General features: G+C 36.4%; 3 protein-coding genes across 9 annotated transcripts; all 3 read left to right on the top strand.

Annotated features, from left to right (window-relative positions):
- On the top strand, positions 2,379-11,090 carry LOC109821115 (V-type proton ATPase subunit a1-like). The gene is made up of 3 exons (XM_020387309.1): positions 2,379-2,646; positions 10,749-10,877; positions 10,978-11,090. The coding sequence occupies exons 1-3, from the start codon at positions 2,557-2,559 to the stop codon at positions 11,071-11,073; spliced, it is 315 nt and encodes a 104-aa protein (XP_020242898.1). The 5' UTR covers positions 2,379-2,556; the 3' UTR covers positions 11,074-11,090.
- On the top strand, positions 12,178-19,959 carry LOC109821114 (V-type proton ATPase subunit a1-like). The gene is made up of 8 exons (XM_020387308.1): positions 12,178-12,314; positions 14,317-14,387; positions 15,370-15,522; positions 15,709-15,869; positions 16,214-17,085; positions 17,167-17,339; positions 17,421-17,507; positions 19,444-19,959. The coding sequence occupies exons 5-8, from the start codon at positions 16,802-16,804 to the stop codon at positions 19,506-19,508; spliced, it is 609 nt and encodes a 202-aa protein (XP_020242897.1). The 5' UTR covers positions 12,178-12,314; positions 14,317-14,387; positions 15,370-15,522; positions 15,709-15,869; positions 16,214-16,801; the 3' UTR covers positions 19,509-19,959.
- Positions 21,845-32,935, top strand: LOC109851190. Of its 7 annotated transcripts, none has more exons than XR_002249707.1 (12): positions 21,845-22,011; positions 22,309-26,962; positions 27,039-27,191; positions 27,275-27,565; positions 27,652-28,233; positions 28,317-28,538; positions 28,625-29,011; positions 29,099-29,311; positions 29,403-29,468; positions 29,559-29,648; positions 29,769-29,873; positions 32,363-32,935. XR_002249707.1 is itself a non-coding variant. In XM_020421224.1 (11 exons), the coding sequence occupies exons 2-10, from the start codon at positions 22,438-22,440 to the stop codon at positions 29,603-29,605; spliced, it is 6,465 nt and encodes a 2,154-aa protein (XP_020276813.1). In that variant the 5' UTR covers positions 21,845-22,011; positions 22,309-22,437; the 3' UTR covers positions 29,606-29,648; positions 32,363-32,935. The 7 variants fall into 7 exon arrangements, 5 of the variants coding, with proteins under 5 accessions (XP_020276813.1, XP_020276811.1, XP_020276812.1 ...); XR_002249708.1 differs by having other exon boundaries at positions 32,352-32,935; XM_020421224.1 differs by lacking the exon at positions 29,769-29,873 and having other exon boundaries at positions 28,317-28,517.

Raw genomic sequence — 62,945 nt, 5'->3', positions numbered from 1 at the left:
GACCGAGTCGCCCGGGTGTGGTGTCGTTGTGTCCGTTGTCCGGTTCTGCGGTTTATCTAAGCTTTGTCGCTGATCTAAACTCTGATTTGGCAGTCCGGATCCTGATTTGGCAGTAAATCCGCTTTGGTGTTTAACCTCGTCACCTCGTTAATCTGCTTCGTCGCATCTCACTTAGCTTCGATGTTGTGGTCTAACGATCATGCTTGGATACATCGCCCGATGGTTCGCCTCCAAAGTATTTCAGCCTCGTTCTTTTATAGGAGAGTCTGGAATACTTTGGATATGATTGTCCCAACCTTCAGTCGGTGTAACGGGACCTTGGAATGGCTTCTGTTCTTAATTCCTTTAATCCTTCAGGCTATTCGGTGCTTTGTCGAATGTTTGCAAGGGTTCTGGTGCTGCATTTATTATATGACCATTATCAGAATTTTGAACTTGAAGTCAATTTCTGATTTTCTGATCTTTAGCTCGTGTTTGTTGTTTCAACATAGAACTAACCATCGATTGTTGGTAACGCGTTGTCCGGCGTTTGACACAATTTATACTCGTACGTCTGTTGGAGTCTTAAGAAGCAGTTTATACTCTTATACTTTTTGGAGTATTGTTGAGTTATCCTTAAGAATATTTTTAGAAAAATACTCTCCAGAAACTTCTCAACAAAAATAGGGAATAGTTTACACTCGTATACCTTATTAGAGTACTAAGAATCAGTTTATACTCGTATACTTTTCGGAGTATTTTTCAGGTCCAAATGAGCTGAATCAACCTAATAATGACCCAAAAAGATAGTAATTAGACCATCTCCAGCAGGTAGGCAAATTTTTACCCTCTCTCTCCTGCCACATCACTTTATTCTCCCACCACATAATTCAATAATACCCATTTCCCTATCAACTCTGCAGCAGCTAGTTTTTCAGAAAGTTTTTTACTTTATTTGGGACCCACCATAACCATATCATTCCAACATATACACCACCATATATTATTAATTCATTTTTGCTTATTATTTCATATATGTTATTGTTATTATTGCCACTCATATATTTATAATTTTTTATTAAAGCAATAAATAATATATAATATATAAATATATTAATTTTTTTGGTGTCCAAATTATACAAACTTAGTCTCTATTTATAGATCTTGAAAAATAAAGAATAATGGTGCAAAAAAAAAAATTAAATTCAAATTTTTTAAATGCCTAAAACTCAATTTAAAAGAAAGGAAAAAAACTAAATTTGATGGACCAATAAAATCCTGCCACGTCGCGTGTGGCAGGGATTATGGGGGGCTTTTGATTTTTTAGTTTAATTTAATGCAGCTATGGGGCCCACTGTGACCGATTTCACCATAGGGAAAATTTTCCCCTTCTGCTCTTCTTTTCAATTTTCCCCTCCCCTTTCCCCTCCTGCTGCACCCAAAAGTCCCTCAATTCCCTTCCTGCTACAAGTAGTCTTATAGTGAAAGCCAGTGTTCCAAGAGAAGAATAACCTTTAAGCTAGTGATATGGAGAAAAACATTTTGATGACCGTTTAGTGAACATGATAAACTATACAGTTTCACCTTTTCTAGTATAATCTTAGACCAAACAAACCGAATCAAACCGCACCGAACTGTTGTGATTCGTTTTCAATCGGTCTTGCATCTAGCTCATTTTGATAATAAATGGTCAAAATCAACCAGGACCTCTCACCCCTAGGGTAGAGAGCTTTCGGATCGTTATTATAGTCAATATTATAATTTGATGGGGTTGAGAGATTTCGGATCGTTATTAGAGTCAATATTATAATTTGATGGGGTTATGTTTAATTCTAACAGGGCTCGAATTCAGTATGGTAATCAAATAAAATCAAGGCAAGCAATTAATGTGGACCTCTATTAAACAAAACAAAAAAAGATATTGTATTAAATTTTCTCTAAACTAATTATTAAATCCAAGAAATACAGTAGCTGCACCTATGAATTTTGTAGCGTTTGCAAATATATTCAAACTAGTGTGCACTCCATGCAAAGCACAACATTCATTTTTTTTATTTCCGATACAATAATTCTGTGTTTAAATGCAGTTTTTGTAAGTTCTGCAGTAATAATGTTACAGTAATAAGCTACAGTAATTTACTGTATCATGAACAGTGGATATTGGATCTACTCTGCTGGTTCTAAACTAATAGTGCTACAGTAATTTACGATAGTATTACTGTAGCATGAATAATGAATCTTGATCCACCCATTGTTAGCATGAATAATGAATCTTGATCCACCCATTGTTTTAGAGGAATAGATTTTTTAAAAAAAAAAAAATCAAATGGGCCCATTGTCCTATCCTCGTAAATTTCCCTAAAATGCAAGGGCATTTCATCTCATCATGTCTCCTCACACTCCTCTCTCGCTCCCTCTTTCCCGAAGCGCAACGTAGACAGTTGCCAACTGAATCGAGATCTAAATCCTACAAAAAAATGGAAAAAAAAAAACGATCTTGATCTCTTGAGTGAGAACGAATAGAAGATGAAGATATTGGATTGACTCCCGACAATTGATCACCTGCGATCGGAGAAGATGAGCTTGGTGCAGTTCATAATCCCCGTCGAGTCCGCTCACAAGGCCATCTCCTACATCGGCGAGTTCGCCCTCGTCCAGTTCAGAGACGTAAGAAACCCTAGCCCTCGGATCTAATCTCATTTCCATTCTTCGATCTTCTACTCCTTTTGTTGAGAGACGTTGGTTACTTTGATTAATGTAGTTATACCTTAATATTTTCATACATTTAACTAAGAGGTCAGTTATAATTCTTCGTTTTCAACTTAGGATGCAGCGCATATGATTGAAAACTTGGACTTGTCATGATACTTTGAAATCTAGGAAGAAATTGCCAAATAAAAAGGTGTGAGGTCTCTCATTGGTGAAGAAAAAGTCAGCATAATTTGGACAAAATTTTAAAATGATCCATTTTTCAATTTTAAATAGCAAAACCGACCTGATTAGAAATTAATCTGCAAAACCGAAAAGGGTCGGTTTTGCAGCAGCGATGTTTTTCGAACAACACGGGACTAGCAGTCCCGTGTAGTTCGGCCAGCAATTGAAATGCACGGGACTGCTAGTCCCGTGTATTACATTTTTTCTTGCGGATAGTCTCTGTTTTTTACTCGGGACTGATAGTTAGTCGGGACTGATAGTCCCGAGTAAAAAGAAGAGACTTTTTCCGACACAAACCAATTGCACGGGACTGGCAGTCCCGTGCTTTTCGAGACACAAACGAAATGCACGGGACTGCACATGTTTCTTTTCCTTTTTCTGTTAATTCTTTCTGTCAATTCCCTGTATAAACTCATATATCAAATCTAAAAATCATAAATTACACCATTGCATTTCCTGTCAATTCCCTATATAAACTCATATATCAAATCTAAAAATCATAAATTACACCACAAACACAAACTCATTTACAAATTCAACAAATCACACCACAAACCCACTTACAAATCCAACAAATCACGCCACAAACCCACTTACAAATCCAATAAATCACATCATAGTCTCGGCTACAAATCCAAAAACCATCTCACATCTCGAAATAGATTTGTAATGTACATACCAAAATAGGATTGCAATGTATATAAAAATATTGATTAGTTTACATACATCCAAGAACTCTTCTCCTCCTTTGTCTTCGGTCTCCTCCATCCCGACTTTCGACGAGTTCGTGATCCGGTTGCGTTTGTGGTTGTGACAGTCCAACTCCATTGTCAACGCGTTGGGAATGCCCAGCTTCATTATCGTTTCTTCATTATCCTCGTCTTTGTTTTGGTTGACGCGTGTATACGAATTGCGTTACCTCGCATCCATCATGAAGGTCTTCGTGAGTTCGGTGTAAGGCTTGGTGAAGCCTCCGCATTATTGACTGATATATTGATGCATATTCTTGTACTTCGGGAGATGTACCTACGAGGGATAATTCAAAAAACCCGAAATGCAAAAATTACTTTAAAATTCAAATTACATAATGTAAATTTCATATTCAATTCTATATTACCTGCTCAAGCCAATTCCATGCCTCGATTTGTAATGGTTTGAACATCATTTATTGTCGATACCTGTAATTTTTTTAAAAAACATAAGTTAGCAATATTGACAAATACCAATAAAAATGGACTAAATTGTTCAAAAATAAAATTTGAAAATACTTACTAATTCTCTCTCATCTATACATCGATGCACATATCCTTTTTACAACTCAACCGGTATTGTGGTCTCATGGAGTATCCATTTTCTGGTTATCCCCCAATACCAAGTGTAGTAATCTGATTCCTGAGGAGTTGGTTCAATTTGCTCAACAATACAAAAATGTCTATCATTTCATCTGTGTATATAATTTTGATGCTCAGCTGTCCAGTCCTTTTGTTGGCCTCCTTTCTTTGTCTTCCTCTTTATTTTTTCAACAAACTCCAGAACATGTTGTGCAAGATCAAATTATCGAAGCACGCGGTCCGGTACATACATTTCTACTATCTCGAAACATATTAGAGGAACTCTGGCTCTCCATATAACTGGGTATTATGTGCATACCGGGGGTAAATGATTGAGAAATTGGGTGTAGGGCTCCCATTCTATCTACAGAGTATTTCATATAATTGTTGCATATCATTAAAACCAAAGTTGATATATAGAAGAGTTGATATATAGAAGTAGTATTTCATATAATTGTTGCATATCATTAAAACCAAAGTTGATATATAGAAGAGTTGATATATAGAAGTAAAAGCTAATTTTTATATTAGTGATACTTAAAACCAAAGTTGATATATAGAAGAGTTGATATATAGAAGTAAAAGCTAATTTTTATATTAGTGATACTTGAAAAATCTTCATACGGTCAAGCTCATTTCGGTAGAAATCTAATTGTCTAGTCGGGGTCTCATCATAACATTTTTGGACATTCCGTGTTATTTTCAAAATTCAGTACGACAATGATAATTACAATTATATTTGTTACGTTAAAAATATAATACCTGCATCCTAGTGGAATTTGTCCATCTAATTGTAAATTCACGCATAGTCTCGACTTCAAGTGAAGTCTCTCTCATGCCCATACTTGCAGTAAGCTGAGACATCCTTTAAAGTCATTATTTTTTATGAATGCCACTTTGGACATCTCTCTATATAGGTACGCCAAAATGGCACTACCCAACGATAAATTACCACATGTGTCCAATCCCCCAATGAGTGGTAACCACCTAGCATATTCACAACATTTCAAGTTACTAAAATAAGCTAATTCATATTAATTATTATAAATACTAATTACACATACCTGACATGCACTTTATCTTTACTCGAATCTGGAAATAATATCGAACCGATCATGTGCATAATGTATGCACATGCATGTTGCTCCATCAATTTTTGTGGTGCATCAATAGGCAACGTCACCGAGAAAGTCTCTTTCAACCACTTTAATTTAATATTTCCTCTAAGCATTGACTCTAGAGCTACACCCAACAACTCCTCACACTTGTCCGGCCAAAAATGTTTATCACTGTCAGTAACGCAAGGATCATTTATGCGAAGATCGAGTATCATAGCTACATCCTGTAGAGTAATGGTAGACTCTCATTCTGAAGTGGAAAGCATTGGTCTCTGGCCTCCATCTATCTATCAAAGCGGTGAATAGGGGCCAATCGAGCCTCATCCAACGAAGCTTTGAACATGTCAAGAAGCCGGCCCGTCCAATCGAGGCTATAATACGCTCATCCTCTAGATGCCAACAGCTATGGCCGAGGCTATAATACACTCATCCTCTAGATGCCAACGACTATGGCCGAGGCTGTAACGCCCCGTCTCGGAATACCGGAGTCGGTACGCTATTAGATCTGATGGACTAACCTCACAAACCATCACATGTTTTTTCAGCACGTTTTTGTCCTCACTCACGCTCTCCCTGGAAAACTTTCCAGGGGGTCACTCATCCTAGAATTTCTCTAGACCAAACACGCTTAACTTTGAAGTTTCTAAGAGTTGGGTTCCCGAAAAAAAGATGCATTTTGGTGGTATGAGTATTCCAATCAAATCTATCAATACTAATCACATCACCATATTAAGGGTTGGGGTATTACAAACTCCCCCACTTAAACTCGCAACATCCTCGTTGCGCCAAATCATATCATCCAAGACCGTACCATCCGTGTGAGATTCTAGAGGTGACTCCTACGACCTCAAGAGGTGACTCCCGCCCTCTCGACGTAACACTTTGCGCCGCATAGCACTTAGCTCTCATAATTCCGGTTGGCTTTGTTTTGATACCATTTGTAACGTCCCGCCCCGAAATACCGGAGTCGATACGCTATTAGATCTGATGGACTAGCCTCACAAACCACCACATGTTTTTTCAGCACGTTTTTGTCCTCACTCACGCGCTCCCTAAAAAACTTCTCAAGGGGTCACCCATCCTAGAATTTCTCCAGGCCAAACATGCTTAACTTTGGAGTTTCTAAGCGTTTGGTTCTCGAAAAAAAGATACATCTTGGTGGTATGAGTATTCTAATCAAATCTATCAATACTAATCACATCACCCTCTTAAGGGTTGGGATATTACAGAGGCTATGATTAACCATAACGATATCCGGGCCTTTCTGTAGAGCAAATAAAAGTATAAGAATGCAATATTATAAGAATACAATATTAAAATTATAAGAAATTTAATTACCTCTGTAAAGGATATAATATGTGAACGGTGTCGAGGCTGGTCCTATATGACCTCATCACTAACCGACCCAGGCTGCATGGTGTAAATACCTACAAATGCTAGAGGAAATAAACCGCTATTTGCATCTACACCGGTCACCATAAGAAGCACGCCTTTGTATTTACCATATAAATGTGTACCGTCAATACTCAATAATGGATAATAAAAAGTGAAACCCTTAATAGCAGGACCAAATGCCCAAAATACTCGAGTGGACCTCTCCATCCCCAGTGCAATCTCTTCGGACAATATTTCATATTCAGTACCCAGATTATTTCGCTTTGATAGCTTCAAGATATCGTGGAAGTAATTCATACGATTTTTCCCAATCTCCAAATATTTTAGACAATGTTTTCCTCCTTGCGTCATATGCCTTATATTTAGATATCTTAATGTCCCGCATGTCATATACCCTTTGAAATATCTGACCTGCATTTAGATTAAGTTCAGCTCTAACTTCAGGCATAATTAGCTTACATATATAAGAGGAAGATGCAGAATAATCATCGATATCCACCGACGGATTGTAACATGTATGAAGTCCGCAATATCTAGATATTATAAATTGCCCATTTGATGATTTTTTCACAGCTGTATTTAGTAACCAAGGACATTCTCTGTTTCTCTCATCTTGCTCATTTGCATGCTCGACTTCAATATTCTCGTTAAAGTAACATTTTACATAGTAGTTTGTTGTATTAGTTTTTACCGGCTTGAATTTGATCCGATTTTTGATCGGTCATTCTCGGATTGCAAAGATCAATGCTTCCTTGCTCTCGAATAGGTCCCATTTTTTAAAAGTAAAGTCCCGTTGAAAATTTAGACCAACATCAACAAATTCAGCTTGAGAAGTATTTATCCAATTCTCATTATGAAACTCGTCGGGTAACGGATCTTCAGCTTTCACATAATCATTGTTAACATTAAATTATTCCATTCAATAGGAGTCATCATCGATTCCACCTGCCACCTGCATGCTATCAATTTGCACACCTTCTTCTTTAATATCTTCTGATTCATCATTTACTTCTTCTTCTACAATTGATCTGGCCGGTAGGTCACCCGTAACATGGTCCAAACCATCGTTAAAATAGTACTTGACGTCCCACCAAGAGAATGACCACTTAAATGTTATAGTTAAAACCACGGATCTTGACTTGGAGATGTCATAAAACCACTCGAGACTTATTGTCTAAGTCAAGCATACGAGAAAACTCTCCTTGAGGTTGTAAAACTTAGACAAATTCATGAATCAGATACTTCTCAATGAACAACTTAATTGACACTTGATTCTCGACTAGTTGTTTCATGTCATTCAATTATTCATCGTCGGTAATCTCCATAACAATAGTTCTACTCTTATTTATCGAACAGTTGAAGAACACCTTAATTGCATTCTCTGCTTTATTAATTCTAGTAACTCTGTATTTCATTCATCATTCTATCAAAATTACATGACTTAGATAGCATAAACATTTTCCTAGAACCTCCCTCATACATAAACATATTATTCAATCTGACTCCAAAGCTCCCATTGAAAAAGCAAATAATGGGTATAGAGTTTGTCATCAAAGCTGAAAATTAATAGTTCATCATATGTAAATCATCTATTATAACTAAAAATATTAATCTTAATTTAAAATCAAATTTAAAACCCTAATCTCAACTGAAAAGTAAATAATGGCTAAAAACCTTAATCCCAAATCACATTATTCATGACTAAACCCTAAACCCAAATCTTAACTGAAAAACAAAAAACCCTAATCCCAAATCACATTATTCATAGCTAAACCCTAATCATATTATTCATGGCTTAATCCTAATCCTAATACTCATGGTTAAACCCTAATCCCAAATCTCAACTAAAAAACAACTTTCATGGCTAAACTCGAACTCCCAATTCATTTTGCTCATCAAATTTAACAACAAAATTTAAAAAATTATCTTGATCAGAGTTTGGTCGGCGATAGTGATCAGGAGCTTGGTCAGTGAGGTCGGCGGTGGTCGGCGGAGTAGAGAGAGGGGAGGGACGAGAGAGGGAATCGAGAGAGGAGAGAGGGGTGAGAGAGGGGAACAGTCACAGGTCAATGAGGAAATGAGTGGGTCACGGGTTAAAAAAAGAAATGAACGGGACTGCTAGTCCTGTGCATTTCAATTGCTGGCCGAACTATACAGGACTAGCAGTCCCGTATAGCTCGAAAAACAACGCCACTGCAAAACCGACCCTTTTCTAAATAAAAGAGTCTGTTTTGCAGATTAATTTCCAATAAGGTCAGTTTTGCTATATAAAATTAAAAAAAGCCCCTTTTAAAAATTTGTCCGCATAATTTGCTTGTATAGTTGGTGATACTAGTATTTTACCCGTGCCGTGTCTTTTTGTATATTTTGTTATTTTACCCGTAGTATGTAACATTAAAGAAGTTTATAATTACAAAGAATTGAAAAGACTACCTAGAATCATTATGTTTTTATTGTAAGGAGAAATAAATCCTCAATCTCTAATCCCTTAGATTATTTGAAGTTATTAGGGTAGCTCGGTCGTATGAAATTACATGTTAATCAATTACGCTAAAATATATTATCAATAAAAAATTGTAGTTTAAACTAAGATTATTTAAATTCATGTCTCTTATAACCAATTTCATGAATATGAAGAGTTAGAAATTTTAGATCTGGGAGTCAAGTAACATTGTATTATAGTCATAAAGTTTTCTTTTTCATGTAATCTGGGAAAAGTTATTGGTCAAATCCCTTTTTGCCAAAAAAATGATATCTCTATTCTATCTATTATAACTCACATAATTTGCTTACACAAACTGTGCTCCTTTTGTTGATATGTCGGCAGTGAAGACAATTGCGATCACCAAGTGAGATGACAGTTATAATGGATATCATCTTATTTTTACATAGAATGTAAAGCATATGAGTGAAAATTTGGAGTGATTGTTGATACTTGATATGATGCTTTGAATTTTGAAAAGAAATTGCAAAATTTTATGTATAGGTTCTGTAACTGGAGAAGTGACGTTGGTGGTAAATGTATGGAAAATTTTGCAAGACGGTGTAGGACTGAAAATGTTATGGAGGAATTAAAATGAAGACCATAGAAGTGAGCACTGTGAAATTAGGATGGAAATTACGATAAAGGATTAAAAAATTGCTTGTGTTAACAAAGGGCGTAAACTGCAGCAAGAAATGAGGAAGACTTGAGAAACTTAAATGTTTAGATGGATCATGGTTTCTTGGTATTGATTATATTTGAGAGATGGTGAAGTAGTTAACAAGCTCTATACGAGGGACACCCTTGATTACAGTGAGTCGTATTCTGGATATCCAAGGTGGTGCAAAGGGGTCTAGACATATTACCCAAGAGATAGGCTCCCTGCATGGATTTTCATGAAGGAGTTTAAGATGCCACATATGAGATTGAAGAGGACTGAAATCTCGCCCTTTAATGAAATATTGTGAACAGTTCAATTTTTCTCGGACTACTATTAGTGCACAGAATAAAGGTTGATCTTTTTATTTCTACCCATGTTTGTTATGGTGTAAGTAAGTTATTGTTTAAGAATTTATTTGTCAGTGAAAAGTATCGTATGTGATTAGTTGATCCAATGCCTTAAGATTATAGTATAAGATTTAGCCATGTACCGATCACTTGCATAATAATTCCTACTACTGTATGACACTATTGTATTTGTATTTGTATTTGTATTTGTATTTGTATTTGTATTTGATTGCTTGTACATCTGTATGTTTATCATTTTGGCAGTTAAATCATGATAGGAGCCCCTTTCAGCGTACATTTGTCAACCAGATTAGAGTCTTAGACTCTTATATCTTACTTCCTTTTGATCTTAATTTAAAAGATGTGATCTATTGTTCCTCTATTAAGCAAATAACAACTATGGATGTTTTGTTTTAAGAAACTTAATATTTTACAATATAGTTTAACCAAATTTCAATTAAGCTGCTTTTGTTTTTCTCTTTCTTCCCGACATTTTAACAGGTGAAGAGATGTGGAGAGATGTCACGAAAATTGAGATATTTCACTGATCAGATTAGCAAGGCTGGATTGACATGTTCTGCTCTTCCTGCTCTGCAACCCAAACCAGAAGATGACCTTGAAGATCTTGAGGTAATTATTGTTTTCCTATTTGCTTCCATGAGAACTACATATCTGCTCTAATTGAGAATTTTGTATTGGAGATTGACACACACAATAATCTTTGCTTCAGGTACAGTTGGGTGAACATGAGGCCGAGCTTCTTGAAATGAATTCAAAAGTGAGAAACTATGGCAAACTTACAATGAGCTATTGGAATCTAAGTTAGTTTTGCTAAAGGTATTTTCTGCTTAGTTCAGTATCATGTAGTTTCTTTTTAGTTTAGATTTGTGAATCTCCTATGGATTTGTTTCATAATAATTTTTTAGGTTGAATATGTCCTAAACTTTTCATTTGAGAGTGAAATATGTTACACTGTCTGCTATAGTGAAAGCGAAACAGGAAAATACCTGAATTAACTATCATCTAGATAAATATCAAGATCTGCAGAAAAACATGATGAAGTACCACCTGGATAAGAAACAACCCAACCAGAGGGATTCCCATGGGGGCGTGAAGATAGTTTTTCCAATCATTGTTATAATAAGAGTTAAAAATTTGGCAATCCTTCATATAGTTTACAGACACCTAATATGTCAGTTTTATTTGTTCTTCCCCTTAATATTTTCAAAGAGATTTTAATACTATTCGTGCCTTTACACATTCTTTTGCAGGTGGTTTCCTTGTTTCAGCATATAACTGTATTGTCCCTCCTGACAGGGAGTTAGAAAAAAAGGTCTACCACAAAGAATGAGATATGGAACATTTTTCTTTACGCGAACAGGTTTATTTATTTATTTATTTGCTTCTTCACTTAGTCAATTGTTTCTGGCATTTAGTAATGATTTTTTGTGCTAAACCGTAGAATATACATTATAGGAAATGCAGTCAGGACCATCTAACAAAGCTGGATTGAGATTCATTAGAGGGATTATATGTAAATCGAAAGCATTGAGATTTGAGAGGAAGCTTTTTCTAGCAACAAGAGGCAATTTGTTCTTTAATCAGGCACCTGCTGAGAGACATGTCGTGGATCCATTATCTGGCGAGATGGTTTGATAACTTCCCTTGCCTTTTTTTTCCTTTTCTTGCATTAAGTTTTATTTGTTGTTTTAAATATTTATATTTGGAGGTTTTCAGTTTCCATCTTGGATGAAATTTTTGACTAACCAACCTCTTTGTTCTAAATTTCATATTTTATGCCTTTCAAATCCAAACATTTATTTTTGAGGTATACTTGATGCATAGAAAAGCTTCTTGCTTCGAGAATCATGAGTAGATATTATATATTCAGTTTTCTTTTTCATTTATAGTCACGCTTTTCTGTTGCATGTAGAAAAGACTATCTTTGTCGTTTTCATTTCAGGAGAACATGCCAATACAAAAGTTCTAAAAATCTGTGATGCATATGGGGCAAATTGCTACCCTGTTCCTGAGGATATTAATAAACAGAGGCAAATTACTCAAGAGGTATGTTTATGGGAAAAAAGGTGTTCAGAACTAGGGGTGGCAAACGGGTCGACCCGACCCAACCGAACCCATATAAATTTTGATCCAACCCGTATAATACTGACCCGACCTGACCCATTAAATAATTGGGTCAACCCGTTTATTAAACGGGTTACTCACTGACCCGAACGACCCATTTTTAACTGTTTTATAATTTTTCTGCACTTAACATAGAGTCTATGATCAAAGTTTTTATGATCGTACTTATCATTCATAAATTTTATACTGTTTAGAAGTATAGATATTTTTAGGGTGTTTTTGTAAAATTTGAATTTTGAGGGTGTTTTTTGTAAATTTTAAAATTTCTAGACTTTATACTCTTTGTAAGTTTTGACTTTCAGGTTTTTTAAAAATTTTGAGTTTTAGAGGTTTTTGTAATTTTTGAAACTTTTAGGGCGATTTTTGCAAATACCAAAATTTTCACATTGCTGTTTATAAGCTATAAATTTTGTAGTTTTCATATATCTAGCATGTATTTGTGTAAAATTATACTTTTTAGGGTGTATTTTGCAATTTTGAAAAATTTAGGGCGTTTTTTGGTGGCTATTTATAAGTTATAGATTTTGTACTATTTATAATTTTGATATTTATGTGGTGTGTTTCTATGAGATTTGGCTTTTTTGAGGGTGTATTTATAATTTGAAGCTTTCAGGGTGTTTTTTGCAAGTTTTGAAATTTTCACAATGCTGTTTATAACTTTTAGATTTTGTACTGTTTATAAATTTTATTGTTTCTAAGGCGTGTTTCTCTAAAAGTTTGACTTTTTGAGGGTATATTTCGCAATTTTTTAAACTTTTAGGGTGTTTTTTGTAAATTTCAAAAATTCCACGATGCTACTTATAGCTTATAGAGTTTGTACTTTATATAAGTTCTGATATTTCCTGGGAGTGTTTCTATAAAGATTTGACTTTTGAACGTGTATTTTGAAGTTTTTAAAACATTTAGGGTGTTTTTTTGCAAAACTCAAAATTTTTATCGGGTTTTTGTAATTTATAAATTATAAAATTTTCAATATTTGTAAGTTTTAATTTTTCTGTTTTTTAAAATTTTAACTTATTTTGTGTATTTTTGCAACTTTTAAAACTATCAGGTGTTTTTTGCAAATTTTAAAACTTTCATGGTGCTATTAATAAGTTATAGATTGTGTGGTGTTTGTAGATTTTAATTTTTCTGGGGTGTGTTTGTGTAAAATTTGACTTATTTGGGGTTTTTTGTAACTTTTGAAACTATTAGGGTGTTGTTTTTGCAAATTTTAGAATTTTCATGGTGCTGTTTATAAGTTTCAGATTTTGTACTATTTGTTGTTTTTTATATTTCTAGGTGTTTTTTCAAAAATTTGACTTTGGAGGTGTATATAGCAATTTTTAAAACTTTTAGGGTGTTTTTTGCAAATTTTAAAATGTTCATGGTATTGTTTATAATTTATAGATTTTTGTACTGTTTTGTAAGTTTCTATATTTTTATGGTATTTGGTAAATTTGGAACTTTTGAGGATGTTTTTTAATTTTGGAACCTCTAAGGGTGTTTTCTGCGAATTGTAAAATTTTTATAGCATTGTATGTAATTTATGGATTTTGTATTGTTTATTGATATTTTATGGGTGTCTTTAAATATTTTGAATGTTAAAGAGTGAATGGGTTAAACGGGTCAGGTTGACCCGTTTATGACCCGATTAATAATTGAGTTCTTTGGGTCGACCCGTTTATGACCCGACTCATATAAAGTGACCCATACCCATTTATAATGGGTCAGGTTAGGTTAGCGGGCCATGTCATAAATTGCCACCCTTATTCAGAACTATTCCTGTTAAGCTGTTGAGATGTTTTCAACCATTGGTTAGTCAAATGATATTCCACATAAAACCAAGGATTACCATATCTCATTTTGCCATGGCATATTTTATTTTTCAATAGTTTGCTCCTCAGAAAACTAGTTAACCCCGAAAGTTTCTCTCTTTTTGTAGGTGCTGGAATTCGTCATAAAAATAAGGCTCTAACTTCCATTGGATGTCAGCTTTGAAGGTGGACTATCATGGTAATTAGACCATTTTAAGTATCTGTAGTTCTTGTGATTGCTTGTGGCATTATAGACTTAAATAGAGTTGAAAACAGGAATATAAAACTTGTAAATGTTTTATGATGTGAACTTTTGTGAAACATTTGTCATTAGCATTAATTTTGAATTGTCTCCAGGTTAAGAAAGAGAAAGCTGTATTTGACATGTTGAACGTGCTCAATTTTGATGTTACAAAAAAAATGTCTTGTTGGGGAGGGATGGTGCCCAATATTTGCCAAACCTCAGGTCATAAATCACAATTAAATAATTCTGACTTCAGAGTTTATATGCCAAGATGCTAAAATGTTAATATTTTCAGAGTAGCAGTAAACTGTGACATCAACTTCCAATCAATCTGTGAATTTCCTGCACAAATACAGGATGCTTTGTGACGTGCAACATTTGATAGCAATTCAAAAGTGGGAATAATATTCCATGAAATGGATGCTCTTGAATCACCACCCACATATTTTAGGACAAACAAGTTTATGAATGCATTTCAGGAAATTGTCAATGCCTATGGGTTTGTACTTGAATCTTTGCAAACAGAAAAACATTTAGATATAACATGTCTCTAGTTGACTTTACAATTTCTATTTTAATCTGCTTAAAATAGATTTATTTATATTTAGGAAATATCAAATGAATTCATCGGACTTGCTATTAGAACTGCCTCTTCAAATTCATGTTCCTAATTGACATAAATTACTGTTCCATATAGCAAATTTGCCCCTGATATTTTCCTTCAGATTTCCATACAACATTTTGCCTTCTTATTTTTATTGCGTTGATTATGTCAAAGGACTAATCATAGTTCCTTTCTGAATATTGCATAATGCACAAGAACAATATAACAATGCCAGTCAGACAGCTGCTCTTATTGAACAGTTTCATAACTATATTCATTGCCTAAAGTTGTCTTTCAGGTCACTGATCCAAGCTTCTTAATCTTACCATGCAGTGTGGCTATGTATCAAGAATCAAATCCTGCAGTATGTTCAGTAATCACGTTTCATTTCCTTTTCGCTGTTATGTTCGGAGATTGGGGCCATGGAATATGCTTGTTATTGGGGTCATTAATCCTTGTACCTTGTGAAAAAAACTTGGATTTCGGGTATGTTTCATATAATAGCTATGTTTCTATGGATTTTGAGTGATGTGCATTCAACTAAGACATATTAGAAAGGTGGTTATGGTTGCCGCAATCTCTGGTGTAGATTTAAAATTACCCTTATGAGCTGTTGCAAAATGAATTCATCTGTTGTCCTTGACAAACGGTATATGAATAATTTTTTTTCAGAAACTCGATAGCATTATGGAGATAGCATTTGGAGGGCGCTATGTAATTCTTTTGATGGCATTATTTTCAATCTATTGTGGATTAATATATATTGAGTTCTTCTCTGTCCCATTTCACATTTTTGGTGCATCTGCATTTAAATGTCGGGATTCCACTTGCAGGTATGTTAAGATCCCTTGTAATTTATTTTGAAAGTTATTGGAAGATATGACAGAGTGCCTGCTATTTGTTCTTTCTGGCAATGTATAATAAACCACAAACCTTTTATGTTATTTGCATGAGGTGTTAAGACACATTATTGCATTCCCTTCTAGAATGACTCATTTAGTCAGTGAGCATCGCAGGCTCTTGCAAATACATGTAATATGAACCATATTGAAAGTTTGTCATGTGCCATTCTTTACTTCCTACTTGAATACCATGTTCCTTTCCCAGTTCAGATTTATGAGTTTTCAGTATTCATATTCATACCTTGCCGTCTTGCCTAAGGAGAAATTCTTACCAGGAAGCACATATAGGGGAATGCATGATTAAGTAAGGAGACTTCAATAGGTGGCGCAAATTTTTGGCAAAATGAATCCATCAGGAAGCATAAGCTCGACGTGAAGGGAAGTTAATATTATTACAGTTAATCATAGATGGGAGTGCTTTATATGGTCATTCAAGTGTAGAGAATATAAAATATTATCACCTTTATTGAAGATGGTTCAAAAAGGTGAGAGAATCAAATAGAAGATAAAGATTGCAATATTTGTATATGAAATTTCTTTCATTCCATGGAACAATTTTACAACATGGACATAAGCCAGAGGTTAAACATGAAGACAGGAGATAAATATAATAAACTTACCTGCCATTTTTATTTCTTACTGTGTCATTTGTTATTTACGTATCCATGAGTCATGACTTTTCCATTTTGATTTTCAGCTTTTCCTTCTTTGACCTTTGAGCTATCTTCTAAAAACAGCTGTATCTTGTTCTCCTTGTGCATTTATCATTAGTTTTTGTTCTGTGTGAAACTTAAATGTAAAATTTTTGGAATATTTGGTCTATCTAATTCTCTTTTTATCAAATGTTTACCTAAACAGAATAAATGAAATCTAATCTAGGTTCCTCTTCAGAAAATCACATTTTTGAGGATCTAGAATTGATTAATTGTGATTCAATTGGTGATGCATATACTGCTGGTCTTGTAAAGTACCGAGACCCGTACAAGTTTGGTTTGGATCCCAGCTGGCGAGGAAGCCGCTCTGAACTCCCATTTCTGAACTCCCTCAAAATGAAGATGTCTATACTGTTTGGTCTAGCTCAGATGAACTTAGGGATTATATTAAGTTACTTTGATGCGAAGTTTTATGGGAACTCTCTTGATATTCGGTATGACCTTTCCAAGTTCTTATCTCTCTTTGTAGCCAGAGAATCTTGAAAAAAAAAATGCATTAACATCCCCCCTTCCAGGTATCAATTCATACCTCAGATGATCTTCCTCAACAGCTTGTTCGGTTATCTTGCACTCATTAAGTGGTGCACGGGGTCTCAAGCTGATTTATATCATGTGATGGTTTACATGTTCCTCAGCCCTATTGATGATCTTGGTGACAATCAGTTGTTTTGGGGTCAAACTACTGCAGGTACACACATCGCTCTGGCACCCAAAACTTCATTTATGTTATTTTAGTTTCCTTTTGCATTAAGGTTTTTTACATTCTCAGCAGATTGTCCTGTTGCTTCTGGCTCTTGTAGCAGTTCCATGGATGCTATTTCCGAAACCATTCATCTTAAGGAGGCTTCACAAAGAGGTAGATGATTTGGTTAACAGGGATTTTTTCAATTCACTACTTTATTGAACATGTCAGTCTTTCTGTATGTTTTAGGATGAGAAATTGACAAGAGAAGGAGGGTAAGCAAAGCACTTTAATAAAAAAAATCACATTTTCTTTTCATTCATTTTTGTTGCATCAGAATTTGTCATTAAGAAAATAGTTTACAAAATGAGTATTTGAGTATAATAACCACTTTCCATTGTACACCATCTTGGTGAAACGACAAGTAGAAAGGACGTTTCTTATCTGTTATTGGTTTTGCGGTTCACGTGTCCTGGTCTGACCATTATCCTTTGTGTTTCCACCAATTTTTCGCCTTATTTTAAACCTTATAAATTAACCCATAAAGATATATCACATAGAGCAGGAAAACAACAGCTAATCAGTGAGAATGAGTGTACCAACTGTAAATAAATAATTACCTTCAAAACACTACTTTCCTCACAATTTTATCTATCGGAGCTTGTGCAATCAACTTTATCCTTTCTCCCTATATTCAAACAGGGTCCCAAACATACTAAAGTGAAGAAGCTGATTTACAATTAAAAAAATTCCAAGTAATTTGATCAGGGACTCCATCACAAGTTGGCATAGATTTAGCGGAGTTGATTAAAGAACATAAGTACTCTCAAGTTCAAGAACTTCGTAAATATCCTTTACATTTCAAAATCAACCAACAAAAACCACAGTACCATTTGCATATTATAAAGAAGTTGTACCCAAAAGAAACCAACTATAACAAGCTTCGTACCTTTAGAATGTAGCTTTGTACCTTTAGAATGTATTTTGGTAAACACATCAACAAAGGTAAAAGCAAGAAGGGATAAAGGATCCCCCTGTTGACATCCTTTCTTATTAATCAAAATTTCCCCCTTCACAATGATTAACCATGACTATGTAGGTGCACAACAGCCAGCTATAAACATCTGGTAAAGATAACGGATTTTTTAGAGAAATGTTTTTAGCATGTGGAACTTCTAATTAAAAAAAAGACCAATTAAGTTATCATAACTTTCTCAAAATTCAATTAGAGTAAAATACCCTCTAAATTGTTGGCATGGCATTCAGAATAAGTTCTTGAGGAAGCTATAGAATCAAGAATATATCTATTTTAAATAAAAGCAAAATGAGTTTTTTTATTAATTAATCAAAGCACCAATCTAAGTCCATTAGCTAAAATCTTCATAAATCTTAAAACAACAGTTTAATAAGCTTAAAGCTCCAAAGTACATTTGTTTCCCTCGACCAGAGATAGTTTGATCTTATTTTAGGTGGACTGTACTGAAGGTGAATGCCAATGCTGGCAAGCCTGGAACTAACATCTGTTGAATCTGTCTATTCTTAAATTGGTGGAAGTTTAAACAAAAGCAAACTGAGCTTTGTATAATAATTGATTGATCACCAATCTAAATCTTCTAGCTAAAACCATCATAATCTTTAAAAACAGTTTAATTAACTTAGAGCTCCCAAAGAAAACTTGTTTCCTGTTGTAGAGATAGCTTGTAGATGGATTGTGCTGAAGGTGATTGCCAGTACTGGGAAGCTTGAAACTAAAATCTGGCGAATACGTCTGCGGTTAACACGGTTAGAGTTACTGGAATGTGCCTGGACTGAAGTTACTTTGTTAGTTTGTTTCCTCTGAAGTGTTTCTACAGGATCTTTTGCTTTGGAGAAAACATGACTGTATATTTTGATTTTATAGCCTAGGGGTGAAATTAATATTCTACAAGTCACGAAACTGCCTACCATTTATCATCTTATTCTTTTTATCTTTTAATTATGAAAGCACTACACTTTTCAGGATGTTATATATCTTGAACTTGAGAATATCTTGGAAGTGATAATTACACATGAAATACTTACCTGCCACGCTGCAGTGTCCTTATATGCTGCTTTATCCAATGTCACCTAGAGATTTCAAGGTCGTACTTATGGCATGCTGGGCACATCAGAGATGGATCTGGATGTCGAACCTGATTCTGCTAGACTTAGGCACCACCACGAGGATTTCAACTTCAGTGAAATGTTTGTGCATCAGATGATCCATTCAATTGAATTTGTCTTGGGGGCTGTCTCAAACACTGCATCCTATCTTCGGCTTTGGGCTCTGAAGTAAATCATGGTTGGCCAATCACTTTTGCATCTTTATACCCAATCGTATGTTCGGTAATATTTTTCTGATATGTTTGTTTTCAGCTTGGCTCACTCAGAATTGTCAACTGTATTTTATGAGAAAATACTTCTCCTTGCTTGGGGGTGAGTCTAATTCTGAAAGCTTCATACTTTAATTTCTTGATGCTGTTAGTGTCTCAAACGTTTTGTTTGATCACTTGATGTGTCAGAGTTATCCCTCAAATGTAATAGTACCCATAGTAGGCTAGTTGGTGCCTTAGCATTCAGCAAATCTAGATGTCTCAGTAGTTCAATACCCTTCACCATTTTGCTAAGATCATGGAGATTGTACTTTAATTTAGTTCTCAGAATTTTACCTTGAAGATGAAGGTTCATCAATGTACTTTAATCTAGATGTCTCATTTACGTCTGCATTGCGTTGAATTCATGAACAAATTCTACCACGGTGATGACCACAAGTTCAGACCCTTCTCATTTGCATCCTTAGCAGATGAGGAAGATTGAATGGTGATTCCATCTTCAACTTTTTAGTTTTACTAAAGATCGTACAGACACAGATACGAAACTAACATATAGAATGGGGATCGTTTGATTTCAATTCCTCGAGCTAATGAAGCCTGATATTGATTTTCTTCAATACAGTATGGGGCAGGAGAATACCCCCCCCCGCCCCCCCCCCCTGTAAATTTACAGGCTCAAGGATATAGGTCTAACAAAGCTAACATATAGAATCAATGAAATGAGTATTTTCCTAAAATCCAGCTCCTTTGTTTCCGTTCTTTTTTTGTTCTCGTGATACTTTTATAGTGTTGGCTTCTAGCCTCCTGACTGTATCAAAATCAACATCTCTTATACTTCTGTATTTATAACAGTTAGCTTCACCCTGTGTGGTATTTTTTTGTAAGTTCTTGAAGTTGTATTACTGTGACCACGAGAACTTAAACAAATTGTGACTGAGTTGATGTTTCTCAATTTTCTCCTGAAGGAAATATATGTGAAGCATGCCAGCTGATTCATGCGGTAAATTTACGCACGACAGTTTAATATGCGCCGCTTAACTCTCTGAATGCATATATTCATGCCTACGCTGCTATTTGGCTCGCTCCCCTGTTGTGGGCCCCACCCCCTGTTCCTCACTGCGCGAGCTGGGCGCGAGTTGGCAGGGGAGCGAGCCAAATAGCATTTTTTAATTCTTGCTCGTCCCTTGATGGTTGAAACTATTGAAAACTGAGTATTTCTTATACTATTTTTTTACCGTTGTTATACGAGTCCATGGATTCTTAAGTTCAAACGGATTTGATGTTTGAGGAGTCTTTTTAGTTTGAATATCCCTTCCCCTTCTCACGTGTCACTAAATGATTGTAAACTTCCAAAAATAGGCAATTAGGCCACTTGTTTGCTATTGGGCAGATAAGCAAATGTCACAATAACATGATAATGATAAAGCAAGTGCCGCAATAATTTATTCTTTAAAAGAAAGAGATAATACAAAAAGAGAAGTTAAATTCCTTCTTATTTTAGAAAATTATAGATGAGTTCATTTAAAAACAAAATCAGCTATCAAAGATAGAATCAATAAATGCGCATGTCGCTATGCAGCGATGGAATTAACAACCCCGTTAATCTATCTCTGATTGCTTCTTCTGTTAATGAGGTAAATGAATATGATTCAATAAATTTCTTTTATGAGCTTTTGCCTTAAAATTAGTTAGTTGAATAATTATGTAACTAGTGTGATGCCCGTGCAAAGCACAACGATAATTTTTTACACGCTACTGTAATCATGTTTTTAAATGTCGTAACAAGATTTTTTTTGAATTGCTACAGTATCCCACGGTTTTTAAATTATTACAGTATATCCGTGTTACAGTATTAATGCTATACTATTTTCAACGAACGCTACAGTTCCCGTCTCTATCACAGTAATTTTCTTTCAAAATGCTACAGTATCCCGTATGCTGCAGTAATAATAGTGTATTAAAATCTACTGTGGTATTTACTGTAGCATGAACAGTGAAACTTGGATTCTCTCATTCGTGTAGAGGAGTAGATATGTGTACAGTTATCATGCTAGTAAATGTTATGGAATCTTGGATGTTTCGGGTCTACTTTCACCGAACCCGCTAACCCAAAACCATATCGCGGTAAATAAAACCCTACTCGTGCTGTCGTTCGCCAATTTTTTTTTCTTCCCCTTCTCTCTCTCCTATCGATCACTACAGATCGAAAGATTCTCCGGCGACAAAAAGTAGATCTCCGACGACTCCCGCCAAAAGGTTACTTCGACAGAGTTCGCTTCTCCGTCAATTTCAGCGGCGACAGCTCTCGTTCTCTCTCAACAAGTGAGGTCAGTCTTTTCCCCAATTCAGCAACCTAGGATTATTTTCCTAGGTTTCGAATTGCTCGCTTATTCTTGTTATTTTGTTACTTCAAGTTGTTTAATTACTAGTTCTTTACGAAATGGGCTACTAGGGTTTTTGTGATTTCAGAAAGTTTCCTCTTTTATTTTTTGGAAATTTGCTAAATTTTATGGATTTTGTGCTCGTGGAACGCATATAAAGCCGTGTAAGAATCTTTTTTGGCGTAATTATGCATGATCTGATAATAAAGTAGATGCTTTTGTTTGTTTTTACTGCTGTCTCAGTGCAAATGTTCACGAGCTGGAATTTATCTATTGGAGGAAGTCAAAGCTTGATCTTGAAACCTATTCTTTGTGGAAGCGTAGTTAATTCTAAAATAGGTGCAAAGAGGACGTTCTAGGGGTTTAGTTGATATGGACAGTGTCATGGTGGAGGATAGTAGTGATGTTGGGCACAAGGTCCAACGTATGAGTGATGTTGTGGTTGAGGAAAGAACTGATGGTGAACACAAGGCACAAGCTGGGGAAGAGGTGTTGGATGAAACAATGAATGATGCTTTTGTCGAGGAAAGAACTGATGGTGATCACGATGCTCAAGCTAGGGAAGGAGTGCTGGATGAAACAATGAAAGATGTTGTTCTTGAGGAAAGAGCTGATGACGAACATGATGCACAAGGCAAGGAAGAGGTGTTGGATGAAACGATGAATGATGTTGTTATCGAGGAAAGAACTGATGGCAAACACAACGCAGAAGTCAGGGATGAAGAAGTGGTGAATAAGGCAACGAGTACTGCCACTGTTGATGAGAGTACTGATGGCGAGCACATGGCACGTGTCGTGGAACAAGAAACATTAAATGAGGGAGTGGGCAATGCCATTGTTGAGGAAAATACTGATGGCGAGCAGGAGAAAGTGTGTGGACAAGAAGCTTTGAAAGAGACAGTGGGTAATGCTGTTGTAGAGGAGAGTACTGATGCTGAACACCAGCGGCAAGTCAGGGAAGAAGATAAAACAGTGGGTAATGCCACCGTTGAGGAAAGTTCCAATTGTGAGCAGAAGCTGAATGCCAGGGAACAAGAGGTGTTGAATGAGAAAGTGGGTAACACCATTGTCGAGGAGAATGCTCACGGCGAGCAGAAAGAGCAAGTGGGGAAACAAGAAGCTTTAAACAAGACAGTGGGTAATGTCAATGTTGGGGACAGTACCGATGGCGAAAACAAGGAAGAAATCCAGGAGGAAGAAGCTCTGAATGAAACAATAGGTAATGCCATTGTGCAGGAAAGTCCTGGTGATGAGCAGATGATGCATGTTGCGGAACAAGAAGTATTGAATGAGGCACTTGGCAATGCCATTGTTGAGGGAAATACTGATGGTGAACAGAAGGAGCAAGTTGGGGAACAAGAAGTACTGAATGTGGCAGTGGGTAGTGACATTGTTGACGAAATTATTGATGGCAAGCAGAAGATGGAAGATGCGGAACAAGAAGTATTGAATGAGGCACTTGGCAATGCCATTGTTGAGGGAAATACTGATGGTGAACAGAAGGAGCAAGTTGGGGAACAAGAAGTACTGATTGTGGCAGTGGGTAGTGACATTGTTGACGAAATTATTGATGGCAAGGAGAAGATGGAAGATGCGGAACGAGAAGCATTGAGTGAGACAGTAGGTAATGTCTTTGTTGAGGAAGGTACTTGTGTTCAAGTCAGGGAAGAAGAAGCACTGAATAAAACAGTGGGTAATGCCACTGAGGAAAGTACCGTTTGCGAGCAGAACCTGCAATCAGGGGAACGCGAGGCATTGAATGAGACAGTGGGTAATACCACTGTCAAGGTAAATAATGATGGCGAGCAGAAGGTGCATATGGAGGATCAACAAGCATTTAATGAAATAGTAACTGATGTCAAACAGAAGGCACAAGATGGGGAAGAAATGGTGAATGAAACAATAGGTAATGTCAGTGTTGACGAAAGTTATGATGGCAAACAGAAGGTCCAAGCTGGGGAAGAAGAAGCGGTGATTGAAACTATGGATATTGATGAGGAACATACTGATGGCCAGAAGAAGGGACAAGTTGGAGGAGAGGTGTTATCAATTGAGGACGAACACAAGGCACCGACCTTGGAAGAGGAAAAGTTGATTGAAACAATTGGTGATGTTACTTTTGAGAAAAGTCCTGTTGGTGAATACATTGAACAAGTCGGGAAGGACGAAGCAGAAAGTCAAACAAAGGGTGATGCAACTGTCATGGAAAGTACTGATGGCGAACACAAGGCAGAATTTCAGCGAGAAGAAAACAAAACAAAGAAGCAAAAGAAACGATCTATGGCCTCCGGGACTAGGATTGTTCCTCTGATGGGAAATAACGAACATGTGAGCTACCTCTTGCCTTTGCTGGAAAAAGCTAATTTCTCCTCCTGTGATTTGGTCTGGGGTAAAGTAAAGAGTCATCCTTGGTGGCCGGGCCAGATAATTGATCCTTCAGATGCAACAAAGTTGGCTATGAAGTACCAGAAAAAGGACAGCTTTCTTATAGCATATTTTGGGGACAAAACTTTTGCTTGGTGTGATGAGTCCCAATTGAAGCCCTTCCATCCATACTTCTCACAATTGGTAAAGCAGTGCAGTTCAGATTCTTTTGCAAGAGCTACTCATGATATTCTGCTGGAAGTCTCTAGGCGTGTAGAATTGGGAATGGCATGTTCTTGTCTGCCTGAAGAAGATTACACTGGTATTAAGTGCCAAAAAATTGAGAATGCTGCCATTAAAGGAGGAAATATTAACCCACTTATTGACAGGTCTACAGTTGCAAATTATTTTCAACCTGACAAACTGCTGGAGTATATTACAACATTAGCTCAGTTCCCAAATGGAATAGTTGATAAACTAGAATTTGTTATGGCTCAGTCTCAGCTAAAGGCTTTCTACCATTTAAAGGGTTATCCTGAACTTCCTGCATTTGTTTTCAGTGGAGGTGTGATGGAGACTATTTCTGAAGACTCACCCTCTAGTGGTAAAGAGGCTATGGAAAATGTCATTGAGTTTTGTACTCCAGTTCCATCAGATTTAATTTATGCAAAAGGGAGATCAAGAAGCGGAGAAGACTCATTTGATAAACAAGAACATGGCTCCAAGGATGGTGTAAAACTGAGAAGCACATTTAGACTGCCAGAAGATGGAACCTCTGTTCATCTTGCAAATGGTAGAAAGAGTGCCTCTGTAGCAAAAGCTGCTGAAAAGCCAATTTCCAGTTCTTCTGGTAAGAAGCATACTATTATTGAGACAGATCTTGTTGATTCAAGGAGATGTAAGAAAAGAATGATAGATTCTTTTGATGATATAGATTTCAAGTCACCAGCTCCTGCTGTTTCCAGCTCTTTTAAGATTGGGGAATTCATTCGCCGAGCTGCAAGCCAACTGACAGGAGCACAACCTATCCTTAAGAGCCAAGGGCCAACACTTCAGAAGTGTGACTTCCAGGCTGAGCAAAAAAAAGATGACATTGCTGATTTTGATGTTCTCTCTGATAGTCCCGTGGAAAACCAGAGTACTGATGTAAGCTTCACAGAGGATTTTAACTCCACAAGCGAGATGCTTTCTCTGCTTTGTTTAGCTGCAAGTGACACCATGGAAGAATACGATTTTGTGCCTGCAATAGTTGATTTCTTCACTGGTTTCAGGAATTTCTGCATTTCTAGTTCTTCTGAGGACAAGGGGCAAGTTGTGAAGCGTAAAAGAGGGAGGCCAAAAAAAGTAATTTCTCATCAAGCTACATCCGATATCAGTTCTTCTGAGGATGAGAAACATGTTGAGAAGCATAGAAGGGGCATGCTAAATAATGTCACCCCTCAGCCTGCCACTTCTGATATTAGTTCTGAAGAGGAAAAGCCTGTTGAGAAGCCTGTTGTTGAGAAGCGTAAGAGGGGCAGGCCAAGAAAAAATCCTCTGCCAGAACCTTCTGCCTGTTATGAGGACAGGCCAAGAAAAACCCCCCAGTCAGCTCCTCCTGCCTCTTATCAGGACAATGAACCTGTTCAGAAACGTAAAAGGGGAAGGCCCAGAAAAATAGATTCTCAGCTGGCTTGCCCTACCGAGACACGTAAAAGGGGTAGGCCAAGAAAAATAAACGCTGAGATGGTCCCTTATGAGATGTCTGGACCGGATTATATGAAAGATTCGTGCTGGTCTGATATGGACCTTCAACAGAAAAAAGATAAGAAAACTTATATACAGTACCAGAAGAGGAGGAAGTCAACTGGAGAACAATCATTGTCTCTTCCTTCATCCTCCATGTCCCACTTTGAACAACGGTTGCAACTTTTGGCCATGAGTCCCAAGCATACATTTGTAGCAGAAAGACCAATCATCACTGTAGAAGAAAAAATCGTGGATGAGTGCATGCCGACTGCACTGGTTTTAAGTTTTAACAATGCACATTCTCTTCCCTCTGAAACAGATCTCATTAGAACTTTTAGCCGGTATGGACGTCTAAAAGCAGCAGTAACAGAAATTGAGAAGAAAACTAACCGCGCTAAAGTAGTCTTCAAGAGGCGCGTTGATGCAGAAGCTGCGTTCAGTAGTGCATCGAAATTTTTTGGCTCTAGGCTTCTTAGTTACCAGCTCAAGCCATGGACTTCCGGGTCCGCTCTTCAGGCTAACTCCCAAGGCACTCAGGAAGAAGCACCTGATGCGACAATGCGAGATGCCCAAGGTGCAGCATCCATCACTGTGCCACGAGAAGATCTTGATGCAGCGTTAATTGCAATGTCACAGGATGATAAGCATGAGCATGACTTGGCACAAACCATTACAGTTCAAGAGGATCATGACTTAGCACCCATCTCCATGGTGCAAGACAATCATGATGTAGTAGCAGGCAGCGGTACACTGGAAGACAAATGTGATGCAGGATTCACTATAGGAAGTAACTTGGATCTTTCAGGTGACTTCTCCTTCTAAATTGATTAGTTGATAAATTTTGCTCTCAAGTACTTACTTATTGAAACAATCACTGCCAGATAAACATGATTTAACACCCACTGATACACAAGACGATATGGAAGCAGCACCCTCTACCATGGTGGAAGACAATCATGGTGCAGCAGCGATCACCATTCTGCAAGACATATGTGATGCAGGACCGGCTGTAGGAAGTAACTTGGAATGTTCAGGTGAACTTATTCTACCTGGATTAGTAGCATTAAATGGTTGCTCTTAAATGCTAGTGCTCATTGTAACAATGATCATGTCCCAGATCCAGCAGAGCACGTGATAGTTACAGTGCAGGCTGAAGCTCAGGGTAAGGAGTCATCACCAAGTGACAAACATGACCCATCACTGATCATCATGCAACAAGAAAATCAGGATGCTATACCTGTTTCCTTAACGCTAGATGGACACAGTTTAGTACCGACCAGCGCACAAAATGATCAAGATGCAGCACCGATTAGCATGGGGCAAGACAATCATGATGTGGCAGCTATCCTCACACTAGAAGACAATTGCAGTATCTCGCTCACTGAAGGTGTCAACTTAGAGCTTTCAGGTGAACTTACTCCTATCTTGATTAGCTGGTACTAAATGTTTGCTCTCACATACTTGTCCTTCCTGAAATAATGAACAATGCCACAGAGCAAGCAGAGACTGTAATATTGTCCGGCACTATACAAGTTGAAGCTGATGTTGAGGAGTCATTACCAGAAGACGCAACACGGATCACTACACCACAACAAAATCAGGATGAAAACCCGGTTCCCTCACTTGTAGGTAAAGATGATTCAACACCCACCACAACACAAGACAATCTTGATAAAATGCCAATTAGCTTGCCGGAAGATAGTAGTGATGAAGCACCCATAACCACCCCACAAGATAATCATGATACAGCACCAATTGCTATACCACAAGATAATCAAGACGCAGACACCATTGTCTCACTGCCAGAAGATACTCGGGTCACAGGACCTCTTGGCTCACTACCACAAGAAAACAATATTGCAGCATCCACCACTATAGATAATCATGATGCAGTATCCACTGCCATATCTCCAGGCCATCATGATGCTGCACCTATAGCCTCATCTATAGCCACAGCACAGGGCTGTGATGCTTTACCATCCTCTGCAATGGTAGAAGAGAATCATGATGCAGCACCAGCCATCATAGTACGAGGCAATGGAGGACCAACTTTAGAAAGTAATTTAGAGTTCTCAGGTGAACTAATACTATTTTCATTTGTTGATAATACGTTTCATGTTCAAATACTTGTGCTCACTAACACAATGATCATGTAACAGAACAAGTAGAGGATGTGGTAACATCAGATAATATGCAAGTTGAACCTGAGGTTAATGAGTCGTTACCACAAGACGAGCACTTTCCTGCATTGACCTCTACACCGCAGCAAAATCAAGATGCAGAACCTGTTGCCTTACTGCAAGATAGGCTTGAAACAGGCACCACTTCACAAGACAATCTTGATGCAGCACTCACTGAAGGTGGTAACTTAGAGCTTTCAGGTGAAATTATCTTTCTACCTTGATTAGTTGGTAACAAATGTTTCCTCTCAATGATTGAAAAACTGATCATATTTCACATAAAGCAGAGGCTGCGGTAACACAAGATGCTGAAGGAGTTGAAGCTGAAGGTGGCGAGTCATTACCCCAAGATAATAATGATCCAGCACTAATTGCTGCACCACAGAAAAATAAGGCTTCAGAACTAAATAAAGATGGTTCAATTCCTATTACAGCAGAAAATCTTGATGGAACACCCAACAACATGCCACAAGATAAGCATGATGCAGCACCCTTATTCACTCCACAAGATATTCATGATGCAGCACCCTTAAGCACACCACAAGATAATCAGGATATAGAGCCCATTGCCTCGCTGCCCTCAGATAATCAAGTAGAACTCGATCATGATGCACCAGTTATTGTCACACCACAGGACAAGTGTGATGAACCCACTGCAGTTAGCAACTTCTCAGGTGAAATTACTACTTCTAATTGGATTAGTTGGTAAATAATGTTTATTCTCAACATTTGTGCTCATTGAATCAACCATCATGTCACAGAGGTATCAAACGATGTGATAGGTTCTGATGCTGAACAGGTTGAAGCTGAGGATAAGCAAATCAAGCGTGATTCAGTGCTTGTCACTACACAACAAAATCAGGATGCAGAACTTGCTGCCACACTGCTAGATAAACATGATTCGACTTCCACCACAATGGTGCAAGACAAGCATGATGCAGCAATCATTGAAGGTGGTAACTTAGAGGTTTCAGGTGAATGTTTCTCCTGCTACCATATTTTTGCCAAGAATAATTTTGCTTCTATAATAATATATATGCTCAACTAAACATTACTATGTTCCAGAACAAGCAAAATCTGAAATGAATTCGGAACCTCTGCAAGTTGAAGGTGGTAAATCAATGGTTTTAGGTAAAAATTTTGCCTCTTACCACCAGTAGTCACAGAAGTAAGTGTGCTCCTCAACTTCTAATGCTGTAGTAAACACTGTTCATGCTCCAGATCAAGCGGAGACGGTAATGGCTTCTGATGGAACAAATCTATGCTGAAGGAAAAGTCGAAAAGAGACTTCTGATTTGAGTTGATCAGTTGGTGAGCAAACTGCTTCTCTGCATTATTATTTGTCTTCAGTGATCATGGTAGTGCTTAAGTGGGCTGTATGATTTAGTTTTTCATTCTCTAAAGGCGAGGAAAGTGTATGTTGTGGTACAGTTGCGTGTCAATGTTGCAGAAAGAAGCTTTTCCACTGTGAGCTTGCAATCTTTTTTACAAATCATATGAGGGGATGTGCAGAAGCTCTAATTCAGACCTAAAAAAGTACGTTCAATTTATGGAGTGTTAGGATAAAATTTAGCCCTCAAACTCGCCATAGTTTCAAGTTTTAGTGCAGTATTAGAATTTTTTAGATGGTAAAAAAGTAGTTTCCAGTTAAGTCATGAGTTCAAATCTCAACATTTGTAATGTAACAAATATGTTTTCCTGTCTTTGTTTCTTCTCCTTTTCTAATTGAGAGCCTCATTTCTACTAGAGGTCTTTCCATGTCGTCCAAAGATCCAAATGGGGAAAGTATTAGAGATTAGTTTTTCTGATATATAGTTAATCCATATTCCTTCAACATGAACTGTTGGTTATCGTGGTTTTCTTGACAAAGGCAGAATTATTTAGGTTAGGCCCTGTTTAGGGTATGGAATCCAGAAGAGGTAGTTTTCAAGTGAAGGCATAGATCATAGTGTTATATAGTGCCTGCTCACTGATACAAATAATATATGTTCAAATTAGCTTTATTTTGTGATCTTAAAAAAGTATAATGACTGTTAGATATTTATGCCTGTTTGCGTGCATGTGGACATATTCAGCACGTTTAACTATGTATCCGAATATCCAGATAGTTTACCAATGTCATATCCATATTTTATATTGACTAGTACAATGCACGTGCAAAGCACGTTAATGTACATGTTTTAAGTTTTAAATTTTTATTGAATAGTTAAACTGTGTATAAATAAAATTTTATAATAAGATTGCTTTAAAAAATGTATGAATTAATTATTATTGTGTAGTTATTATAATTGAATTTTTTTCTTATCATGATTCACCCAGTGTTAACTTTTTTTTAAATAAGTCCCTAAATCTAATATTATTTTTATATAATGCCAATTTCATAAGTTCTCTTAAATATGCCCCTCCAACTTGAATATTAACTTAATTCAGAATTAACTAAGCTGCAGTAATCTTGCTAGCTTTTTTCTGATGTTTCCTATATAATAAATTTAATACCTTCAACATATTGCAGTAATTACTTCTCAGTATAATTATTTAATAGGGTAAATTACATTAAACCCTTATGAACTTCTAGCCCCTATGAACTTTCAAAATCACAGTAAACCCCTAATTACTTTTCTGTTTCAAAGAAAACTCCTCAGTAACTTTCTAAAATTTGCAAATAACCCCTATGAATTAGAACCTAAAATGGCATAAAAAAGCATTTTGAAAGTTGCTGGAGATTTGGTGTAATTTATCTAAAAGATATTAGGGGCTTTCTACAAAAGTTATTAGGGGTTTAGTGTTATTTTGAAAGTTCATAGGGTCTATTTACTACAAAATGTCGAAATTTAATGGGGGTCTATTGTAATTACCTTATTTAATATTATAATTCTTAGTTCAAATAATATTACTAAAATAAGTATACTATTTTATACTATAAAATATTCATCTAATTTATTTTTTTAATTATGCACTTAAATAATTTATTACTATAAAAATACTATAAATTATTATTATATTATAATTAATAATTAATAGTACTATTATTAATATTAAATAATTTTTTTGAAAGGTTAGTTTTCAATCATTACCGAGTATAGATTATTCAGTATCATGTAATAGTCTTTGAGCAAATACTCAAAAAATAATATTAAGTTATTCATTCAATTTATGTAATAATATAATACTAAGTGAACAATGTAATTCATAATTTATGTGATATCACTAAAATAATTATACTATTTATGTGGTTAAATATTTATTCTATTTATTTTATTGATCATAGAATTATAGTATAATTCTTAATAGTATTTAATAATATGTTATTCTATTTATACAAATATTTTAATTATTTTATTATATTTCATAAATAATTATTATAATAATTTAATTGGCTACTACTAATGATTGTGTATACTTATTTTATAAATTATTTTATTATATTAGTTTTAAACAATTAATAGTTATAATTTTATTGATAATTATAATTATTTAGTAATTTGAGGAGGTTCATAATTAATAAGAGGTTGTATTTATTTAATGGTAGATTAATTAGAGATAATGGTATAGTTAGAATCTATTAAAATTTGAGAGGGTAAAAAAGAAAATTAAAAGTTTTAACAATCCTATCCTCTTTTTATAGTAGTATAGATGGATATTGCATACCCATCTCTCTTTAGTTATTTGTGCTTTAATACCTCAAAGTTTACACTCTTTGTAACTTTGTTACCCTACAGTTTTCCCCCCCAAAAAATATCCCAAAGTCCAAAAAGAAGGTGAACTTTCTTATACTGCCACCAAGTGAATTTAGGGTATCAAAGTTGGATTTTTTTTTTTTTTTAACTTTGCGATATTTTATGGGCAAAAGAGAACTTTGGTGGTATCAAAGCTGAAAATGGTGTAAACTTTAGGGGTATATAAGTGCAAATTCGAAATAAATATAAAATAAGTTGGTACCAGATTATCAATATTTTTAGCACCCCAAATTTTCTCTGCATTCCTGTCTAATATCTTCTGATTCTTCTTGAAAAGTGTACTTGCAGGTGAAGATCTAGGAAATTACCCATGTTTGAAGACAGCTCTAGACCTATAAGGTCTTTATGTCCATTCCACACCACGTGTAACAAAAGAGTCTGAGATATACAATCCAGCTTACAGTTTCAGTCTACGGAGGCCTGACAACATTTGTCAACTCCCTCATTAAGAAAGAAGCAACTTATTTTGTAGCATAAGAACTTTCAGGAGATTAGTATGACAGGCTTTATGTAAATTCTTGAGCGAGACGGGCGAAGCGCTGCTGCAGGTTTTAGAACAAGAAAGGATGTTGTGTATGTAATGTAGTGTTCCCATAGGAGGTTTGGGTGTATAGATGCCGGCTTACTCCTGTGAGGTTCAGGGATTGGCATGGTACACGACTAGTGATGATATAGCAAGTAGAATAGGTTTATCTATGTATTTTTAGTGTGTCAGCTCTATTTACTTCCAACGATTTGTAGACGGTTGCATTCTGACTAAGGCACTAGCTCAACGGTGTTGAGGAATTATTGTCTGTATGCTACATCTGTTTGATTGGCTTTTAACTTATGTGATGCATGTGCTCAGTATTATGCTTTTCATTCACCGGGTTTTTTTTTTTTTAAATGAATAAATGGGGATTATGTGCATGTCGGCAGGTCGTGTGCTATATTGTGAAGATCTTACCTTATTTGGATTCTCTACTAACAAAGGGTTTTACAAATTGTAATTAGCTGTAACTATTCAGTCCCTTGTCATAGAGTATCTATTTAATTCCTTGCGTAATTTCTTTGATTCATCACCTTCATTATCTCCCGTTTTCTTTTATTCTCTCTCTGTACGGTTCCTTTGTCTTTGTGTTCTCTTCATTGCCAATAGCTCGTTCATAGTATAGACGAACGGAGGGTCCAAATCTGTGTGCAGTTTTCCTCTCAAATTCGGTTACACGAGAAGCCAGAAAAGCCAGAACGCTTCAAGCGCGAAGATGATAAAACCCTGTTTAGACGAAGTAACCCGCCAACACATGAAGCGCTTGATCTACAGCCTACGAAGCCATGCCCACAGATACAATATATAGCACGAGAACACTCGTCGCCTGGAAAATCTCCAGTACTCTTGCAGAACTCGTGAAGAAAAAAAAAGCTTCAGGCCTCGATACGTAACCTCCAAGAGAGAACCTAAACAGGTGCCGATAACAGGATTCACGCCTTGATCCTACGGCTTTTTTATCGGCTGCAATTACAGGTATCTCTAATTGTCGTTCAGAGTACAATATCAACAAACAAAAGTTATTATGACAATAAAAAGACGAAGACATAATGCAAATGGACAGATGCAGCAAAGAAACAGCGTCAAGATCCATCCAGGTAGCAAATAGAAGCACGATCGCTTCCATATTCAGTATTCATCTGGATCTCTCTAAATTTAAGGTGCACGTCTCTTTTCCAACAGGCAAATTAAATTCAAGGACTAGCGCCCTGCAGTACAAACTTCTGCAGGCAAAGTTTACTCGAGCAAGAAATTTATCTTTTCACATTGCAAATGTTCCTTCTAGTTTAATTTATTTACCTATCATGCCATCTAACTGGCATACATGAGCAAAATATCAGGTACCATACATTTTACTAAACCCTTGTTCTTCTAGTGCCGAAACAGTGTAAGCTGTTGACCTGTTCTCGGATTAGGCAAAAATCTTGTGGCTTACTTAGTTTCTGTACCTGATATCTACATGAGCAATTGTACTTGGAAACATTCTAGGCGCGTATCAGTCACTCAAATTGAATAACCCTGAAAACCAAGAGCGATAGATACCCAGCGATCACCTAGCAGTAGCAGAAGCAGCAGCGACAACAAGAGTGGTAACTTCACAGGTGCTCTACCCTTTCGGTATGTGGGCAGGTGTCGGTCTGTATCCTTCATATTCAGTGTTTCAACCCCAATATCTAATATGAAGTTGTCATTCAATACTTAGGAATTCCAAGAATCAAGGTTGAAGGGCCTACAAAGTCGAACCCTATGCAATCTAAGACTGTAAAGATAGGAGCAAATGTCTTTGTGCAACCTTCTGCCTCCTTAATACAAAAAGGAAAAACGCGTGTATAATGCCCGTTGATTTCACAGTTTTGACTAGAAAAAGAAGTGAAAAAGTAAAAAAAAAAGGAAATTTATATTGAAACACTTTGTTTTCAATAGTCAAGGTGTACAGGTACAAACGTCAAAGGCTTGATCTGATATACATATCTAAATTATTTGCTCTATCCAATGGAGATTATCCACCTTACACACGAAGGATTCAGTCTTTTGTAGTTCAAAAGCTTGGTTAAATTATGTCATCCTTTGTATTTCCGAATGAAGATGTGAACTCATGAGCATCAAGTTCTTTGTTTAGCAGCAAATTCTGGTCACTGTTTTACAAATCTTCTTGAATTTGAACTTTTGCTCGTGGCCAAGCCCGTGGTCAACAACAGATGGATTCCATTGATGACGACTCAAATCCAACACCAGTCAGGCCTCCCAAACGATGCCACAGTGTTGTATGAAGTAGTGATAATTAATTGGCATTGAATCGAATGAACGAAAATGGATGAAAATCGTGGGTTATGACCTATAAAATTCGTGACCATTGAAGTTTGCACAATTAATTAGCTACTAGGTAGAAAGAAACAAAAAAATAAACAAAAGTAATGGAGTATAGCTCATAAAAATCACGAATTTTCAAAGTAAACATTACTTATTTGTCAATGAGTGGAATAACAACAAATGAACAAAATCATTAGTTGCTCATGAAAATCGCGATTTTTTGAATTCGTTTTTAATAACTAATGGAAATCGTAAATTTTGTAGTATGCATAATTCATTGGAATTGGATCAAAATGAACAAAAATTTATAAACATTGCGTGTCATAGGTCATGAGAATCACGAATTTTGAAGAAATAAAACTTACTTGTCATTGTGTCAAAACAAATGAAAATTAAAAAATTGGTGGGTCATGCCCTATGAAATTTGCAAATTTAAAAAATCGTGGGTAATATATCATGAAAATCATTATCCTTTAAATTGTTGATAACAACCCATAAAAATAGTTAATTTTAAGTAGGCATCGTAAATTAGAATTGGGTCGAAAAGAATGAAATTAACAACAATCATGGGTTAGCCCATCATAATCATGAATTTTGAAGATATGGAACTTAATTGTCATTGAGTCAAAACAAGTGAAAATTCACAAAAATCGTGAGTTACGGCCCATGAGATTATAGATTTGAAAAATCTTGGGAAATAGATCATAAAAATCGTAAATTTTGAAACATGCATAATTAATAGTTATTGGGATGAAAAGAGCAAAAATTAAAAAACAAATCATAGGTTTAGCCCACGAAAATCATGATTTTTTAAACTTCTTGTTAATTGTCCATCTAAATTGTAAATTTTGAAGTATGCATTATTAATTGGAATTAGGTCGAAATGAATGAAATTGACAAAAATCGTGGGTTATAATACCGTAGAATATAGCCCATGAAAATGATGGAGTTTGAAGAAATTAATTGCTAGTAAAAAAGAACTAAATTTACAAAAACCATAGAATATAGCACATGAGAATCACAAATTTTAAAGAAATGAAACTCAGTCGACATAAAAGGTATGAAAATTCATAAACATCATAGATTTTACCCATGAAATTTGCAATTATGAAAAATTATGGATAATAGAATATGAAAATCGTGATTGTTGAAGTACGCATAATTAATTGTCATTGGGTCAAAATAACATAATTAATTAATAAAAATCATGGATTACAACCCATAAAAATTGCTATTTTTTAAAATCATTGTTAATACCCTAAGAAAATTATGAATTTTGAAGTATGTATAATTAATTGGGTTAGGATGAAACGAACAAACAATGCCAAACTAGTGGGTAATAATCCATTAAAGTTGCAAATTTTGAAATAGTCCAAAGTAATTATTATTGGATCAAGTACGACAAACTTTCATACAAAGAATACCTGAGTTAGGGGCGGTCTGTATGGTGTATGATAGCAGGCGATTTTCGCTCTGCTATCGTGCACCCCCGCCGNCCCGCCGAGTTTTCCTGTGAAAATTTGAGTTTTTCGATGAGGAAGAAGAAGAAAGGAAGTGGAAAAAAGATATTGGAGATTGGATTGAGAGCTCCAAAGCTGAACTCAACGGTCTCTGATGGCTTATCTGATCTAAGTGAGGAAGAAGATGTAGATTCCATTGAAATGGATTCTACTGGGCCAAAGGGGGCAAGAAAGTCTAGATCTATGGCAGAGGTGCTGAATTCGGGTAAATTTGAGTTTGATTTTGTTCTGAATCGTCAGATTCTGCAAAACTCTGGTCGGCAGGGTGATCGGAGTCCGCGAGGTCCTGTTCTTGGTAAGATTCTCTCACCTGGATTTGAAGGAAAGCTTGAGTTTAATAATTCAGCTGTTGCTAGTAGATCTGTCAAATCTTGGGCGGATGATCTGGATAATTTAGATTCTTCTTTAAATCAAGATTTTCAGATGAATCTGAATAAATCTGGGAGTCCTGATCAGGAAAAGGAGAAAAATACTGTTCTATTGAATTCTGGCATAAATAATTCTCCAATTATTATAGAAGCTGAGTCCTTAACTGGTAATCCTATTCTTGGGAGCTCTGGGAAGATTAGTTCTCCAATTTCTGATGAGAATTCAAATGGAACGGGGGAAAAATTGGTGAAAAATTGGGCAAGTCTGTTCACAGATAACAGGAAGATAGAGTATGTGATGAATTTAAACTATGTTCCTTCTGAAAATAAAGACACAATATCTTTTAATGATGAAGAATGGAATGAGGATATTACAGTATGGAAATCTTCACTAATAGGCCAAGTTATGGGTTTAAATGTTAAGTTCAAGGCTATGGAGCGATATGTGCAAAGAACTTGGAGGGATTTTATGCCAGAATTATGCCTTCTAAAACCTGGACTTTTTCTGATCAAATTCAAAAATACTGATGAGATGAATGCTATCTTGTGTAAGGGCCCTTGGTTTTTTGGATCAAGACCTTTGTTATTGAAACAATGGACAAACGAAGAAGATTTTGAGAAGATAAATGACAGTGTGTATCCTTTGTGGATACAACTTCCATCTCTCAGACTCAATCTATGGAATGCAAAGAGTATTTCAAAAATTGTAAGTGCTATAGGTTGTCCAATAGCTACTGATAAACTGACTGCAAACATGCAACGTTTGGCTTATGCGAGGGTATTAGTGGAGGTTAAAATGCCCTCTCCCCTCCCAGATAAAATCAACATTCTAGATCCTAAAGGGAAGCAATACACTCAGAAGGTGGTTTATGAATTTAAACCTAAATGGTGTGAAGTATGTAAGCAGATTGGTCATGATATAAGAAATTGTAGAAGACAGTTGAAAACTCAAAAATGGGTACCCAAACATGACCAGAATCCAATTTCTGATGAAATTAGGAAGGAAATTGAGAAGGATAATACCAGGATTTCAAAAGTCAACCTGAATATGGATACTACAATACAAGAGGGCAGTACAAAGGAAGGAAAAATGGCTGTGCATGTTTCTGGTACTACAATACAAGAGGGCAGTGCAAAGGATGGGAAAATGGCTGTGCATGTTTCTGGTACTACAATACAAGAGGGCTGTGCAAAGGATGGGAAAATGGCTGTGCATGTTTCTGGTGCAGGTGGTAGAAAAATTGATGTTCCATCTGGCTCTGGGCTGAAAGCAATGCATAATGAAGTGCATGAGATCAAGGGGGAAAATACAGATGCAAATAATACTGATGCTCAAGGAATTAAACCTTGGACTCTTGTTCAAAAAGGTTTTAAGAGTAAAAGTATCTTTCCTGGAAATTCTTTTACATTTCTAGATATATTGGATATTGACCCTTCTACAATTGATAGAGGGGGGGAGCAAACATGACTATATCCTTTTGGAATGTTAGAGGATTAAACAAATGCTCTAAACAACATATGGTAAAAAATTTCTTATCTCAATACCATCTGTCATATGTAGCTCTTCTTGAAACAAAAATAAAGGAAAATAATATTCATCTAGCAGCAAAAAAAATTGCTGGAAACTGGAATTTTGTCTCTAATGCCAGTAACCAAAGGAAAGCAAGGATCTTAATTATGTGGGATCCAAATACCCTTAGTGTTCAAACTATCAACATATCAGACCAGAGTATCACATGCAAAATTGTATCAGTTGATGGGAAAACAGATTGTATGATTACTTCTGTCTATGGCTATAATCAAATGGAAGCTAGGAAGGAGTTATGGAAGGAATTGAAGTCTATTAAGCAATCAATGGGGGATGAGCCATGGATCTTGAGTGGTGATTTCAATACTGTAATAAAGGGGGAAGAAAAGCTTGGAGGTGTAGCTGTTACTGAGGCTGATACCAAGGATTTTAGAGATTTTATTGAAGACTGCCATCTAAATCATCTGAAAACATCTGGATGTTTTTACACATGGAACAACAAACAAGATTTGGAGACTAGAGTTTGGAGCAGGCTGGATAGGGCTCTGGTCAATGATGCATGGCTTGACACCTACAATGCTAGTCAGGTTGAATACTTGCTTCCTTATTTTTCTGACCATTCTCCTGCTATGGTATCTCTGTTCCAGGAATGTTCAACTGGAAAAAAACCTTTCAGGTTTTTTAAAATGTGGTCAAAGCATGATAACTACATTCAAACAGTCTCGGCTATCTGGAAAACAAAGGTGGAGGGTTACAGAATGTTCTCTGTATGCAAGAAACTTAAAATGATGAGAGAAGCTCTTAAGGAATTAAACAAGAAACATTTCTATAATATCAGTGAGCAAGTTCTTAGGGCCAAACTTGCTCTTGATGAGGCTCAAAGGAATCTGCAATTAGCCCCCCTCAACTCAGATTATATTTTGAAGGAAAGGGAGTGCATTACAAGTTACAATAGGCTCCTAGATTGTGAACTTTCTTTTTTGCAGCAGAAAGCTAGGATTACCTGGAGCATGCAAGGAGATAGGTGCACAAAATTTTTTCACTCCAGAATCAAAGCTAACATGCACCATAATAGGGTGTTGGTACTGCATAACAATCTAGGACAAAGAATTACTGATCAAAAGGAGATTGCAAATGAAATAGTGGACTTTTTCAAGAACCTTTTAGGGACTGCTCCAGTTACTACAGCACCTGATCTTCATATTATCCAAGCTGGTCCCTGTTTAAATGAAGAACAAGCTAACACTCTCTCAAGGCCTGTTTCAAAAGAAGAGATTAGGAATATTGTTTTTTCCATGGATGAAAATAAGGCACCTGGGCCAGATGGGTATGGATTTGCATTTTATAAATCTGCTTGGCCTGTGATTGGGGAGGAGATAACTCTTGCAATTGAAGAGTTCTTTAAGAATGGAAAGCTACTGGGAGAGGTTAATTCTACTGCCATTACTCTTGTGCCTAAGAAACACTGTCCAGTAAATCCAGCTGATTTCAAGCCCATATCCTGCTGCAACTGCATTTACAAAATCATTTCAAAAGTTCTAGCAAACAGGATTAAACCAATCATGGGGAGCATTGTGAATGATGCACAGAGTGCATTTGTCAAAGGTAGACAGATTACTAGTAATATCTCCTTGGCCCATGAGCTGGTTAAAAGCTATAGTAGGAAGAACATTTCCCCTAGAATCATGCTGAATATTGATATCAAGAAAGCATTTGATACAATTAGCTGGGACTTTATCAAAAAGATGCTTGAAGGGCTAAAATTTCCTAAGGTGATGATCAACTGGATCTTAGCATGCATCACTTCTCCTAAATTCTCTATTTCACTTAATGGATCCCTTAATGGCTATTTTGAAGGAAAGAGGGGTTTAAGACAAGGTGATCCCCTATCACCTTACCTATTCATCCTTGGGATGGAATTCTTATCAAGGAGATTAGAGCTATTAAAAGAAGACAGGTTGTTCAAGTATCACCCGATGTGTAGAAAACTCAAAATTTCTCATCTCATCTTTGCAGATGACTTATTGCTATTTGCCAAAGGAGATCTTTATTCCATTCAAAAGCTATATCAATGTGTAAAGGACTTCAGTGATACAACTAGTCTTGAAGCCAACTTGGATAAATGTTCAATCTATTTTGGTGGGGTGGATGATGCTATAAAAACAGAGATAAAAGACTTCCTGGGGTTTTCAGAAGGTGTCATTCCTTTCAGGTACCTAGGAGTCCCTCTCATTAGTAAGAGGCTTACAAAGGTGGATTGCAACCCTTTGCTAGAGAGTATTTCAAATCAATTCCAGAAGTGGTCAAGGCATAGCAATTTATCGTATGCAGGGAGGATTCAGGTTATCAAAAGTGTTATTTTGGGTATTCAAAACTTCTGGACAGCTAATTTTGTACTGCCAGTTAAGGTAGTAAAGAAGATTGATGAAGTTTGCAGGCAATTCCTGTGGGGGAAATCAAAAACTCCTTTGGTCTCATGGGAAAAAATATGCTGTGGGAAAAGTCATGGCGGCTTGGGAGTGTATTCTGCAGCTATTTGGAATCTATCTACTGTTATGAGGAGTATTTGGTATATCCATGTCAATAAGGAAATGTTATGGGTAAGATGGATCCATGGGAATTATTTAAAACATAGAGATGTATGGAATGTTGAAGCAAAGAGAGGAGATTCTTGGATGTGGAAGCAGCTACTTAAATGTAGAGACAAAGCTTTGAATGAAGTTGGAGGCATTGATAACCTGAAGAAATTGCTTGGAGATTGCTACAAAAACTCAAAAATAAAACTGTCAGCAATATATTCTGCATTCTCCCCTGCAAATCAAAAAGTTACCTGGTATAACACAGTATGGGGAGCTTTGAATCAACCTCGGCACTCATTTATACTGTGGCTTGTAGTGATGAACAGGCTACAAACACAGGACAGATTATTGAGAAGAGGGATAATTAATACAAATCAATGTTACCTGTGTGCAGGTTCTGAGAGCAGAGACCATTTATTTTTCGAATGTTATTATTCCAGGGATGTCTGGCTGAGCATCAGTAGCTGGCTTGAAATGGATTGGCAAACATGCTATTGGAACTTGCTTATGAATTGGTATATCACTAGACAAAGAGGGAAGGGATTCAAGGTAAAAGTTAGGAGATTGGTGCTTGCGGCTGTTGTGTACAGAATTTGGGAAGAAAGGAATAGAAGATATCACCTGCAAGCGGGGAGAAATGCTGATCAGTTGGCTAAGATCATCAAAACTGATATCTTCACTTCATGCCTTAACAGTCACATCACTGATGAGCAAAAAGATTGGCTAATTGCTTTGTAAATTTTTGTTTAGGAAGATGGATTTCTCATAATTGAGATAGTGATGTACATAATTTCCATATTTGGCTAATGAATAAAAAGTTTTTCATTGACCAAAAAAAAAAAAATATTGGATCAAATGAACAATACTGAATAAAATTATGGATTATACCCCATTAAATTCTCGACTATTGAAGTTTGCACAATTAATTTGCTATTGAGTCAAAAAAGAAATAAAAATGCACAAAAGTAATGGAGCCCATGAAAACAACGAATATTGAAGTGTGAATATTTATTTTTGACTGAGTGGAATAACAAAAATTAAATGCTTTATAGCCCATGAAAACAACGAATATTGAAGTATGAATATTTATTTGTGACTGAGTGGAATAACAAAAGTTTAAAAAAAAACTCATGGTTTATAGCCCATGAAAACAAGAATTTTAAAGAAATAAAACTTAATTGACATCAAGTCAAAACGAACTTAGATTCACAAAAGTTGTAGGTTATATAGCCTATGAAAATAGCACATTTGGAAAATCGTGAGTAATAAATCATGAAAATAACAAATGTTAAGTTATACATACTTAATTGAAAATAGGTCGAAATGAATGAAAAACTAGAAAAAAATAATAGGTTAATAAAGCCCATGAAAATAGCAAATTTTTAAGAAATGGAACTTAATTGTTATTGAGTCAAAATGAATGAGAAGTCACAAAAATTGTAGGTTATAGCCCATTCAAGTCGCAAATTTGGAAAATTATGGGTACTAAAGAAAATCACGAATGTTGAAGTACACATAATTATAAAAATGGACAAAAGTAGTGGTGCTCATGAAAGCCAAAAATATTGAAGTATGAATATTTATTTGTGACTGAGCAGAATAACAAAAATTAAAAAAAAAAATCATGGTTTATAGCCTATGAAAACACAAATTTTGAAGAAATAAAACTTAATAGACATCAAGTCAAAACGAACTTGAAGTCACAAAAACAGCAGGTTATAGCCCATAAAAATAGCATATTTGGAAAACCATGAGTAATAAATCATGGAAATAACAAATGTTAACTTACACATAATTAATTGAAAATAGGTCAAAATGAACGAAAAACTAGAAAAACATCACGGGGTAAAGCCCATAAAAATAGCGAATTTTTAAGAAATGGAACTTAATTGTTATTGAGTCAAAATGAATGAGAAATTACAAAAATTGTAGGTTAGAGCCGTTTAAATCGCAAATTTGAAAAATTATGGGTAATAGAGAAATTCACGAATATTGAAGTATGCATAATTAATCATCCTTCGGTTGGAAAGAACAATATTTGACAAAAATTATGGATTATAGTCCATATAAATAACAATTTTTTTAAAAAATCATTGATAATAACTCATAAAAATCGTGAATTTTAAAGTACGCATAATTAGCTGAAATTGTGTCAAAAAGAACAAAAAATTAGCAAAAATCATGGGCTAAAGCCCATGAAATAGTGAATTTTGAAAAAATTACACTTAATTGTAACTGAGTCAAAATGAATGAAAAGTCACTAAAAATTGCTAGCTATAGCCCATGGAAATCGAAAATTTGGAAAATCATGATCAATAGATAATTAAGATCATGAATATTGAAGTATGCATAATTACTCGTCATTGGCTCGAAAAAAGTAATAATTGATAATTGATTAAAAATTTGTGGTTTAGCCTATACAATCACTGTTTTTAATTTTTTTTGTTAAATAGACCATGAAAATTATGTATTTTGGAGTACACATAGCTAATTGTGATTGGTCGAAAAGAATGAAAATTGACAAAATTCATGGATTCTAGCTCATAATAATTGACAATTTTGACGCAATTATTGTTATGTGCCATTAGGACAAAGCAAAAAAATTACCAAAATTATGGTTTATAATCCATCAAAATAACAAATTTAAAAGTAGTCATAATAAATTATTACTGGATCAAATGAACAATAATGAATAAAATTCATGGGTTGTTATAGCCCGTGAAATTTGCAACTATCGAAGTTCACACAATCAATTTTCTATTTGGTTCAAAATGAAAAAAGGGACAAAGTAATGATTGAAAAATCGTGAATTTTGAAATAATTTTTCAATTGGTGGAATAACAAAAATAAAAAAATCATAGGCTGACAATGAAAATCATGCTTTTTGAAATTTATTGATAATAGTCTGTGAAAATAATGAATTTTAAAGTATGCATAATTAATTGGAATTGGGTCAAAATGAATAAAAATTATGCATTATTGCCCATAAAAATTACAAATTTTAAAGAAATAAAAATTACTTGTCATTAAGTCAAAATGAACAAAATTTTGCTAAAGTCATGGGTTATAATTTGAAGGCCATGAAATTTGCAATTTTGAAAATTGTAAGCATAGATCATGAAAATCACAAATGTTGAAGTATCCATAATTAATACTTATTGGCTCGAAAAAATTTTGATTAATATATTAAAAACTATGATTTTTTAAATCATTGATAATAGTCCATGAAAAATGTGCATTTTGGAGTACATATAATTAACTAGAATTACGTTGAAATGAATAAAATTTACAAAAATTGTGGTTATAGTCTATGAAAATCGTAAATTTTAAAGAAATTTAATTTAATTTCCATTGGTTAAAACAAATAAAAATTCAAAAAAATCCACAAAAAATTGGGGGTTAGCCAATGAAATTTACAAATTTGGAATAAAATATAGGTAATAGATCATGAAAATCATAAATGTTGGAGTACGCATAATTAATCGACATGGGGTTAAAAAGAATAAAACTTGACAAAAATCATGGGTTTATAACCCATAAAAATAATGATTTTTCTTTTCAAAAAAATCAGTATTTTTTAAAAATAGTGGATAATAGCCCATGAAAGTTATGTATTTTGAAGTGCAGTAGTTCATTAGATTTGGGTCGAAATGAATGAAATTCATGAAAATCATAGTTATAGCGTATGAAACTCACAATTTTTGAGGAAATAAAACTTATTTTTTATTAGATTAGAAAGAATAAAACTTCAAAAAAATCATGGCTAACGCCTGTAAAAATTCACAAATTTGAAAAATCGTGGGTAATAGAACATGATGTTAGATTATGTGGCCCACGTATTAACTATTTTATTAGCTCACTTTAATCACGTTTTAAACTAAATTTTAGTAGACATGTTTTCTAAAATTACATCTTAGTGGTAACAGTTTTTAAATCACGTTTTGCTTAGTTAAAGGATTATTATGGTTTAATAATATTAAGTGCTAAATTCCTATTGGTCAATTTAGTTGGAGATAAGATTGTCAAATAACTGCACACTGTAAGCATATAAAATTGCTTATAGGTCCCTTTACACGGTTCAACACGAACTAATGAACCATCAGGCGACGTATCTAAGCACGAACGTCAGTCCACAACACCGAAGCCAAGTGACACGCAACGAAGCGGATTAACAAGGCTACGAAGCTGACAAACCGCATGTGAACGACGGAATGAATCCACTCGCGTGCGGAATCAAATCAACGGTCCAGAAAGTCAACGAGTCATCCAACAATATAACGGATTCGAACTCAGACACCAAAGCCGATTTACTGCCTAATCGGGATCCAGACTTCCAAATCAGGAATCAAGTCAACGAATCGATTTCAGACCAATCAACCGCATCACCGAATCACGGACGAAGCGGATACAAGAACCAAAATAAACGAACGACGGACGCAAAGCCCGGAGTGGCTCGGCCAAGGTCGAACCACCCTGGGGTGGCTCGGCCAAAGCCGAGCCACCTTGGGGTGGCTCGGCCAAGGCCGAGCCACCCTAGGGTGGCTCGGTGGCCGAGCCACCTCAGGGTGGCTCGGCCAAGGCCGAGCCACCCTAGGTTCTCTGTTTGCGGGCACTGTCCTGAGAGCCTATAAATAGGCCTAGAGATGTTCATTTTCGGAGGTCGAACTTTCAAGAGCCGAAACTCTGCCGGATTGAAGAGTGAACTCGGAGCTTTGAAGACTTGAAGACTTGCACATTCGGATCTGATCCTCGGCGAGCATCCACGTCAGAAAAGGCAGGATTTCGAGAGGAAGAAAGAACAGATCTGAGATCTACACGAGGTCATACTCCAGATCTAAGCTTGGTCTTAGATCTCGAGATCCGAGCGATTATTCCCTTGGTGGACTAATCCCTCCCGGCTATTATTTCCTTCGTGGAATAATACCCGTTATACTGCGTAGATCTGTCCGGATCTAGATCGCGCGGTGGTCCACGGCAAACAACCCCGGCGCAGGCAAAGAACCCACACAAGCGAGCGGCCGCAAAACAGGAGCTCGCGATTTGTTCACAAGAGGAAAGTTGTTTTTTTTTCTTCTTTCTTTGATTTAGTTGTAACCGGATCTATAAAAGACCGGATCTTTGTAATCCAAGATGACAATTATCTCATTAATGAAGAAAGCAACAGTTTTCCACGCGAACAATCTGGCGACCACAGTGGGAGCCACCGATCTCGCTGCCGAGATCGTCGCGTCGCAGCCGCGGATCGAGATCCCGGTCGTGGAGGAGGTCGAGTATGAGTTCGACCAGCAGAAGTACGAGGAATATGTGTCCTCGTCTGGATCAACCTCCCCCCGTAAGTCCAAGAAATTCTAGAAGTTCTCCTCTAGGAGAAAAGCCCGTTGGTGCGAAGAAGTTGAAGCCACCAACGACAACCTCACCCCGATCGACGCCGAAGTTGCGTCGGGTGAAGTCCCATCGGCCTCTAAGCAGGTCAAATCCGCCATCGAAGGCGTGGTGACTCTCTCTAAGAGAGCTCGCCAGAGGCAGTGTCAACGCCTCGCGAAGCAATTCGTCAAGGCCATGGAGTCCGTTGACGGGGTCCGCTACAATGCGGATCTGAAGAACAAACGAGGCAAACAGCCCCAATGAACGGCGACTCCTCCAAGCCGCCAAAGAACGAATGGGTCCGCGTCAAACGGAACCGTTCGACGCTTGAGGAGCGTATCCGCAAGCGCCGCGCGATGTCAGCGCAAGCACAGGCTCAAGTCCAGGAAGCCCGTAGAAGACTGCAAAAGGAGGAGGCGAAGAAGCCACCACCAACTCGCCAAGTCTGGAAGCCTAAGTCTGAAGTGGCGACTCAGGCCAAAAAGCAACCATCGCAGCCTTCTAAGCAAGGTCAAACTCCGGCGAGTCAACCAAAGTCACCATTAATTCCTATGGTCATTCCGGGAGATCATGCAGAATCATCCCGAAGGAGGAAGCCTGTTTTGGAGCGCCTCGGTCCACTTCCCAAAGAACGAGGCAAAACTCCAGTTCAAGAACGGTTGGGGCCAATGAAGAAGTCCCAAACAATTCAACATGCTGGGGGTCGCCGCAACCCTCAACATTTGGAGAAAATCATGGCACCCAAGCGTACAACTTTACGCATCGAAGTGCAGGAGCACGCTGAAGACTCGCACCCGCAAAGGCACGTTTCCAGGCGTGTAACATTTGAAAGCCCAAAGAGGGCAATCCAACCTCAGATGGAAACATTATCATCTGATAGTGATAGTGTTATACCTGAGAAGTCGTGCCCGCACACAATAGGTTACTCCGACTGTCAAAATGACGAGTTGTACTATCGTGCAGGGGGTACGAATAGAACCAGGAAGAGGAACCCCCGAGAACAGGAAATTCAATGCCCCTGTTCCAAACTCATTCGGGCGGTATTGTCCGAATGCAACTGCCTAGACGTTTCCGAAGAAGAAGAACAATGGTCGAAGACGGTGAACATTCAAGGGTCACTACCAATATGACCAGCAAGGGGACATTGGCACAGGATGACTTCGAGTCGATTCTGAAAGCCTCCCGGCCTAGAACCCGTCTGCAGTCCAGAACCATCGAGCGAGCAACCTATGGTAGGGTTCGGACAAGACGCCCTTCAGAAGATGAAGAATCTGATGCCGGCTCCGCAGTCGCATCAGATAATACGGTATCCAGCGAGGGACAACCCCGTGAGGCGCTTATGATAGGTGCGGAGCAAATTGCCAAGATGATTGAAGACGCTTTGGCTAAGCAGCAGGAAGCTTTCAGGTTCGAGATGCAGATGACCATGCAGAACATGAGAGAAATGCATGACCAACAAATTCAAGCATTGACGAACCAGCAAGGCGAGCCGAGTCGTCGCAACCAAGTCCATCAGGAGGACGAGGATACGAATGCTCATAATATCAATGATCCTAAGCTCGTAATACCAATAACCCTCCCATCAATGCAGGGGGTGGTAACGAGAATACTAGTGAAAGCCTAAAAATTAAAAACCTCGAGAGCAAAATCAATACATTGATTTCCGCTCAAGAGACGAAAAAGACGGGCATTCCTTGTCCATACCCAAGAGAGTGGGAATCAATCCCATATCCGGCGAAGTTCAGTCTAATTAACTTCACGCCGTTTAATGGGATGGGTTCACCCACTCAGCATTTGATTTACTTCAAATCGCACTTGGGAGTCATCTCTGGTAATGAGCCTCTGATGGTGCGGTCATTCGTTGGCACTCTTCGCGGAGCCGCCTTCGATTGGTATCGCCGCCTCAAGCCAGGAAGCATAAACAGCTGGGACGACATGGAGACGAAGTTCCTTACAAATTTCTTCGACGACGACACCGAGATCTCTATCGGATCGTTGCTCGATGAGAAGCAGAAAGACGGGGAGTTAGTCGACACCTTCGTCAAAAGGTTCCGGAACAAGGCGATGAACTGTCGGGACCCGATCACCGAGGAATTCATCCTCCAGACTTGCCACAACAACCTGTGAACAAAGAGTATCAATAAAACGATTAAACTAAACTCAATATAAATCTAGCTTATGGAAATTATAATCAAAATAATAAATTGCTAGATGAGTTTAGAAACACTTCTCTAAAGATGACAAGAGAGTAGGAGAAGAGTGAATGCTCAAACACCAAAGGATGATCTCCACTTGCTCTTGTGAAATTTCCTCCACAAATCAAAACACTCAAATGCTTAAAAGCTCTTAAACACACTTAAACAAAACAATAAAACCTTAAACCCTTGTTTAACACTTTGTTTAAAAACCACTTCTTGGAGAGTGAATGAAGAGAGATCAGCAAAGGGGTATTTATACCCTCTAAAGATCTCAGCAAAAACACCCAAAACAAAAGACAGAAAAGCCCCCAGAAATCTGCTCAGGAAATAGCCGTTAGAAGTCCAACGGATCTATTGTCGGTCGACCGAAAATTCCGTCGGTCGACCGATGGAAAAATTCGGTCGACCGGCAGAGAGCAAAAGCACGAAGAAGAGTTCTGGACCTTCGTCGGTCGACCGGTGTGGTCGACCGATGGAGTTTTTCGGTCGACCGGACCGGTCGACCGACAGACTCTCTGTCGCCCAGTGAGAATATGAACTCATGTTCGGTCGACCGGTGCGGTCGACCGAAATCTGACATATTCAAAAACTGTTTTGCTGATTTTAAAACCCTGTTTAAAAATATCAAATAAATTCAGAAAAATGTAAAACTTTGGGGAATGATTGTAGACATGATAATACACATGCTACAAAAACTGGTTTTCTAAAAAGACTTCCCAAATGAGAAATATCATCATTTTACAAAATAGTCCAAAACATGAAAATGTAAACATATGAATCTTGACATTTTAGCTTAACCATGTTTTGAAACATTACAAAATGATTTTGTAGACTTAATAAAAGATGTATATGATTATTGTTAAGTCTATAAACCAAGAAAACAATATTTTCACAAATACAATAGAAAGTAAAACGTATGAGTATGTATATGAAAATATATTTGTTTCATATCTATGAAATTAAACCAAAACAACTTATCCACATAGAAAACAAGCATGTATACACATTTTTTGGAATTTATTTGTAAAAACTTTGTTTGTGGATAAAACTAAAAACCAAGATGTATATGTATATATATATATATATATATATACTAAGAAACTAATAAATGTGTGTGTGAATATAATATTGAGCTTAGAGTATATAACACACATAATATAAACCTATACTAAATATACCCAAGCTTGATCTTGATCTTCATTGTAGCTCAACTTGGTACACATGCGGATGAAGCTTGAACTTGATCTTTAACTTTGAATTTGTAAGGCTTCACTGACATTCCGCCAACCTCCTTTGGATATCATCGTTGAAGCTCTATTCCATCCATCCTCTAACAACGTTGTTTGTCTACAAAACATAGGAATGCACAAACACTAGACAAACAACATTAGTAATAAATTGTTTGTTAAACATCATCAAAACAAGAAGGCCAACAAGGGTCTGCTCTAGGAGAAGTCGACAGGAGATCCTGTTCTAGGTCATCTTGGCCATAGCAGCCATTAGAAGTTTGACCAGCCGTGCCAAACAGTAGCCTACTACTGGAGGGCCTACTACTGGAGGGTAATCCAACAACCCTTGCAATAAATATGCTAGGAGAGAATTGCAAGTCAATTTATGAGATAGAAAGCTGAAGATTGGTCAACCCATCTCTTTCAGTGACATGAATTTGTGAGGCGTTGAGACGCGTCACAATGATTCATAATCATCTTCGCCAGAATCAATGACTAGCAGGTCAAGAGAATTTTGTTTGATACTGAGACTTCTATGGACATCCTATTCATAGATGCCTTCAACCAGATGGGCATTGATAAACTCCAGCTATAACCTTGTCGAGGACCACTGATTGGATTCATAGGCATGCACTTTTACTAGAAAGGGTGATCACTCTCCCCCTAACGGTTGGCAAGTACCCTCACCAATCCACTATTTAGACCCAGTTTTTAGTGATGAATCTCAAGTCAGCATATAATGTCATTCTAGAAAGGAATGCCCTCAATAATTTATGGGCAGTCTCCTCCACTTACCACCATATAGTGAAGTTTCCAACTCCATACGGTGTCGGAATTGCCAGAAGCAACTAGAAGGAGGCTAGATCTTGTTATCTACTCTTGATGAAGGGGAACATAGTATTGGAGACCATGCCCATTGAGAAGACATGCCTCTAGATGGAAAAAGTGTTGGAGTGAGAGAGGACAACTACCATTGAAGAGCTCCATGAGGTAGCAATCGATCAAGATGGAGTGAAGAAGATCAAAATCGGATCCAACCTCATTGAACCGCAATGAGGAGCCTTAAGTTCATTTCTAATAGTGAAAATCAATGTATTTGCTTGGGTGCCTAAAGACATGTCAGGGATTCCCCCTGAAGTGATGAGCCATGAACTCTCAGTCGACCGACACACTAAGTTGGTTCGACAAAAGAAAAGACATCTTGATCGAGAAAGATAGAAGGCAGCTGTAGATGAGGTAGACAGGCTCCTCAAAGCCAATTTTATCTGAGAGATCCAATATCCAGAGTGGCTATCCAATGTGGTGCTAGTGAAGAAGCCCTCAACAAGTGGAGAATGTGTGTAGACTTCACTGATCTCAACAAATTCTGCTAAAAGGATAGCTACCCCCTTCCCTCGGATAGATCAACTAGTCAACGAAGGTGCAAGTCATAAACTATTGAGCTTTATGGACGCATTCTCAAGCTATAATCAGATCCTCATGGTGAAACATGATCAAGAGAAAACATCATTCATTATAGACCAATGTACCTATTGCTACAAAGTAAAGTCTTTTGGTCTCAAAAATGCAGGCGTCACCTATCAGAGGCTGATCAACAAAATTTTTAAGACACAACTCAGCCACAATGTGGAAGCTTATGTGGATGGCATCCTGGTAAAATCCAAACAGGCTTCGTCACACATAATAGATCTTGAAGAGACTTTCTCTATTCTCCGATACTACTGATACAAAGCTTAATCCAGCAAGTGTGCTTTTGGAGTACAATTAGGCAAATTACTAGGCTTCATGATCTCCCAGAGAGGCATGGAGATTAACCCTGAAAAGATAGCCACCATAGAGCAGTTACTTGAAACTCGCACACTGAAGAATGTTCAGAGGCTGAATGGGAATATAGCTGCATGGGGTCGCTTTCTCTCAAAATTCTGCTGAGAGGAGACTCCCATTTTTCAAAACTTTGAGAGGAAGTAAGAAGTTGAAGGAAGGCATGAACTGGACACAGGAATGAAGTGAAGTCTTTAATGGCCTTAAGAAGTATCTCAGTACCAAGCCTCTATTAAGCCAACCCACAAAAGGGGAAATCCTGTACCTTTATCTAGTTATATCCCCCGAAGTTGTGAACTCTGTCTTGGTTCAAGAAGAAGAGGGTATTTAGAAGCCATTATACTATGTCAGTAGGATCTTGAAAGCAGCCAAACTCAACTACCCTCTTATTAAGAAAGCTTCATTCACCCTTATCACTTCAGCTAGAAGACTTCGCCCTTATTTTCAGGCTCACACTATCATTGTGCGGATGAATATGCCTTTGAAGAAGGCACTTGGCAGTCTACTACTTTAGGGAGGATGGTTGCCTGGTCGGTTGAACTCAGTGAGTATGACATATAGTTTGAACCCAGGATGACAATCAAAGCTCCGGCCCCGACTAATTTCCTCATTGAATCGACCCCCCCATGATGAACCATCTGTTTTCCTTCCGCCAGCTCAACCAAAGCCTTCAACCTCTAAAACCGTCAAAGCATCTACCTCTTAAGCATGTCATGCTCTTGAATGCTATTCTCCAGAGTTCACCTCATGGTGGTTACTGAAGGTGGATGGATCCTCCGACAAAGTCGCCAGTGGAGCGGGAACGGTACTACACAGCCTAGATAGGGCAATGTTTGAACACTCCATCATTTTTTATTTTTTAGCCTCGAAAAACGAGGCCGAATATGAAGCACTTTTAGCGGATCTTCGAGCCACCTTGGTAGTAAAGGCTAAACGCCTATACATTCTGGCCGACTCGCAACTTGTGGTACGCCAAGTAAATAGAGGCTATGGGGCCAAAGACTAGAGGGTTGTCTTGTATTTAAAGGTGGTCAAGGAGCTATTAACCAACTTCATAGATTTCAAGATCTCCCAACTACCTTGCGCAATCAACGCTCTGGAGAACGCTTTATCCAAGCTCAAGTCAACAACTCAGGAGGCCAAGTAGGACCCATATATACAGATACCCTCAAGCATCTGAGCTTCATGGAGACCCCTCCAATGGTCATGCAGACCAAGACTTCTATAAAATCCTATTGGATGGATCCGATCATCTAGTATTTGATAGGGGGGACCTCACTAGTGAATTCCACTAAAGCTAGGAGTTTATAAAGAAATGCTCGCAAATATCTCATGCTCGATAATTAGCTTTATCGAATGCCTACTCCAACAGTGGTGTGGAGCCCATTCTCCGATGTCTTCGGTCAGCAGAAGATAATTATGTACTTAGATAAATCCATGAAGCGACTTGTAGGAATCATCCATCCAGGGTCCAGAACTCTCACCTAGAAGGTCATTCAATAAGGGTATCATTGGCATACTATCCTCGCCGAGTCCAAGAGACTCGTTTCTTCATGCCAGAAATGTTTATTCTTCTCAAGTATCCTGAGAGCAGCAGCCACGAAGCTCACCTCCATCACGAGTCCAATTCTGTCTGCTCAATGGAGATTAGATTTATTGAGCCCTCTCTCGATAGCCTCTGGACGGTGGCAGTTCATGATAATTGCAATTGATTACTTTGAAAGTACCCTAGATGGGGTGAATAGGGTAATTATTAATCTAATCCGATTTCAATGCCAAACTAAAAACTTATTAACTAATATCCTAGCAATGGTGATATAAACAATAATATAAGCAATGACACACACACACACACACACACACACACACACACACACACACACACACACACACACACACACACACACATATATATATATATAATGAAACAATAAGTGATATAAACAACAATCACAATATCAAAAGAGAAATAGTGGACAAATAACAAACATAACCATAAGGATATGATCACAGAGTTTGGTCAACTCACACCTGCGTCTCTACTCCTCACCTCGAGGAGATTCTCCACTATCACTCAAAGATACTACACAATTCAGTTTTTAAAGCTCACCAAAAACTTTTATAACCTACATGATTGTCAATTCCACAAGACGCTCCTCTAAGTGTTGGCCTACCCGTGTCACCTTCCTCAAGTGCTTGGAATTACTACCTCTTCTTAGGCTTTTACAACCAAACCACTCCTCTTGGAATTGACCCTGGTCTCTCCTAACCACTCCTTTAAGTACCCTTATATATTACAACATGTTCTCTCAATGTAAGTGAAAAAACAAGATTTATTTCTAATACAAATGAGAACAAAATTTAAGCTCTCTCAAAGATACGCTCTCACAACCCAAGTATACTATATGTGAAATACTTAAGCTCAAGTGGTTGTGTGTGTGTAAGTAATAAGTAAAAATGAAATTAAACTCAATTAAATCTAGCTTGTATATATATAAGAATCAAAATAAAGATTAAGCTAGATAATGAGTTTAGAATAACTTCTCTAAACAAAGAGGGATGAAGATTTGAGGTAAAAACTCCTCAAGGATGAAAATGAAATCCTCCTCTTTGTGAAACTTTCTTTACATAAACAAACACACAAAAAATTAGAAATAAACTAGAGTAAACACTCTTGAAACCCTTATAAAAATTCTTAAAAAAACAAGCATTGAGGCCTATTTATAGCCTGAAACACAAATAGTAGAAAACTAGCCATTATGCATCGGATCGTTGATCAGTTGACTGATGCAAGGGAACGGTCGACTAATTTCAACTGAAAAATAGATGCTAGAAAAATTCTTTGGTAGGTCTATTGATGGACTCACATAGGTCGACTGATGAGAGGTAATCGGTCGACTGATTTTAAGAATCGGTCGACTGATTTTAAGAATCGGTCGACTGATAATATGCACGACATATTCTAAAATTTTGAAAAGTTAATTTTCTAAATTCAATTTAAAATAGTAAATCAACTCTAAAAACAATAAAATTTTGGAGAACATTATTTACATGAATATAAACATGTTAGAGAAGAAATTTCTAAAATATCACTTCGTATTTGTGAAAAATCACTAACCGAAAAGTAGATATTCCAGTTTCTAAACTTTCTAGAAGAGTTGATTTTGTAAAATTGATTTAAAATAGTAAATCAACTCCAAAAATAATAAAATTTTAGGAAATGTTTAATACACATGAAAAAGAACATGTTAGAGAAATAATTTCTCAAATTGCATTAACCATTTGTTAAAACTCATTTATTTTGCAAGTCGCTCAAAAATACAAAAACGTTAAAACTTGATTTTGATGAAACAAGTTTCAAAACACTTTTCAATAGATTAATAGATTTGAGAAAAGATATAAGATCATATCGTTAAGTCTATAATCCAAAACAACGAAAAGTCAAAACAAAATGTGTGTGTATAAATTTTGAGCTCTAAGTATAAACATACAAAGTATATACTAAAAACATTATACCGAGGTAATAGATCTTTAATTAAGCTCATCTTGATTGTGAATGAAGTAATGATGAATCTTGACTTGAATTGCAATGTCTTCATTTCAATTTTCTTCCATCGATTTTCTTCCATTCTCCTTTGAATGTCATCGTTAAGCTCAATTATAACCAACCTCCAATAGAGGATCTTTGTGTAGAATATCTAACAAGAAAATACAAACACTTGACAAAAACGATGTTAGAAATTATTTGTTAATCATCAAAACTAGATTATACAATAGGCTCATAGACATGAAACCTAACAATCTCTCCCTTTTTGATGATGACAAACAATCTACACAAAGAGTATAGGAGATATGCATGATACCAAATGAGTATACAATTTATAATCCTCATGCATAAAATCAATAGTAAACAAAGAACAAAAATACTCACAATAGACTTGTTTCTCCCCCTTTGTCAACATCAAAATAAGGAAAACAATAAGAAGGAAGAGTGTAAAGGCTCCCCCTACCTATAAGCACGGTGAGTATAAATAAGATAGGAAAATGCTCCCCCTATCAAAATACCTTAAAGTATATATAAAGAAAAATATAAGGCAACAATATGTGAGCATAGATTAAAAAAATATCATGACAACTCACATTCAAAGAGACCATGAGAACACATAAAGATATATCATTATGAATGGTGTCTCAAAACATAGTTTTAAAACAAAACTTAAACTAAAAATTAATACATAAAACAGTTTAATTAAAGTTAAAAATAATAGTATAAGAAAATCTTTAATGGCAATAAAAACGATGATCCAAACATCATCCAGAAATATTCATGAAAGTAACTCTACGAAAGAAAATTATAAAAATCCATGAATAAATCATAATATCAAATGAAGGAAAATCATGAAAAGATATTTTCGAATGAAAACAAGTCATGAAAACCATAAAAATTACAATAATCATGAAAGTCCAAATGAAAATTCAAATGAAAATTCAAATGAAAATCCAAATTTTATTCAAACAATTAATATTTAAGCACACATCAAAAGATAAGGAAACCATGAATCAAACATTTTATAATTGAGCACACATAAGATTTCTTGAAAGAAACTTTTTGAACCTGATAAACATGATTTAGAAGTAAAAGATCGATATATTGCGAGGTTGCTTAATATAAACCCCTTTATCAATAAAGCCTATTTAGAAAGGTATTTCTTAAAATGCATTTGAAATAGTTTGAAATCTTTAAAATTTTTAAATGTTAAAAATATAAGAATTTGACTCTATTCTTGCAACTGGTGCAAAGAAATCATTACAATCAATGCCCCAAAAGTCAAAACCAACCAAAAATAATAATATGTAATGAGAAACAAAGGTATTTATTTTAAAACACAAGAGAAAGTTTAACGGTGTAAAACCCCAAAATTTTGAATATTTTGTGATAATTAAAAATAAATATGTTATATATTTATAAATAACATATTATAATATTTGATTATGCTAGGAATTGATTTGAGATCAATTCAATATATATATGTATATATATAAGAGCAAATGCACAAATCATGCTCGATGTATAAATCTAAAAATTTATGACCAGTGAAGAGATTTTGTATTTTACACACTGATATGTTATGAATATGTAAAAACTTAAAAGACCAAAGTTATATATATCCTCAGCATCTTTCCAACAAATCTTTAATCACCTTATTTCGAGGTCATATGCAAAAGTTACAGCCATGATACCGAAGAGTATGTTTCTAGACAGACTGAGTTTTTTAGTTTCGGGTTTCGAGTTTTGGTCTGTAGTTTTTTGGGTTTGCTGCCATATATACATATGTTTAAACATAAAAAACACCTCTTTTATCTTGTGTTCCAAATCCTAGCAGCCCATTTTCCCCTCTCTCAAACCCTAGTTTTTTTCTTTGGCGATTTTGAGGGATTTCGGAGGATTTTTCAGCGGGTTTTGTGCAGTGCAGCGAAGGGGATTGGTTCTCTTTCATGTGTTAGGAGTTTTGTAGCATCTGATGTGAGTAACATCTCGTCAAACTCTACACCCTTTTATTTTGCATGTTTTATTAAGTTTTATTCAGATTTTTTGAGCCTAAAACGTATTTGTTTAGTGTACAAAAGATAGATCTTTATAACTTATGAAGTGAGAATATATTATCATAATTTTCTAATTGATTACAACAGTAACCTTGACAAATTTTATATCTAAAATTTATTAATCATGAATTAAATCACAAGTTTTTTGCTTTTAAAATGTTTAAACATGTGTATATAAATGTTTAGGGTTTCAACGATATATTTACATGCTAATTTTTCGTTTCATGTTGTTTCATATATGTTGATATCAATAATATTATGCTTGAAAAATAATGATATCACTTCTAGATTTGTTTCGAAGCAGACATAAACATGTGAAGGGTTTCTGGCTGTTTCGATTGATCGCCGACACAGTTTGTGCTTTTTTACTTTTGTTGTGTGCTTTACTATGAACGATGAGTCACCTCGAATATTTAGTATTAGTAATTATTGTTTATTATGTATCTTCATATGTGAGATGGCTTGTGGACATGAGTTTAGATTTGCACACCGAGACACGTGTGAATTTAGTGTATATGCATTCTTTTCATATATCTCATTGATATTCTACACATTTCATTCAGTCCATGTGTTGGGCAATTATTATGTGCAGTCCATGTGTTGGACATTCATCATATTTAGTCCATGTGTTGAACATTCATTATATTCAATCTATGTGTTGGACATTCATCATTCAGTCCATGTGTTGGACATTCATCATTCAGTCCATGTGTTGGAAAATTTATATATGCATTCCATGTGTTGGGCATCCACTACACCTAATCTTAGTCCATGTGTTGGATACCTATTTAAACCTTGAGTATAACACTTACACTTACATAGGCTAAACATGACACTTATGTGGGTTTTTATATGACATGGTATTTGAGTTCTGAGATGGGTTAGTCTTTTTTATATTATTGTTCCTGTATTAGATCTTGGGTTTGGTATTTAGGGATTTATAATTTGAGATACAAGATATATTCATGAGGGTTTTCTTATTTGGATTATTTCGCTCGACGTAGCTATGCTCGTGTTATAATTTCCTAAATACTAAAATCCTCTTATTGTTAGGATCAATGATTTTATGTATATATGTATTAACTATATTTTCTATATGCAACAAGCCCTCTCCATTGGGGTTGGTTGTGATGTTGCTCGATAGCGCTTTGACGCTCGTTATCCCCTCTTATTTTAGGTAACGAGCCAGGTGCACGGAGAGTCGCAGGATTAGCGTCTATCTTTCATTTGCAGTTTTATTTTGTTTATGGAACTCCACTGTAGACATTTTGTTTAGACAATTTGAGAGTTATGTTCTAGAAGTTATAAAGGCTGTGTGCCTTATTTCCTTTTATTAGATATTCTGTATTTGAGACTTGTTGAGATCTCCAGACTAGTTATTTCAGAGATTCACTTTATATTTTTGTCTGTTGGATGATGAAATATCATTTTTATCTCTATTATTTTATCATATATCTCTTGTATTATCTTTTACTTGCTTTTGTACCTACACCTGTTGTTAACTCTACTAGAAAGATAGTAATTGTGATGGTGAAACATGTTATTACACAGTGTGGTACATGGTAGGTTTGACATTCCTGGTTTCACCTCGGACTGTAGGCTTGTGTGAACCCAGGGGCGTCATAGTTGGTATGAGAGCTCTAGTTCTAGTATCATTGGGATCATTCTGTTTCGAGTCGTGGATCTAGGTTAGAGTTTCCTAGGATTCATGTATAGAGTCCGCTAAGGATTTCCTAGTATGAGTGAGGACGATATATGCGTATATCTCAAAAAAAAAAAAAAATTATGTCAACTACTTTATGTTGATTGAAGGTATTTGCGTGAATATTATGTGTTATGAATTCGTATTGTTATTTCTTATATATATATATATATATATATATATATATATATATATATATATATTATTGCTATCTCATTTACTGTGATAATTTAGCTCTCCTTTTGATATTATAAATATCAAAACGAGGATATGGTCGAGGTAAAACTCGTACCTAGAGAGCTGGGCATACAGAGCCGAGCCGCAGCAGGCACCATAGTATTTGATCGACTCCATGACACCGTTAGCAGCAAGATCTTACAACACTCGAGGAGCAAGAGGTGTATCCGTTTCTGTTAGCAGTACCAGTTTTAGGAGTTCCATCACCGGTTGTACCCATCGTGAAAGTAAAAAGACAATATTTATGAAGGCACCACCACCACAATCAGCTGTTTATAGAGCCGCAGAGCAGGATGTTTAGCCCTGAGAGAGTAAGAAAGATATCAGACAATAAGAGCACCAGAGTTTCAAGGTACACCAATTTCAGTTACAACCTATAAGGGAAGGAGTATGTGAAATTTTTTTGAACGTCGACTTAGTACCAAGCAGAAGTTAGATGTATTCAGTATTGAGGACATCGCTGGAAGATAGCAACGACATCAAGATTTTTGTCGGGTAGCAATTATCATCTATTTGAGAGAATTTTAGTCAATACTTCAACAAGCAATTAGAGCTAGTCTAAGTAAAGTAGGGAGATATACCTGTGGTGAAGGAAGAAATCAAAACCAAAATAGTAACAATGATAATGGCAAGAGAACTATTGCAGAATCTAGAGAATCCTAGCAGCGAAAGAATAATTTTTACTCAGCAACAAGGATAATATAAGAAAGGAGCACCATATGATTCGATAGCACCGAAGTAACACAGAGTTCGGAGTACATGTTACAATCACAACAAGATCGAACAAGAGCAAAAGACTTATCACAGTACACCAGCAGGAAGCCAGCATGATATAGGTCACGGTCGATAGTCTCAGAGTCATAATTTCGACCAGTAGCGGGAAAATAGAGACACTACTTGTTAATCCAAGGATTTAGGGACCAGCATGTCAGATTTGTATTATTCAGGAGATTCCTAAAGGACAGATGGTCCCATATTTGTTACACCACCAGCAGAGTTTATTCAGCAGTACCGCGTGATCAGGGTACGAGCGGAGCTTTCTTCATGATTTCCTTTCAGCTTGGATCTAGTTTGATTTAGAAATTCGTTTATCTCTTATCTTTCATGCCTTCGTTGATAGGTTTCAGTTTGTAGCACATTCCTTAGATATTCCGTTGTCAGCCTCTACTCCTTTAGGGGGGTGTCCCTTCTATCTGTAGGAGATGTATCATCAGACTAGATGAGTCTGAGTTAGTCATCAAGTTGATCGTGTTGCTAATGTCAAATTTTGACATTTTTTTCTTGGTATGGATTAGCTATCATCATACCTTGTTAGTATCGACTGTTGTACTAAAATAGTCAGCTTGTGAGCATTCGTTGGATTTGTATAGATAGTAGCAACCTCACAGGGTGGCCGGAATATGGGTCATTTCTGGTATACGTCAAGTAGGTGATGCTGAGGGACCGGAGTGCTGATTTGTGTGAGACCAGAGTTATCTCAGAGTATCAGGATGTCTTTCAGGACATACCTAGATTTCCTCCAGTGAGAGAGGTTGTTTCCTACATCGAGTTGTAGCCGAGCACAGTACCGATATCCTGAGCACCCTATCGTACGGCACGTACTGAGATAAAGGAGCTACAGATAGAATTAGATAAATGAGTTATTATCCTAGAGTATTACTCGCTGGAGTATCTTTTTATTTCTGGGATCACTAATCCTCTTAGGGAGAATGAGGACGACAGTAACTTATGATTATGTGTAGATTATTATGATGTGAACAAGTTCACTATCCGGATTTGTTAGGATTTATGACTTGTTTGATCAGCTGTGCGAAGCACAATATTTTTCTTGAAGATTCATCTTTGATTTGAGTTATTATAGTTGCGAGTTCGGGAAATGAATTTTCCCAAAGCCATTTTTCCCTTATTCGATATGAATCTTTCGAGTTTCTGGTCATGTCATTTGGGTTGACTAATACACCCGTGGTATCCATGGATTTGATGAACCGGGTTTTTTATCCCTTCTTGGACCAGTTTGTAATTGTCTTTATCGATGATATTCTCATATATTCGAGATCGGAGGCAGATCATGATCAGCATCTCCGGTTAGCTTTGCAGACTCTATAGGAGTGTCAGTTATATGCCAAGTTCAGCAAATGCGGGTTTTGGCTTTTAGAAGTTAGATTTCTCGGCCATGTCATCAGCAGAGAGAGCATACTAGTGAATCCGACTAAGTTTACAGCAGTTTTTGATTTGGAACCACCAAAGACGGTGACAAAGATTCAAAGCTTCTTGGGTTTAGCCGGTTATTACAAGAAGTTCATCCAGGACTTCTCAAAGATTTCGACGCTACTTACGCGCCTTACAAAGAAGGGTGTATAGTTCATTTGGGGTGGGGAGTGCCAGAATGCCTTTGATATCTTGAAGGCTAAGTTGACTATAAAGCTGGCTTTGACTATTCCGAGCAGTGACAGGGCATTTATGGTCTACACAGATACATCATTAGCAGATTTAGGAGGCATCTTGATGTAGACTCTAAGGACGGTAGCATATATCTCACGACAGTTGATGGTACATGAGCAGAACTATCCCACTTATGATTTGGAGTTAGCAGCAGTAGTATTCGCGCTAAAGGCATGAATACACTACTCGAATGTAGTGTAGTTTGAGTTGTTCACAGACCATCGGAGTCTGAAGTATCTTTTCTCTCAGAAGGAACTCAACCAGAGACAGAGGATGTGGATTGAGTTTATCAAGGACTATGAGTTCGTGATTCAGTATTATCTGGGTAAGGAGAAAGTCATAGCAGATGCTTTAAGCAGGAAGTATCGACATAGGGTTTCGGCTTTGAGGTGCCCATTGCATTGATATCTTCTTGTTGGCCTCTTTGTTTTGATGATGTTTAACAAACAATTTACCACTAATGTTGTTTGTCTAGTGTTGGTATATTTCTATTTATTATAGACAAATAACGAGTTGGAGGATGGATGGAATAGAGCTTCAACGATCATATCCAAAGGAGGTTGGCGGAATGTCGGTGAAGCCTATACAACAATTCAAGTTAAAGATCTAGTTCAAGCTTCATCCGCAACGTGTACCAAGTCAAGCTTAATTGAAGACCAAGATTGCTTGGGTAATGTAGTTTAGGATTTATATTATGTGTGTTAAGTACTCTAAGCTCGATTTTCTATACACACACATTTATTGGTTTCTTTGTATATATATAGTTATATATATATATATATATATATATATATATATATATATTTTTGAAAACATTGCATAGAATATGCAATTTTGTGAAAATATTGTATTCTTAGTTTGTAGACTTCAATATCAGTTTATACATGTTTTACTAAGTCTATAAAAACATTTTACAAAGTTTCAAAAGTTGGTTTATGCCAAAACATCAAAATTCAAGTATCTCATATTTTCATGTTTTGGACTATTTTGTAAAATGATGATATTTTTCATTTGGGAGGTCCTTTCTGATAACCAGTCATTGTATGGGTTCATAACCCTAGGACTTTGAGCTTTAATGATAGGGGTCATGTCTCTAAATCTTTTGGTACCAAGAGTTCTTGGGTACCAAAACAATTTTGAATTTTAAACCAAGAATTTTAATGTTTTTATCTTTCTTTTTCTTGGTTTTAAAAATTATGCTTTAAAATCTTTTGGTTATGAAAACAATTTTTCTTGTATAAAATCTTTTGTTTTCATGATTATTATTTTTTGATGAGAGGACTATGTTTATATAACCCTCCGGAGTTATTGGGTGTTTATTCCCAAACATTGTTTACCGGGTGCTAAAAATGTTCATATGGGTTGATACTAGCTCAAGAGCTAGATATAGTTGCCTCTCTTGATTTTTGAATCAATGATGATTTGATTTTACATTTTTTG

Source organism: Asparagus officinalis, chromosome 8, assembly GCF_001876935.1.
Source record: "Asparagus officinalis chromosome 8, Aspof.V1, whole genome shotgun sequence".
Taxonomy (NCBI): domain Eukaryota; kingdom Viridiplantae; phylum Streptophyta; class Magnoliopsida; order Asparagales; family Asparagaceae; genus Asparagus; species Asparagus officinalis.
The sequence above is the reverse complement of the archived record's forward strand: the minus strand, read 5'-3'. Positions and strand labels throughout refer to the sequence as shown.

Excerpts from the sequence above, each read along its gene's own strand:
- LOC109821115 (XM_020387309.1), top strand. The coding sequence starts at position 2,557 with ATGAGCTTGGTGCAGTTCATAATCCCCGTCGAGTCCGCTCACAAGGCC. Across the intron at positions 2,647-10,748 it reads CCCTCGTCCAGTTCAGAGAC|GTGAAGAGATGTGGAGAGAT; the intron begins GTAAGAAACCCT and ends ACATTTTAACAG. Across the intron at positions 10,878-10,977 it reads ATGACCTTGAAGATCTTGAG|GTACAGTTGGGTGAACATGA; the intron begins GTAATTATTGTT and ends TCTTTGCTTCAG.
- LOC109821114 (XM_020387308.1), top strand. The coding sequence starts at position 16,802 with ATGAAATCTAATCTAGGTTCCTCTTCAGAAAATCACATTTTTGAGGAT. Across the intron at positions 17,340-17,420 it reads TTGGGGTCAAACTACTGCAG|CAGATTGTCCTGTTGCTTCT; the intron begins GTACACACATCG and ends TTACATTCTCAG. Across the intron at positions 17,508-19,443 it reads TAAGGAGGCTTCACAAAGAG|AGATTTCAAGGTCGTACTTA; the intron begins GTAGATGATTTG and ends AATGTCACCTAG.
- LOC109851190 (XM_020421222.1), top strand. The coding sequence starts at position 22,438 with ATGGACAGTGTCATGGTGGAGGATAGTAGTGATGTTGGGCACAAGGTC. Across the intron at positions 27,566-27,651 it reads TGTCAACTTAGAGCTTTCAG|AGCAAGCAGAGACTGTAATA; the intron begins GTGAACTTACTC and ends ACAATGCCACAG. Across the intron at positions 29,012-29,098 it reads TGCAGTTAGCAACTTCTCAG|AGGTATCAAACGATGTGATA; the intron begins GTGAAATTACTA and ends ATCATGTCACAG.